Genomic DNA, 72089 nt, shown 5'->3' on the forward strand with positions numbered 1-72089 from the left:
AATAAATTTTAATTTCATTTATTGATTATTAATTTGATGAAAAGATACATTAAGGCTGAAAAGTTTTCATTCTTGTCTATTATTCAAGTGAAATCCCAACAAACTCCAAAATGAAATTCCCCAATTTTAATATAATAAATTCATTTTGACAAAATGAACACGATTTTGTTTCATGATTCCATAAATGTGAATAAGATACTGTATTTCAGTGCTTTTTCATTCTCTCCTGTCTTGTGATGACATTAAAGTAGAGATTACATTCACTTTTCAGAAAATGCTTCCTAGACTGACCCTCACGCTTCCCATTGGCCAACTCTGATCTCTTTCTCCTATCTCGGGAATCCTGACACAAAGGGTAAACACATCTTGATGTAAGTTTTGGATAAAATAATTGGTATTCCACTCTGTCTCCAGTGACTACTTCTGCAGTAGGAATATACTGTTGTTTCTTCCAGGGAAGAATTCATTTTACAAAGATGGATTATATTATAAAGGCAAAACTACCTTCATTGTAGTACTCACATACTTCAATTTTGTTTTTTGTTTTTTTGGTTTTTTTTTTAAAGATTTTTATTTATTTATTTGAGAGAGAGAGAATGAGAGAGAGAGAAAGCACATGAGACGGGAGGAGGGTCAGAGGGAGAAGCAGACTCCCCGCCGAGCAGGGAGCCCGATGCGGGACTCGATCCCGGGACCCCAGGATCATGACCTGAGCCGAAGGCAGTGGCTTAACCCACTGAGCCACCCAGGCGCCCCAACATACTTCAATTTTGAATGGACCACCGCCACACAGCTGATAAGAAACCACTTTCAGAATTTCAAAACATAGTTAAAAAATTAATAGTGTTGAAATGATAAAAACAGAAGCCAATTATTTTTTTCACAGTAGAATTATGTTTTGCATAAGCTTTTGTAGCCAGATGTTTTCTAGTTATACTATTCAATTATCATGTTTGCTCATCAAATTCATCATCATTAGTCTTATAATTATATAGGATATTCTGCCACAGAATGTATTCTTCTAGACTAGCCCACTAGCATAATAGCACTTAAAGGGAGTAATTATACAAATACAATCATGTAGTTGATAATTAATGGAATGATGTAAAATTTTTAATGAGTACATTTTTACACATTTTTATTTAATTCTTGTGTTTATTCTTAAAATATGGATGTATGGTAACAATAAGTATATAAAGCAAAACTCCATTAGTGTAATAAGGGAGCACAACTTATCAAAGAAATACAAGAGGTTCAACAACTATTTGGGAAATCTGAGCTACATCAATCTGTTCTTATTTTAAAAATTCTCCCACCTCCTTCAATAATGGATATTTCCACAAAAATTACCTAGAGAGTGAATAAGTACATAAAATTTAAAAATTCTAAGTTTTGCATATCTTAAAATGCTTTTTCACTTTTATAAATCTCCTAGAAGTAAGTACTGAAACATTAATTTGTTCTTGGGTCCCTTTATTGCTTTATTTAGAGAGGTGAAGTTTGATCATTTCTAACTTGTCCAAAACTTTTGGGTTAAATATGATTCAGAATTCAGCCTTTTCCTCCCTTCCTCCCTTCCTTCCTTCCCTTCTTGTTTTTCTTTTTCTCAGATTTTAGAAAGGTACTGCATGCATATACTATATCCCCTGACAGGTTTTTGAGGCAGTACCGATAACAATCACACTAAAGCACCTGCTAAAAAATATACAAATATTCACACCAAATGGAATAAATAGGTAGAATACATATTATTTCATTTTTGACTAAGTTATTTGTTATTATTATTATTATTATTATTACCACCACCGTGTACGTTTGGGAAAGCTTTTCGATTTTCAGAGTTTTTAGGGCTTTGGAATTTCAGATAAAAAAATTATGAACCTATATTACCTTCTGTGATCAAAGTTTTCTTATTGAAATAACTATGCTTTGAAAAAATAAGACCTAATGGTATCATTTTGCTTGTCTTCTTAGGCTTCTGTGTGAAGCAGATAAACACACACTCCCACCTAATGTAAGAACACTCCCTTAACCTCCTACCTGCCTCCCTACCCCTAGATACCCGCCCGTAGGAGATAATAATCGACTTCAGCCCACAGTTTTATTGAACAGCTACTACATACTCTATACTAGTAGAGGTGCAGTGTTGCATTTTACCTTGAGGACCCCCTTTCTGTCATTGTTGTCATAGCAACAGCAAAATGCACAAAAATGTATCAACATAAGGCAGAATTTTGTATTACTAAATTGTAATACTTTGGACCATGAAACAATGTAGCAATTCAGGGAAGAGAAGAGTTCATGTGAAGTGGAATTTTCCCGAGGGAAAAAGGCTTCTGTAGCTTTTTAGTGCCTATTCATAAAGATGTTTAGGAAGAACATCAAATAAGCTAATGAAAAGAAGCAAAGGAAGAGAAACAATATTTATTGAGCAGCTACTCTGTGTCAGACAACATACTTAATTATTAAATGTATTATCACTTTAGCAACAATTTATGTATAATATAAAGAGAAAGACCAAAAATGTGCTGGTGAAACAACATATAAGGACTGATAGATAATGAAGTGCATAGAATGTACTAACAGTCTGATTTGCTATAACAAAGACAAAACTAGTGATGTTTCCTCATATCTCATACATAAATAAAAACTGTACTAGCGGGCAGTTACTTCAGTTTTTCATATGAGCTATTTAGCAGTCGTCTGAAATAAAGTTCCTTGGTGGGTCAAACGGAGTGTAGACTGCATCTGGTAAAGTTAGACTAATAGGAACTCTCCTTAAACATGTATGTGCCCGGAGGCGCCTGGGTGGCTCAGTTGTTGAGCGTCTGCCTTCGGCTCAGGTCATGGTCGATCGAGCCCCACATCGGGCTCCCTGCTCAGCAGGGAGCCTCTTTCTCCCTCTCCCACTCCCCCTGCTGTGTTCCCTCTCTCGCTGTGTCTCGCTGTCAAATAAATAAATGAAATATTTAAAAAAAAATGTATGTGCCAGGGTGCCTGGGTGGCTCAGTCAGCTGAGCAACCAGTTCTTGGTTTCAAATCAGGTCATGATCTCAGGGTCCTGAGATTGAGTCCCGGGTCGGCCTCCGTGCTCAGGACAGTCTTCTGGAGATTATCTCCCTCTCCCTCTGCTCCTCCCCTGCTTGTGAGTTCTCTCTCTCTCTCTCTCTCTCACTTTCTCTCTCTCTCTAAAATAAAAAACAAATAAAACCTTTAAAAAAAAAAAAACCCACCCATGTATGTACTATACAGAATCCTTTCTCTCCCAAATATTTCCTACTTCCTGGCACCTGTGAATAGGTTGTTTTATATGGCAAATGTTATTAAGGTTACAGACCTGAGAGGTTATACTGGATTATCCCAGTGGGCACAATCAAATCATCACAGTCCTTTGGAATAAAGAACGTTCTCCCACTAAATTTAGAGAGAATGGTAGAAGAGCAGATAGGAGAGATTCAAAACAGGAAAGCAAGTAGATCTGCTGTCTCTGGCTTTGAAGAGTATGGGACCAGATTTTCAGGGAATGCAGGAAGCCTCTAGAAACTGAGAACAATCCTCAGCCTCAAGTCAGAAAGGACACAGGACCCTCAGTCCTAGAGTTCTGTGGAACTGAATTCTGCAACAACCAGAACGAGCAGATTCTCTCCCCAGGCTGACCAAAACCTTGATTTTAGCCTTTCAAGAACAGGAACATGGCAACAAGCCAAAGCCCAATGGAAAGTCAATAGCAAGCACAGAAACTTACAGAACTGTGAAATCATAACTTTGTGTTGTTTCAAACATCCCAGAGTCTGATAATTTGTTAAGGCTGTAATAGAAAATGGATACATTGTAGGATTAAATACACATTAACAAATAACTATATGAATGGGTTTACTATCATGACTTTTTATATTCTTAAGGTGTTTTATTTAACATTTTCAAATTGCTCACAAAGGCATTCTTGCCCACAGAAGACATAGTGCTTTTTAGTGTAAAGTGTTTTTTTTTTCTTTTTAAAGATTTATTTATTTATTTTTGAGAGAGTGCGAATGAGAGAGAGAGAAAGAGCACATGAGAGTGGAGAGGGTCAGAGGGAGAAGCAGGCCCCTCGCCGAGCAGGGAGCCCGATGCGGGACTCGATCCCGGGACTCCAGGATCATGACCTGAGCCGAAGGCAGTCGCTTAACCAACTGAGCCACCCAGGCACCCTAGTGTAAAGTGTTTTTTAAAGTCTTACCAAAAAATAAAAATTTTAGATTTTGTCACAAAGTGAATTTTTTGTTTCTTGAGTTAAAAATTAAGGGAGACTTACAGAAAGCTTCATTTATTTTCAAAATCATATTTCCCTTCTTTTCTCTGGGGCAAAACAGTTTTTACTTTAATTAGGTAAATCTTCCCCAGATTTTGACACTGGATAATAATTTCATATATCATAAGCTTACCTGCTATGCTTAGGGATCATTTTTCATTAACAATGTAATAGTGTTCACACCTTCATTAGCTCTGTTTAGCAGCACCAATTACAATGGATGCTAAAGTCTCTCCCACTTCATTTTTTTTCTCACTGTCATCTCATTAAATCATTAGGACTCATGACTAAAATATAATAAATACATGAGTACATATTTACTTGACACACATTCTTGTTACTAGCATCAGGGCCATCATTTCTAAATGGGTTAAAATTTTACTGATTATGGCAACAAGGGTAGAAACCAGACTAATTTATCAGTGTCCCTAGTCCCTGGCAGTAGGTCTTCGCCATTAAACTTCATGTTGTAGAGCCTAACCATTTGCCTAAAAATGTCTATTAAAATGTCTGTTATTTCTTCAGCCATTCATAAAAAGCAATATTAATTCAATGTTGTAGGTGTTGGTTTATCTTATTAATGGTAATGAATAAATTCTGTATAGACTCTAGCAGAGTAGTAAGGTATACAGAAACCTGTCTTTGTCACTACTCTCGAAAATGACTACGTAACAGCATGATAGCATTAAGGACATTATAGTAGAAATTAAGAGATCAGAAGCTTAAACCCGACTCAACTAACAAATGGTCATACAGCACTGGGAAAGTCATTTACTATTTCCAGGGGGCAATTTGTCCATCTCTGACAATGAGAATTTAGACTAGGTTTCTCTAAGACTCTATCCATATTTATGACTCTATCTGAATAAAGCATCTTGTTAAAGTAGCTTTGGAAACTCAGGTTTGCCTGTTAAATATCTGGCCTGGATAAATTGCTAACTAACCTTGAAAAATGGTACTCTGCAAAAGTAGAGTACCTTTATTCTATTATAAATATTCTATTATAAATATAAATATTATTATAAATAATAAATTCTATTATAAATCTTGTTTATTCTCCTCCTTCTCATTTTCATGATGACCAGGCTTGGAAAACCCTGCAGGTCAACACCCTGCAATAAAAATTCTAATAGGGCACCTGGGTGGCTCAGTCGTTGGGCGTCTGCCTTCGGCTCGGGTCATGGTCCCGGGGTCCTGGGATCGAGCCCCGCATCGGGCTCCCTGCTCAGTGGGGGGCCTGTTTCTCCCTCTCCCACTCCCCTGCTTGTGTTCCCTCTCTCGCTGTGTCTCTCTCTGTCAAATAAATAAATAAAATCTTTAAAAAAAAAAATTCTAATAAAGAAGAAACCATTTAATTTTGTCTTGTTTTGTTTTGCTTTGGGTTTAGTTTGAACAGTTAAACTTTTTTTGGTATATATAAATTTATTATGAATGGATTTTATTTTTTTTGGTATATATAAATTTATTATGAATGGATTTTATTTTTTTTTAAGATTTTATTTATTTGACAGAGAGAGAGCACAAGCAGGGAGCAGTAGAGGGAGAAGCAGGCTCCCCGCTGAGCAAGGAGACAGATGAGGGACTCCATCCCAGGACCCTGGGACCATGACCTGAACCGAAGGCCGATGCTTAACCGCCTGAGCCACCCGGGGCCCCCATGAATGGATTTTAGTTTTCTGTTAAGGTTCTCAATTTAATAAAAGGCAATTGGTAAATTATCCACTTCCCTTAGATCATCTGGAGAAAAAGAAGAGATCAATCCCTTTTTTATGACTCTGTGGTATATATTTTGACAGAACTCTATATTTCCAAATTTTGTTAGTCAACATTTCATAACTAGTTTTGATTTGTTTTGACCATTTATCATTGGGCAATTTCCCTGGTAACCAACATTGATGATTTTCTTTTTTTACTATAAATAGTATTTTTAATTGTAGTATTTCTTTAATTGTAGGGGGAAAATGGAGTCAATTTTTAAACTATTGAAAAGATGATGACTTGTGAAAATAAATATTTAAAATTTAAAAAATACTTCTCTTGAGGTAGAATTCACAAACTAAAATCTGCATGTGTTTAAATTGTATGATGTGATAAGAATTGGCATACGTGTGTACCATATGAAATCACACAAATCACAATGATAAACATATCCAGTACACTCCAAAACTTCCTCATGCCCCTTTGTAATTTCTTCCTCCAGACTCTCTCTGCACCCCACAAACCTCCCTCCCCATCGACAGGTAAACATTAATCTTCTTTATGTCGCTGTAGATTTAGTTTACATTTTCTAGAATTTTATCTATGAAATCACACAGTATAGATTTTTTTTCCTGGCTTTTTTCACCCAACATAATTTCTTTAAGATTAACGTAGAACTTTGTACATACCCACGGTTTAGCAAAGCATTTTATTCCTGAGTAGTATTCCATTACATAAATGCAGCAGAATTGTCCATTTACTTGCTGATGTATAATGTGTCATTTCCAGTTTTGAGGTATGTTATGGAGGAATTATGCCCTCCCATTCATATGTTGAATCCCTAATCCTCAGTACCTCAGAATATGACCTTATCTGGAAATAGATTAATTGCAGATGTAATTAGTTAAGTTAAAGTGAGGACATGTTGGACTGAGGTTGGCCCCTAATCCAATATGACTGATGTCCTTATAAAAAGATGTACATGCACAAAGGGAAGATGATGTGAGGACACAGGGAAAACACCAACTACCATCGACCGAAGCCAACAGTTCATGCTATCTATAAATAAAGACTGTTATATCTTCCTTTTTATCTGAATTCCATTTATTTGTTTATCTATCATCTATCTATATCTATCCATCTATCATCTATCAATCAATAGATATCCATATATCTATCACCCATCTAACTACTAGTTTATTTTTAATTTATTGCAGTAGATAGAATCACTATTTCAGTGTTCAATAAAAATGGTGAGAATGGATATCCTTGCAGTGTTCTTGATCTTAAGGGGAAAATACTTAATCTTTTACCATGAAGTATGGTAATTGCTATATATTCTTTTGTAGATCTTCATCAGGTTGGGAAATTTTCATAATAATCCTAGTTTGCTGAGGATGTTTTATCAGAAGTCAATGTTGAATATATTGTCAAAGGTTTATCTTTGGTTATAGAGATAAGCACATGTTTGTTTCCATTCTAATTTTTAAAAATTTGTTAATATGGTAAATTCCATTGATTGACTTAAGGATGTTAATACTAAGGATGTTTAAGAACTAATTTTGCATTCTTAGGATAAATGTCATTTGGTCATGATGCATTAGCTTCTTATATATTGTTGAATTCAATTTGCTAAAATTCTTAACAATATTTTTATCTATGTTCATGAAAGATATTGGCCTATAGTTTCTTTACTTGTGTGTCTTTGTCTCATTTCAGTATCAAAGCGATATGTCGTGTCTTCGTAGAATGAGTTGTGGTATATTTCCTCTTCTTCTAAAAGAGATTGTACAGAGTTGATTATATTTTTGGGTCCTTAGGTTTTTAATGAAGTTCTAGTAGTAAACAGATAGAGTTGGAGTTTTCTTTGTGGGAAAGAATTTAAGAACAAATTTTAGTTAATAGATATGACACTATCAGTCTGTGTTTCTTCCTGGATGGGTTTCGGTAGTTTGCATCTTTCAAGAAATGTGTTCTTTGCCTCTAAGAATTAAAATGTATTAGCCTAATGTGCATAGTGTTAAGTTCATTATCCTTTAAATATGTTTGATCTCTAGTGATGTCAACTCTATCATTCCTGAAACCGGTAGTTTGTGTCTTTGTTCTCTTTTCTTTTTGATCTGTTTATCTAGAGGTTTATAATTAAAAAAACAATCTTAAAGAAATAGCTTTTGGTTTCAAAGATCTCCTCTATTGTAACCATTGGCTCAAAATCCAGTATATCTGCACTTGTCAAGATAAATATAGACAGTTATTTAAAAATACTTATTAGGAGGGTTGAGGGAGTGGGGTGACCAGGTGATGGGTATTAAGGAGGGCACATGTAAGGATGAACAGTGGGTGTTATACACAACTAATAAATCATTGAACACTACAACAAAAACTTATGATGTACTATATGTTGGCTAACTGAACATAATGAAAAATAAAAAATAAAATAAAGTAAAAATATTTATTAATTAAATGACTTCTTTACGAAGCGAGTTTCTTTTTCATGCACATTTACTAAAGGTATGACTAACACAGAATGCCTGTAACAATATTGATGAGTATCACAAATACTGCTTTATAAGTCTACAGTTAATTTAAATAGTGTTAGTAATATCTTGATTGGGAAAGGTAAGTTAAAGCATCAGAAATACAAACAGGTCACAGTTCTAAATCTCTGTCCTCTAGGGCTTTTAAATATATTTCCATTAAATAAAATCATAAGAAAAGGTCAATAGATTTGTCAAAGAATTATTATGTATGTGTATGTATCTCTATATGTATATATATAAACACACACATATATATTTAATTACTTTATTTACTTATTTATAGGTATCTCCATATTCCATATATACCATATTCCATATATAAACATTTATGCTGTTTGTTTACTCAGTGTTCTGTATTTCTTTATGACTATGACAAGACTAGGATCAACTTATTTTAAATATTACAAATCAACATCTGTAAAATATGCAAACTTATTACTGAAGTTTGTTTTATTTATAAGTATACTTCCTGTGTCCTAAAAAACAGTTTACCATGAATAACACTAGTAAAATATTCACTCCTATCTGACACTGTTTATACTTTTAAAATATTATCAGATCAAAATGTAATCAAATGCACCTATTTGACATACCATCACAAGGTTAACACTCCACTGACTTGTAGCTTTTATACAATAAATTTCATTTGAGGTCCTTTGGCAAAGCCAGTATATGAATTATGACTCAGAAATCTTTCAGTTGTGTCTGAAATGAATTCGGCGCACAGAGTAACTATAAATATTATAATAGATATATTTAGTAATATACAAAGCTATGAGAAGAATTTAATTGTCTCAAGTCAATCTCAGTTATAAACCAAACACATATTCATATATATGTGGACTTGACCGTTAGGAAGATGCCATGCCCCACCTATATCCACTCACCCTTAATGTTTCAGCGTGTGTCTTCCATCCTTCCAGGCATTATCTCTTCCATGCCTTTGCCTGAGGGCTTAATTCAGTGCTCAAAGTTCCTGGCAAACCAGTTGAGTGAGGGAATGAAGGCCCCTCAGGGTCAGCTTTTAATCAATAGAAACAATCTAGCTTCTTTATGCCTTGGGTAACATAACTGAAGGGAGACCTACACATTTCCCAGAGCTCACAAGTTGGAAAAGCTTTAGTTTTTGTTTTCATTCATTATGTATCTTTAACATGGCATTTTGTAGTTTACCTATAATACAGTTCTTTTGTATCTGTATCTCTCTCTCTATATCTACATAGTTTTGTCATTGGGAACGAGGGAAAAGATAAATGCCAACAGAATTTCACACTGCTAAGTATTCGTAACTTCAATTCAGTTGTTTTAGAAGGTACTCCTATAAAATCTAGGCTTCCTGCACTTTTAAGAAGTCTTCTAGAACTTTTTAACACAAAATATTCATGAAAATAAAAGTGAAAGTATCTCAATTAAAACTATTTGAATGTTTTTCTTTGTCCCCAGAGAAGGGAGTTATTTAATGTGTTAGATTATTGCCCTGAAGCATTAGTCATTTATAATTATGGCTTGCTTATAGAATTAAGGAATGGAAAGTTGTTTTTTTAATAATCCAGTGATGCAGTAATCTTTTCTTTTTTAATTAAAAATTAATTTGCCTCCTAATGAAGACAAATAAAACAACAAATCTAATTAAGATTGTGTGAGAGGTTGTGTTAGCCTCAGTTAAGAGGCCTAACAGACAACAAACTTCATAAATACCAAACCTCATCTTGTTCCTTTTCCTAGAAGGTCCTAGGGGTAAAAGCAGCTGCAGAACATTATTCATCCTTTTGTTTTAATTGCCTTTAATAGATGAGCTAGAAAAAGCATTATAAATAATGCATCATAATGCTTTGCATAAAGGTAAACAGAACAAATGTGCCAGGTGACAAGTTTATGACAGTATATTTTAATAACCAGGCTGTTTCTTGAATTATATTTTACTTCTCTCTTTGTCACTCAGCTGGGAGAAAGGGAATGATAAAACAGACAAGGAAAAATGAGCCATAGAAGACTTTAAAAAGGCACTAATGATAATTAGGAAACAAGAACAAAGATAGCCGAGGTCTGCCCACGGGAAGGTGTTTTAAGGGTCTTAACGATTACATACATTTGGGATTTGTAAGAAAAAAGAACCATGATAATGGTGTAATTAGAAGACTTTATTTCCGTATATTTTCACTGAAACATCCACTGAAGTTTAGACACTAGATTAGGTTCTGGGGTTGCATAGATTACTAAGTAATAGACCCAGCTCTTAAGGATTCAGCTTAGTAAAAGAAGGTAGAGACATAAAGCAATGATCTGTAAAATCCCAAGAGAAAAATTTGTTCAATGTGATGCCGGAAACCAAAAGATGAATGACTAATTCTATCTTGGGGAATCAGAAATGTTTAACAAAACATATAAACAAGATCTGAAAGTATAATAATACCAAGCAAAACATTTTAGGTAGAGGACACATGCAAAAAGATTGTATGGTAATTGCAACTGTATTTGCAAAGAGAGAATGGTAGATGGTCAGTCTTGAAAGTCGTCTTTTATCTGATTGCAAAGGAATACAAAATAGAGGTTGCAACTATATGACAAAGGATAGCTCTTAAGTTTTTCAAAGCTGTGATATTAGATTAAATTAAACAATTTATGTACTACCATCAAAATGTTAAACTTTCTCCAAAAATGTTAGAGAAATATATGTGGTGGGGTTTTTATTCTATGAAAGTTTTCTAAAATTTTACCTTCTCTAATTTTGATGTATGTCCCCGTTCTTATTTCAAAAGACAACTGTTGGCATCGCTCACTATATGAATAGGCAACGTGCGTGGCCACAGCTGGAGTCTTGCACAGAAACAACATTCCAATAATCATAAAAGACTTTAGCAAATTTTATTTGAATCATATCTTAGAAGAAGTATGAATTTTTGAAATAGTTTGATACACCAGAAAAAAGCACTATTCTGAAATATTAAAAAGACAAAACATATTTGGGGTGCCTGGGTGGCTCAGTCATTAAGCGTCTGCCTTTGGCTCAGTCATTAAGCGTCTGCCCTTGGCTCAAGTCATGATCCCAGGGTCCTGGGATCGAGCCCCGCATCGGGCTCCCTGCTCTGCGGGAAGCCAGCTTCTCCCTCTCCTGCTCCCCCTGCTTGTGTTCCCTCTCTCGCTGTGTGTCTCTCTGTCAAATAAATAAATAAAATCTTTAAAAGAAATACAAAACATATTTAAATCATCTGTTTTTCTAAACAAGAGTTATTTACATCCATATGATAACTTCACCGGAGTAAAGAGGAACATTTTGGTGAGAAATTAGGATTGCCTTGGAAAAAGTTACAAAGAGGAATCTAAATTAAAATGGACTTGATTCTTGCACTTTGTTATCAGGCTTTTTGGGCGTGACATGAGATGAAACCATGTGACTGACTCTCTTCAAGTTTTAAAGATCTTCAGTATTATAAGCTATGAAGGAAGAAGATAGCATGGAGCTCCATTTTATCCATCTCTCCATGCTGACATTCAACAAGTGTATTGGTGGCCATATCCATTGTTAAAATATAGAAACACTTCTATATTGGTTGTTAAATGCCCACCCCTCTGAGTCCCACAATTTCCCATATCCATGCTATGGCATGCATTGGCCAATCTCTCAGACCTCTAGAACTTCCCCACATTTCAGCAGCCAAAAAGTTGCTGCCTTACATCAGAGGAGAGCTCCAGGACCCAACTTGTTGGTGAGTGGTGCATGCCTTGTACCGGAGGTTAGTTACATGTTCACATCTACTCTTATTCAAAAAACATATTTCAGTAAACGTTATAAGCCATACACTATACTAGGCACTTGTTAGACATTGAATTAGGAAAAAAACAAAGAAACTGAAATTGTTCCAGTTTTCATTAAACTCTAGTGGGAGATCAAATATAAAGAAAATCACCACAAACTGTGTGCATAATTTAAAATAATGGTAACTACTAAAGAATGAGAGAACAAAATACTATAAAATCTTAAAAGGTTGATCAAGTTTATATTTAGGAATAAGTCATTAGCAGCAAATTAACTAATCCTGAAAATGAAATGATATTAGCAAAGCCAAAAAAGCATGTGGTCAGGGCTAGCATGGTCCAATGCTTGGAATATTTTTACGGTTGCTGAGTCAAGAATGAGTAAGTAAAGAAAAGCCCAAAGGAAAAGGGTATTCAAGCAACTTAACTTTCATTTTCAGGAATGGTTGCCTCTTGGCTTTGATGACTGGATTTTGTTACTTCTTCTCATTGTATAAGCTTAGTCATTTTGTTATTCTTCGCACAGGGCCTGAAACTTAGAAGGTGGTTAATAAATGTCTTTTGGATGAATAAATCTGTGAAATGAGAATGAAAATAATTTAAAGAGTTGTGGCGAGGATTAAATTCTTTATGTGTGATAAGTATATCTGTATGTATTTATATATACATGTATATTTATGTATGAATAAATTTAGTTTTTCATGAAATCATATATATATATATATTTCACACCTACATATAACTGTAGGTGTAAACATTTAACCATTAAACTGATTCGGCATATATATGTCCATAAGAATATACACATAATTTAGTAGATTGACTGATTGAAAGTAGATACTAGTAGATACTAGTTCCTTACTCACCTATCTTAGATAAATACACTTTCAAAGAGAGTGCACTGATTAAATTATCAAAATGTAGAGTGAGAATAAGTTGTAGAGTTTCTCAACAAAATTTCCAAGAAATGACAAAATATATAAACATTGTTTAAAGCATAAAGGCATTGGATTTCAAGTAGGGGAGGCTGATAGTGAATAATTGTCACTATGTCACTTAACAAGAAGACAAAAGATGAAACACTAGTGACATCCTTCCTGGTCGTCATTAGCTTTACATATTATATGTAAATATGTACATACTTATATGTAAGTATGTGTATATTGGCACTGGCACTAAAAATTTTCTTTAAAAATCCTAAAATACATTTTATCTACTGACAGACAAGTTGTCAATGCATCTGACTGACCATTGAATTCCCATTACTTTGAGAACTTTTCTTAGGAAATTGGTATTAAATACAGTATTCCCCCCTATTGTACAAAATATACGGACTTTTCAGAGACCAATTTTTGAGCTCTTTATTGCTAAATTTGAAAACAAATCTTTAGTCTTTTTGAAAAAAAAAATATAATTTGAGACAAATTTTTCAGGGACAGGTTCACTAATGATTCATCAAACTAGATGGACATATGTAGCTTTATAAGTAAGGTAAATCTTTTGGTTCAAGGTCACATAAGCAGCATCAATTATGCTGCAAAAAAGTTATGAGCTTGTGTGGATAATGTGCCATTTCAGAGCAGGAAACTAGAGGAGACAACTTTGCAAAACTTTCCAGAGCTTTGGAGGGTTGAGAGGCACACACAAGGGTTAACTTGGGGGCAGACAGAAGTCTGGTACTGCAGAGTGCTTTCAAACCTTGCTTTATCTCAGGCAACTTTAACATTGAAACATGGATTCATAATGGTTTTCTTGCTGACAAAGCCGTCAATGGCAGAGACCTTGCAGAGTCAGACCTCACTCACTTCAGGACAAAGTAAATGTTAGCACATAAATTTGACTCAAGATGTATTGAGAATCCTGGTTTTCTTCGACACAGGCCTATCCCTACGTAGCAGAGTCAGCAATGGAAGCCCGAATTCCATTTTCCATCACATGCCTTTGTGAGTCAAGGATTCCACTATTTTGCCAACTAAGAGCCAAAATTGATTGGGTTTCAAAAACAACTCGATCATTGTCACAACAGAGATCTTGTTGCAATTTCAAAATTGTATTCATGCCAAACAATAGTCTTTCCATTAAAATTTCCTCTGTTAGAATTAAAATGCGCTTTCTTGTTTTTACTTGCCCTGTTAAATCTATTTCTTTTTTTCAGGAGGAACAATTGCATTTTACAGGAAAAACAATAAGAATCAGAAAAACATGTTTTAAGACATTTTTGTACAAGGTATTTTATATACAAAACTTACATTTTCACTTCAGTCAAGTACATTGTGTAGGTACAATGCTGTACCTAAGCCACCATATGTCGTTTCCTGTAAAAGCTCATAATCTCATCAGATTCTCATGAGGGTCCATGACTCCAACGTATTTAATATGTTTAAAAAATGGTCTTTTATCATGTACCAAAGCACTGGTATAAATACACTTATTGAGAAGAAATATATCTTTTTAAAATGTGTCCTCAAATTTTGAGTACAGTAGGCAGGCCAAGTACAAATAAGTAAAAACACCAAAACCAATGAAGTGTTAGAGACAAGAGCTGTTAAAGTCTGCATGTTCCCAATCTGCTACACATCCCTTGTACCTCCCACTGCCCTCTTCAGTCTATTAGAGAATTTGGTTCTTCACAGCCCTATTTGGTTTTTTTTGTGACAGAGAAGATGGATAATGGTCAAAAAGAGAAAGAATGGGAAGTGATGAAAAACACCCTGAAAGGCTAAGTCGGGCTGTTTAAAATTTACAGTTTGAGAGAGGCCTGGGAAAGACCAGGAGAGAGGGAAAAGAAAGAGACAGAGGGACAGAGCTAGTCCTTTCTTGGGTTTAGAAGCCAATCATTAAACACACGTGAGTTACTTAGAACAATCTATCCTACAGAATAAACATCTCATAAATGTTACTTCATCATATTCATTATCATTGTTTTCATTGTCCTTATCATCATCATCATCATTGTCACTGAGAGGTGGGGGCTGAAAAGTGAGAGGCTTTGGGACAGATGCAAGGTGTCAGAGAACGGGAGATGAGAGTAGATCGGGGCTCTTTTTATTTTTAATTAGCACATTCTTTTTTTTTAATTATGTTATGTTAATCACCATACATTACATCATTAGTTTCTGATGCAGTGTTCCATGATTCATTGTTTGCATATAACACCCAGTGCTCCATGCAGAACGTGCCCTCTTTAATACCCATCACCGGGCTGACCCATCCCCCCACCCGCCTCCCCTCTAGAACCTTCAGTTTGTTTCTCAGAGTCCATAGTCTCTCATGGTTCATCTCTCCCTCCGATTCCCGCCCTTCATTTTTCCCTTCCTTCTCCTAATGTCCTCCAGGCTATTCCTTATGTTCCACAGATAAGTGAAACCATATAATAACTGACTTTCTCTGCTTGACTTATTTCACTTAGCATAATACCGACAATTTGCATGGACATGGATGGAACTGGAGGGGATTATGCTAAGATCAGGGCTCTTAAAAACTATTTTCTATAACAAACATTCTGCATCACCTTCAACATTCTTTGAGATATTTAAAATAAATAGTAAATTTCTTTTAAACTTACTGTGGCCCGCAGGTCTAGCATCATTTGAGTACATCTCTGAGCTGGCATTGGGCCCTGGAAAAACTCCAGTTCTTAGGTAGTTTATATTTTGAAAGCTGTGGTAGTGGATTCGGGACCGCCACTTCACTATACAGCTGTGGTTCACATTAAAATTATCAACCTGTACTGAAGCCAAAATTGCATATTAAAGCACAGAAGGAAAGTCAAGCAGGTAAGAGTCATTATGATTCTCAGAAATCAAGAGCCCAGTTAAAGAAACATCCTGCAGACACACTTAAGTAGAGTATTAGATTTTCTCGAAACTTGCAAAAGTTTACCAAAATTCCCCCATGAACTTATAAACTGGGATTCAATTTTTCTTTTACCCCCCATGGAAATCCAGTTTCTCATAAAATTAGTATACTTTCTATATGCAAGAAGAAGGCAATATCGGTTCTATGCTTTGGAGACTATATCTCCTGGGGATAGAGCCGTTACCAGAGGATTTCAACTAAAAGGCTTTCTAACCTCTGGCTGACATTCCTTTTCAGAAACTAAACCAGCATGTCAGTGACAGTAGAAGAATATTTTGAATTACAGTGACTTAAATACTTCAGGGAGTGTGAGCTTCAGAACCTGAAAAATGTTAAACATTATAGGATAGCAAAACCACCAGTATCTGATTTCTGCCCAAGAGTATCTCTTTGTTCTAGAGCGTGAAGAGGCTTAGGAGATGATGTTTGGAATATTTATGTCAAATTTATAACTGTGTCAGCCAGTTTCATGACTTTGTTGACTCTGAAAAACCAGCTACATCAGGTTACTTGTTAAGATTGGAACAAAAGTACAATTACTGGATCATATGGTATTTCTATTTTTAGTTTTTTGAGGAAACTCCATACTGTTTTTCAGGGTGGTTGTATCAACACTGCATGAGGGTTCCTTTTTTCACATTCTCCCCAACAACATGGATGGACCTAGAATGTATTATGCTATGGAAAATAAGTCAGACTGAGAAAGACAAATGCCAGATGACTCCACTCATAAATGGGATCTTTAAAAAAAAAAAAATGAAACAAAGAAACAAAAAGCAGAATCAGACCAATAAATACAGAGAACAAACTGATGGTTGCCAGGGGGAGAGAGGTGCAAGTTTGGTCAAACGGGAGAAGGGGGAAGGGAGACATAGGCTTGCAGCTATGGAATGAGTGCGTCACAGGATAAATGCACAGAACATAAGGAATACAGTCAGTGATGTTGTTAAGAGCCATGTAATGGGACAGATGGTGGCTACGCTTGTGGTAAGCACAGCGTAATGTATAAACTTGTCAAATCCGTAAGTTGTACACCTGAAACTAATGTAACAATGTGTGTCAACTATACTCAAATAAAAATATATATTGGAACAGAAGTGATGGATGGATATATTTTTGTATGGAAGTGGCTTAGAATAAAGTTTTAGTCCATTTTAGAAGGATGATAGAACCCTCACAGAATCCTCACTGATGACATAGTTATTTACCATAAAAATATACTATGAAAATTATGGGCTGGGGCTGTTGGTGAATGAGGCAAATATACTTTTCCTTTGAGAAATCTGACCTTTCCAATGATGCCCTTGTGCGTGTGAACAATAGGTCACCTACCATTGACCTCTTCTCCCTGAGGAGACCCAGAACCGGGGTTGGAAACTACAGCAACTGATTTTTCTATGGTGGGTGGAGTCACAAGTGGGACAGCAAACACTGGGGTGCATTTGTTTCTAGATTTTCATAGACATCAGCCAGAATGGGACAAACCAAGTTGCCCCTGGTCAGCCCAAAACTTCGGTGTCTATAGATGTCATTTTAGCAAGAGGAACTACTCTCAGAAAGAAAAGAATCCAGGGTGTACCCATTGGTCCTTATTCAGCATTTTAAACTACCAATAAATAATATCCTGATTTCTTATTCCAGTTCTAAATCAATTTAGAAATAAGACAAAAGCATAAACCTCCAGGAGCTAAAATATCACTTTACCTTAGGATAAAGCAGGTATGAGAGAACTGAGCTTATGTTTACAGAAAGCTGGGCTTCCTAGTACCATACGCCCAGACATAGGCAGCCAGCACTGCTTGCACCCAGGCTGTCTACTCTGCCCTTCATTCCAGCTGCAAAGCCTACCCCAGGAGGACCTGAGCCTGAGGCACGCTCTCCTGACAGCTCACTCTCAGAAAGGAGGGAAAAGAAAAGAGCTGGCTCTGTGTGGTAGGGTCCTCCTTTCAAAGTCACCAGTTGGAATATACACATCTTCCTCTCCAAGAAAGTAGTGAGTGATGAAAAGAGGCCAACAGAGTGACACACTAGAAGAAAACATGCCGCACCTGCCCCTCTGATAGTCCTTACCTACCAGAGACACAGATCTTGGAGAGAGAGTGAACTAAAATCCAGAACAGGGTTTTCTTGCCCAGGAAATACCCATTTACAAGATTCAAAGCATTTTCCAGGAAGTCTCTGGATAGGCACGACTGAGTTGAGTTTAGCTGTGTTAAATTAATTAAGCGAGGTGGCCACGAGACTGAAGTGGCTCCCGTGGCCTAAGTAATCAAACCAAAACCCAAGCCTGTAAATGCCTCAAGGTCACAAAATGAAAAACTCAAGGACAACCAATCTCAAACAGCCAAGTAGACTTTGAGCTATAGCTAATCAATAATTTTCTTACTTTGCCTTTCTCTATAAAAGTCTCCCCGAGCTCCTGTCTGTGGAGTGCTCCTAACCACTTAAGGTTTGGCACTGCCCGATTCCAATCAACTTTTGCTCAAAACTCAATATTTTTAATAGGCCTCTTTTTATCTATTAACAGCTTCCAAGAACTCTTAGTTGTATCTCTTTGCAGAGGTATGCATAATTTATCCATGGGGGAAATGTGGTGGGATCACTGCTTTTTAACTTGGGAGTATGCCCTGCCCTCCAGTGAGGAATGAAGTGCAGTCAACCTATTTCTAGCCATCCACATCTCAGGATACAGCAAGGCAAACACTGATTTGAATATATGTGGCTCTCATTTGCTTGCAATTAATTTTTCCCATTAGAATGGTAGATTTATCTATTTGGTTTAATTGTTTTCTCAGCTCGCCAAATCGTTCTGAGATAGCCAGTATGATAGAACGAGCCATCCAGATCCATCATCATCAATTACTGATTTGAAAATTGATTTGGAAATGGGGAATGAGAAGAAATTAAATAGTTTGCAGTGACGTTTTGCCAAAGAGCAAGGAAAGGGAGTTCTTCATACCAAAACAAGTGCTCTGGGGCCCATATTAAATGAGAAATTGGAATAAGTCTGTCAAAACATGGGGTGTATTGCTAATACCTCTATTGGAGGATAAGATCGCTTGGGTGGTGCCAGCTCAGCACACCTTCTGTCAAATGCACATAACTACACCCGTTTCTTTTATTAAAAGATAATCATCTTACCTCCACTCTTTTAATATTCAACATTCACATAACAGCTAGGACAATTTTTCATGTTTATTTGGGAACACTTCGACAAAGTCCATCCCACTCCTTCCTCCTTTATTGCTGTTGAAAGTCTAATTTCCCTTGATGAAAATCAGTTTTTCCCAACTGATGGAAATCAGTTTTTCCAATGACAGAAAAAAATAATTAAATATGTTCAGTTCATAGCTAACTTATCTCATTGCCAATCATCTAAATAACTTTATAATTGTGTGAGGAGCATAGCAGTAACCTAGTGATATGAGTTACAGGAAATGAGGGACATATGATTCGTCCCTCTGGACACAGCCTGGTATTGGCTTGTATATGACCAGAATGGGTATAATGACTCATGTTTACTGCTCTGTGACTTGAGCCCCTCTCTGTCACACACTGATACAAGCATAGCTGAAATAATCTGAAGTGAAGTGTGGGACAGAGCTGTCTCCATCTGTTAGAACCACAAAACCAGGGACTGTGTTTGGCAAAATGTCTCTGAACATGGCTTTTGCATTTTGTTTTACGTATTAAGCTTTATTTTAAATGAAGGTTTGCATAGAAGGTTTCGCTTAAAACAAGACCACCGCTTACTTGGGCAATTTAATGAAAAGCTAAGAAAGACGGATGCCTGGGTAGCCCAGTTGGTTAGGTATCTGACTCTTGGTCTCAGCTCAGGTTTGATCTTGGGGGTCGTGAGTTCAAGCCCTGCATTGGGTTCCATGCTGGGTGTGGAGCCTACTCAAGAAAAAAAAAAAAAAAGCTAGAGAAGAAAATGAGAATTCTCATAGTTTGTCACTATTGAAAGAAAACTGACTAATTATATTAGGAGATCTTTTAATTATCTAGTTTCATACCTGGATAGAGAACACTCAAAATTTGTAAGAGGCAAACTGTTCTGAAATAGACACCCTTTGAAATTGACTCACACAGAGACTGTGGCAGTGCTGCTCACTAGCCACCCGAAGTGACCTTGAAGTCAGTCGTGCACTTATACACATTGGTTTCCTCCTTATATGGGTCATCATTTCTTGAAAGATCAGATTAAAACTGGATATTTTCTCTCCTCAAATAGTCTAAGACCTCCATAATCATACCATCTACAGAAAATCGCGTGCCTGCGGGGGTTGGGGGGAGACGAACCATGAGAGACTACGGACCCTGAGAATCAAACTAGGGTTCTAGAGGGGAGGGGGGTGGGGGGATGGGTTAGCCTGGTGATGGGTATTAAAGAGGGCACGTACTGCATGGAGCACTGGGTGTTATACGCAAACAATGAATCATGGAACACTACATCAAAATAAATAAATAAACAAACAAACAAACAAACAAATAAATAAATAATAAAATAAATAAGGAGAAAAAATTGTGTGCCATTTCCCATACTCTAAGTCCAAAATAAATATATGCACCTTAGCCACTAATAAATAAAGATAAATGTGAATTTTGAATCAGCATGATGACTTTTTAGGGCAATTACTCACAAATGTTTACTTGCTTCTTTTCTTAAATACCCTTGCGGGCAACCCCTACAGGCTACAGCATTCAGGGGTTTTCTTACCTAGATGCCTTTGCCGTGTAGATATGCCCTTCCTACTCTGGAAAGCACGCCAGGGTACAGGTAAGTGAGGGTGGTATTGTTTTAAGTATAACAATATGTGATTTATTTTTAAGCAAATGCTTTGACAATATTAGCATAGGAAATATTATCAAAAGTAATTCCTTGCAGCACTTCTCACATCTCATAAAATGTGATGTTTGCGTAAGGCTATTGAGGGTGCAATTTATCTTCTTGTATGAGAAGTGTTAGGTATATTCTCTTTCTCTTCTGTTAATTCTGATTCGATAAATGTAAAAACTGAAAGAATGTTTCTATTCAATTTAGACTGGATCCCCCCTATTCTACTGTTCGGAAAGAAATAACATTAATGAGAATCCAAAATTTCACACCACTTAATCCTCCCTATAAGTTTCCTTTCAATATTCCTGGCTGTCTTTTACATCAAGCCTAACCCCAACAGGTGCAGAAAAAGATCTTAATAATATACTCAATGTGGGTGAAATATAGACACTGAGCTATGAGCAGGGAGAAATTATTCCAAACCAGGTTATATACGAGAGTGAATGGAACACTATTATAATTACATGTGACAAGGGCAAAATCTCAGGCTGTCTTGGACCCACCCTGTGACCTAACTACTAATGTTATCAAAATTCCATGTCTTTGGAGTTAATCTTGTGTGGACGGCTTTATTGTGTTTCTCTCTCTCTCTTGCTTTTTCAGGGCTGCATTTTTTCTGGGGCCGCATCCATGGGCTCAGTATGCAGCAGGGTCCTCTTTCTAGCACTCATCTCTGCTTGTTGTTCCCTGGCTTTATTCCTCAGAGAGACATGATTGCTACCAACATGTAATCCTCCTACTTCAGGAAGAAAGACAACTTTTCTTTTCTCAAAGCCTATGTGACAATCCCAGGAAGGGCTGATTGGTCCCGATTTGGTCACATGCACCTCCCTGAACCAATCAGGGAGAAAATGGGTTTAGGTCTCATTACCAGTGCTGTGAGAGGGTGGGTTACATAATTGATTACCACATGAGGTCATGGATGAGGCAATTCGGGGCAAGAATGAAATCACAAATATTCACTCTTAGAGTCATACTAGTAAGTTATGTAGATGGGATCTAAATTCAGTTTCTGACAAAAAAAATCTTTGCTCTTTTTAACACACTGTCTGTTCTACACATAAAGATAATAAATGATGACAAGTTTGAGGCAACACATTTTTTAATATGTTTCTTTTTGTTCTGATTCTAGTGGCCTTATTGATACGGTTTTCCATATGCTCTTTGACAGTGATGTATTGGTTTATCAAGACACGGGTTTTTGTCCGTTTCTTTTTTCCTGTGTTAATAATTGGACTGTGGTCAAATCACGGATTATGATAGCTTTGGCTGGTCATAAGCTCTTTGAGTTTAGTCTTATCCAGGTATGGACTATGAATCAAGACTTTTTTAAATTTGTTTAATATTAAGGAAAAAGAAATCCCTAAAAACAAAACAAAGCAAAAACTCAGGTTGTCTTATTCACTATTATATCTGGTTCTTATAATACTAAGTAGAGGCAGATGGTAACATATTAACTATTTAGTGCCATCTAAGAGATTAAAAAAAGTGAGAAGTCTAATGTTTAGCAATAATAAAAATTATATTAATAGACTACTTGTTTTGAAGTTTTAATCTAATTTATTTTTTTAAAGATTTTATTTATTTGAGAGAGAGAGAATGAGAGATAGAGAGCACGAGAGGGAAGAGGGTTAGAGGGAGAAGCAGGCTCCCTGCTGAGCAGGGAGCCCGATGTGGGACTCGATCCCGGGACTCCAGGATCGTGACCTGACCTGAAGGCAGTCGCTTAACCAACTGAGCCACCCAGGTGCCCATTTTAATCTAATTTAGTCACGACTCTGATTCATGTGCAAAACTCCTTAAGTCCAGTATTATATCTAATTTTCACAACCCTATATTAGCCACATTTCATACACGAGGAAACAAGAGAAATTAAGAAACTTGCCCAAAGTTACACATCTGAAAGTGGCAGAGGCAAGACTAAAACCCACAACTTTCTGACCAAAGAGCCAAGGATTTTTATTCCTAGTCCATCAAAACCACAGGGCCCAATTGCTCCACAAAAGGTCCAGGCCACTGAGGTGGACAGGCCGACCTTGTTGTGGTTATATCTGAATGCCCATCTCTATGCACTCTCCTATGACTGTCTTATGGGGAAGGCTTGTGTCTTTATCTCTAGTCCAGGACCTGCCTACCTCAATAAATGATTGAGAGCATAAATAAAGAAATGTTCCACCAGCCTATATTCTTGCACACGAATTACTTTCAATGAATAGTTTTGTAACAGAGATTTAAAAAATACCCTAAGATTAACAGTTAAAGCCACAAATAGAAAAGACTGCTTAACTCATGCTCTGAAACTCACCATTCTTATTTCTTATTTATTTATTTATTTATTTATATTGAGAGAGACAGCGAGTGCACGTGAGTGGGGGAGAGGGGCAGAGGCAGAGGGAGAGAGAATCTCAAGCAGACTCCACCCTGAGCGTGGAGCCTGTCATGGGGCTCAATTTCACCACTATGAGATCATGACCTGAGCCGAAATCCGGAGTCGGATGCTTAACTGACTGAGACACTCAGGTGCCCCTGAAATAAACTCTTATTTCTTATCACACTTTCTGGAGGCACTGATGAAGATGTTTTGCAATGGCTAGAACATTCCAATCCCAAAGCCAGAAAGACCTGGATAGCAACAGGATGCCTGGAAGACCACAACCCCTTCTCTGCGCATGTTTGGGAGCTGAACACATGCCTCCCCCCATCCATGATCGTGTGCTCCTTGCCTTCTCTCTTGAACATTGCCCCCCCACCACCACCACCTCTCCTTAGAACACTCTAGGTATCCACCTTGCAGGTGAAGAGGTCAGTTGTTGAGGCTCGAACGTGCCACCTCCCCTGACTGCTGGCACCAGAAATAAATTTCTCCCTCGCTCTTTTCCAACAACAACAACAGCAGCAAAAATGAAATATCCTAAGGTTGATTTAGCAATAGTAGATATCAACCTGAATTTTTATTTTCAAAATTTGAGTTCAAGAATAAAATTTAGTTATGGTTTTCCTTAAATTTAAGATAGAAATATTCCAGTCTGCAGATTTTTTCATTATGTAATCATGTCTGCTAATAGTAGGAAACATCATGTAAATGCATCATAACATTGCAAAATGATAATCATTTAAGCGTTCAGCAAATCCTTGGGTCTACTTGAATAAGCTGGAAAACGGACTATAAAGACTGAGAAAGGACACCACTTACACTGGGAATAATAAATGAGGAACCAGTACAGTATGAGGGATAAGAATAGATATAGGCCTCCTTTTTATTTACTTAGATCTCCATTGTTTTCGAAGTAGAATAACCAGAGTATAGTTTTTTTCTACTGCAAGGGTCAACAAACTTTTTCTGTAAAGGAGCAAACGCCAAATTAGTTTAATCTTTGTCAGCCATTGCGTCTTTGTCACAACTCCCTACTTCTCCCATTTGTAGCTCTGTTTCCATAAAACTTTAATTACAAAGGGCGCCTGGGTGGCTCAGTTGGTTAAGCGACTGCCTTCAGCTCAGGTCATGATCCTGGAGTCCGGGGATCGAGTCCCGCATCGGGCTCCCTGCTCAGCGGGGAGTCTGCTTCTCCCTCTGACCCTCCCCCCTCTCATGTGCTCTCTACCATTCTCGCTCTCTCAAATAAATAAATAAAATCTTTATAAAAAAAACTTTAATTACAAAAACAGGTGGTTGGCTGGATTTGGTTTGCAGGGTGTGGCTAGCCAATACAGCAGAATAGAAGATTGATTTGGAGACTTCGGTGTTTCCCTTCCTAGTTTTAGTACAGGTGCTTCCTCAGGTCCCAGAATCATTGAGCTGCCATCTAGATGGCTCAGCAGCTCTCCCCTGTTCCCACCCTCACACCTCTAACAGGTTTTCTTTCCTTGTTTATTGGTTACCTTTTCCTCACAGACCCTTCATAGACTGTATACCCTCTTCTAAAGTTTGTCTTTAAAACAAGACTCCTGGAGACGGTTATTTGGCCCAACAAAATTCATCTCGGGTAAAAGGAATTTCTAAACTAATGGTCAAAGTATTCTAGAACATAGAGACCTTTTGGCAATGTCTTTTATGAAATACAATGCAGGCAATTTTTCTTCTGCTGACTTTGGAAAACAATTACTGCCATAGACATTTAATATGAAATTAAATACGTGTTTAGCCTCTACCATCTGTTTTACCCATTAGGCGGATCTGGTTGGAGGACTTATTTTGAAAGGCCGTTTTTTTCCATTTGTGCAGTACCTCATGGGGCTTGATGTTGATGAGCCCACTTCCTGTATGTACGCCTCTGATCCTCCAGAGAATCAGCACCCAGCACAGGGTATCCATTCTGTTTCCGTGTCTTAGATCTGATTAAAGAGTAGCACTAGCCATATATGTACCCAGATTGCCCAGTGAATAGTCACACAGCTAACAACACTTAACTGGGAGAACGTGCTAGAAAGTTTTTTATTTTTTGTCTTTTCCTAAGATAGTTCATTATCAGCAATATATCATAAGCTCTCCTAATATAAAGGTAGACATCAATTTCAAATATGTTAAAACTCAACACATAACATTTCAAGTTCTTGAGTGATTATTAATTTATCTATATGACATATAATACGCTGGACATGTCCAACCTGTTCTACATTTAATTGCTGTAATTACCCCATTTAAGTTACTCAAGCTCTGAACACTATAATAAAAACTTCAATTTCCACTGATTTTTTTTTTAAATGTAAACTTAAGGAAAAAAATCAACAATTGCTTTTTAAGGAGGTTTTTGGATGATGTCACCCACTCTTTTCTTTGAAATGTTTACAACATAATTAAAATATTTGCTAGCAAGAAGCCATGGACTTGAAAGAGGCTTTCAATAGTCAGTTTCTATTTTAGTAGTAGCCAGATTCTAGTTCTCCTGAAATCAGTGAGGACCCTTCTCTACTCCTCCCCAGTCTTCCCTCTAGACCGTTACTATGTAAGCTCTTTTTTTTTTCCTTTCCCCCCAGAAGCATCAACCATTGGCTATTCCTGGGAAAGCTTGGTTTGCTTTTTAGTTTTGCTCACTGCAAATTTGGAGCCGCAAAGTTTCATTGTCAGAATATCTCTTGCATCGAATCAAAAGTATTCCTAGGTTGTTAGCAACTCTAGTTTATGAGCAAAACAGATTTTCAATGATTTAGGTAGGTAAAAACATTTTATAAACTGTAAAGCACTTTATAAATATCATTAATTATTATAATTCTCAAGTGTCTTCTGGAACTGGAAAATAGTGACATCTAGATGTCATTTGTAATTTAAGTGAATACCAAGGTATATTTCATTTTCCTGTTCAAAGTGAGATATTGAGAGGTGCCTGGCTGGGTCAGTTGGAAGAGCATGTGACTCTTGATCTCAGGGTTGTGAGTTAGAGCCCCACATTGGGTGTAGAGATCACTGAAAGAAAGAAAGAAAGAAAGAAAGAAAGAAAGAAAGAAAGAAAGAAAGAAAGAACGAAAGAAAGAAACTTCAAGATGAGATATTGAATAACACTTATTTTCTCTAACTGCATCATATAAAGATGGGAAACAAGAAAGTAATTTAGAAAAAGTACCTAAAAGTTATAATTATTCCATTACATTATCATTATTTCAAATACATAAAATTATGGCATATCATAATTATTCCATATAATCAGTCCATTTTAGCAATGATTTGAAATATAACTGAAGTCATCAAAATAACACTGCAGTGGTTTTCTAGAATGAATTTTGCAGATTATGACTTTGAAGTATTCAAAAAACAAATATTTACTTGTCTAAATACCCAAATTGTGCCAGGCACAGTAGAAAAGGAAAACAGATTAGATGACGTGCCATGAAAGAACACACTTCTCAGGAAGACAGGACAAACCGAAAAGAGCTTGTCAATGACACACAGGAATATACACCAGATTGTGTTATCTTCTCATCAGTTAAGGCTGCATCAGAAAGGATTTAACAGACTGCTGAAGAATTTGCATGAGAAATGAATATTTCCAGATGAAGGATATTTTGATCAGGAAAGGAGGGTACATCAGGAGTTCCATCTCTCCTGCCATGAAGACTACTGGGATGATACTCATTTTAGAATAAACATTTCTTGAACCTACAGCACAAACTAAGCCAAAGGAATCCTTCACTGAAGAGGAGATTCTTATTGGATAATTACTTTCATTTACTAGTTCCCAAGATTTATTTTGCCCTGTAAACTAATTTTAGTGTAGTCATTGCGAAAATGGTTATAATTAACAATTTCTTGTATTTCTAGTGATTGAGCGTCTGTAATAGAAAATGGAAATTATGATCAGAAGGTATTCTGACTTTATACTGTCATTCTTCAACAAAATCCAAGTTATTTAGCATTTTATTTTAAAAATAGAGTTAAGAATTTTTAGAAATTAACTGGCAAATTCATAAAGAAACTTTTAATCTTAGATCATTTATATATGAGGTGGGGACAATTGATTCAATAATGAGTAAATAATGGAGATTTAAGGCAGCAAATTTACCCTCCCTGACAAAGCTAAAGAATATGTACATAGATCTGTAGAATATTGAGAGAGGGAGAGAGAGGGAGGGTGTGAGGGAGAGAGGGAACACGAAAAATAAAAATTTGACTTAAAGATTTAATTTTATTTTAACAATAAAAGAACTACTAGTTTTATCGTAATACTTTGAAATTTCAAAAATCTTAATTCTTCTACTAAGCAGCTGAGTACGAACATTTCAATAACACTTATTCCTGACAATGTATTTTTTTAATGATTAAATTATTTTAATGATGTAAAGAAAGTTCTAGTATTGCTACTTCTGTCATGCATTTCAATTTTCAAGTTTACTATTAATTTGATGGTAAATGAAGATAAATATAAACCACAAACTCTAAATTGGTCTATTCACTGTCATAGATTCTTCATATTTGTTTAACATAGTAAGAAACAATCTCACAAACACTGTTAACTCCCGCTGTCATATTTTCTAAAGAGATACATTTTAATCAACTGAAATTTAGTAACATTTCCTACTATCTCACAATCTCTGTAAAGAGAGAGAAGAATGGTGGATATGTTTGTTAGCTACTACGTTTCTTGAAGCTCCTAGAACATAGTAAATACTAGATCAATATTTTGTGGATTGATTATTTAGTTGATTGAATGATTAGCCAGAGTTGATGCAAACAATAGGACTGCCAATCTGTCTTCCAGATGTTTCAATACATGGGGCCTGGAAGAGTACTGTGTGGGAATATGCTCCAGTTCACGCCTCTTTCTAACTGAAAATTTGCCAGCATCTGCAATCGCACTTAATTTCTTTTCATCCAAGGACACAGACATGCTCCTTTTCCGTTTAAATGCAGTTCCTTCACCAGCATTCTTAATCCTATCTCCTGCTGTCTTCAGGACCGGACTGAACTCTGGTTCAGTCCCAGCTCTCGTTCTTGTTGTTTCTCTCCCTCTACTGAATGCATTCCCTACCCTACAAATATGTCCCTCCTCTGACCTGGTGTTCCTTTTTTATGTAAGCCCCCATTCCTCCCTTACCATTCAACCTTCCATAGAGGTGCCTACTTTGTGCTGGTTGGCTTCTGTACTGTCTCTTCCTTATTCAAATGAGGCAGTCAGGATTTTAGCTTCTCCACCCATTTGAAGGTGTTCTTCCAATATCGTTCCTTAAATTGCCAAGTTTCAAAATGAATGGATACTTTTTTGTCCCTATCTCATTGGTTACATGCTAAAGGTAAAATGCTCATTGCCCTCTTAAAACTCTCCCTTCCGGGCGCCTGGGTGGCTCAGTTGGTTAAGCGACTGCCTTCGGCTCAGGTCATGATCCTGGAGTCCCGGGATCGAGTCCCGCATCGGGCCCCCTGCTCAGCGGGGAGTCTGCTTCTCCCTCTGACCCTCTTCCCTCTCGTGCTTTCTGTCTCTCATTCTCTCTCTCACAAATAAATACATAAAATCTTTAAAAAAAAACAAAAAACTCTCCCTTCCCTGTGACTACCACATTCTCTTCCGGTTCTCTGGCCAGTTTGTCTCTACTTAGGGCTTTCACCATTCACTTGTAAATTATTTGAGCACACTTACTCCTCCTTCTTATTCCGCAGGCATCGGTGTGTCTTCTGTCCTTCATCCACCACACCCAGTACTGTTTGTTCTCGGCACTGCGAGTGGTCTCACCTACTCTCATCATTTGAACCCCTCCCTCTATACCAATGAAATCCAAATTTCTTCCCCAATATTTTACTCATAATCGTTGCAGAAAACACTAAGATAGCTATTTAATCTCCAAGCTACGTGTTCATAACACTCCAGTAATGACACAGATGGGAAAGGGCAGTATGTAATTTCTGTCAATATTTTCTGGCTAGAATTACATCACATGGCCACACCTTTTGTCAAAGGAGATCTGAACGTGTAGTTTTTGGCTGAGAAGCCATTACTCAGCAAGAACACTACCCAAAGGAAGGGGTAGCCACATTTTTGGTAATGGCAACTTCTGCGGCAATTATATTGTCCTCATTTTAAAGATCAATGCGTGGGATGTGCACGCATCCAAATTTATTATTCTACGAGAAATCCAGATATGTAAAATTTTAGTCTAGTAAGACTTACTCTTTTTAAAAAATCGGGTTAGTCTAGGGGCACCTGGGTGGCTCAGTCGGTTAAGCATCTGCCTTCGGCTCAGGTCGTGATCTCAGGGTCCTGGGATCGAGCCCCTCACTGGGCTCTCTGCTCAGGGGGACGTCTGCTTCTCCCTCTCTCTCTCTCTCTCAAATAAATAAATTAAAATCTTAAAAAAAAAAAAGACTCAGGTTAATCTACAGGCTGACCAAGGTTCAATAAAACATCTTTAGTAAAAAATCTCTTCTAATGAATTTAGCCCAAAAACTATATTTTAAGTATGATTCATCGTGCTTTCTTGCTAATCCTTCTTTCTTTTTGCTCTTGAAAATATAAAAACTAAAATAGTTCTATTTTTCCAAAAGTAGTGTGTCTATTCTATGGAATGGCTTTAGTCCTTATTTTATATTTGCTCCAGCTGTTCAACTTTAAGGCCATCTTAAGGAAATTTAAAAGTATCTCCTGTGCCTTTTTGGCTCAATGCTGAAAGTAGAGTTGGTTTGGTTCTCAGGGTCAGCCATTCTCATCACCTTTGACCTGATAAACTTGAAAGATGTTTTCCACAGAAGCTTGACAGAAGGGAAGAAATTCAGCATCATTTTAAGTGTGTTACTGCAGCCTTAAGGGTTCTGATGAGGTAGATATTTGAGAACAGTGACATTAGTGCTGAAATTAAGCTTGATATTGGATCTGAAATTACAATTCTGCTGTAACTCCCTTCTGAATACACAGGGCCACCATGCGGGTGATGCGAGAGACTTCTAAAATGCTAGAAAACCTGTCAATGCCCTCTGTGAACACTTTTTAATGAAGTAAGAGGACTGTCATTCTAAAATTCACTTTCAATCTTAAAAAAAAATATTTGTATACATTGTCAGCAATTATCTCTTAAAACAATCTTTAGTGTCTCCTTTGAGCCTGTAAGTGGGGAAAATGGTTTCTTACCAAACTAGAACAAGCCGTGTCCTTTCTCTTCATCTCAATCCCTACTCCCTTGGTGAATCTGTACACTCTACACAGCTTTCCTAAAAGTTTACTCCCAGATGTGATCTTTCGTCCCAAATTGAGCCACAAAAATTTTTTATTTTTTATTATTTTTTATTTTTTTAAATATTTTATTTATTTATTTGAGAGAGAGAATGAGAAAGAGAGAGCACGAGAGGAGGGAGGGTCAGAGGGAGAAGCAGACTCCCTGCTCAGCAGGGAGCCCGATGCAGGACTCGATCCCGGGACTCCAGGATCATGACCTGAGCCGAAGGCAGCCGCTTAACCAACTGAGCCGCCCAGGTGCCCCACAAAATAATTTTTTTAAAGATTTGTATTTATTTATTTGTCAGAGAGAGAGAAAGCATATGTGTACAAGCAGGGGGAGCAGCAGAGGGAGAGGGAGAAGCAGGCTCCCCACTGATGCCAGACTCAATCCCAGGACCCCAGGATCATGACCTGAGCTGAAGGCTGATGCTTAACCGACTGAGCCACCCAGACGTCCCAAGCCGCAAAATAATTTCTAAGAGCTGGATAACTCTTCTTGAGTATATGCTGCCATCCTAGGCGGTCACCTTTCTGCATCTGCATGTGCTGTATTCCCCCAAATGCAATGTTACTCACCTACTCTTCTCCCCATGGCCCTTCTTTCTTTCAGTATCCAACCTTAATCATCCAGAACACTTTGCCATGGGACAACTTTCCTTTCTCTGATGCAATTATTGAAGGTTAGGATCTTGTCAGATATTTGAAATGCAGTATTACAGGAAGAACTTTCTAAGAAATACCTAAATAATTTGTTCTCACGAAGAATGGAAGGTGTAGGTATAACAATTCTTATTCCAACTCATCCCATCACAGGAGTTATTAATATGCAATGCCACTCAACTGCATACTCTCAATTCTGCACTTGCCTATTCTTCTAATGTAAAACCCCAACTTATTGGGGGCGCCTGGGTGGCTCAGTCGGTTAAGCGTCTGCCTTCGGCTCAGGTCATGATCCAGGGGGGTCCTGGACTGAGCTCCACATCAGGCTCCCTGCTCAGCAGGGAGTCTGCTTGTCCGTCTCCCTCCGCTCCTCCCCTGCTCTTGCTCTTGCTCACTCTGTCTCTCTTAAATGAATAAATAAAAAATCTTAAAGAAAAAAAAAAGCCCAACTTGTTGAGTGTTATGGCTCTTTCAGTACATATGCCAGTGTCCAGTCAGAGACACAGTAAGCACGTTCCTAAACTCCCATCCTATCCTCCTTTGATTGCATGTCTCCTTCCTAAAAACAAATATTCTATAATTGGAATGTTTTGCTCTGAACCAAATTTCTAGTAATTGTAGTGACCTTAGCTCACAAAGGTACAGATCTCAGTGTGATCAGCCTAACTAGATGTTAGTTCTGATGCAGGTAGGGTAAAATATGACTTATTCCTAGATTAACATTCTATTACACTTTGGTGGGTTTTTTTTTTTAAAGATTCATTTATTTATTTGAGGGAGCGCACACACGCCAGTGGGGGTAGGGGGCAGTGGGAGAGAGACAGAATCCTTAAGCAGACTCCCTGATGAGTGCAGGGCCCGACACAGGGGTCCCCAGGATCCCGAGATCATGACCTGAGCCAAAATCAAGAGTAGAACATTTAACCAACTGAGCCACCCAAGCACCCCAACATTCTATTACACTTAGTATCAGCTACAGACCTTTTACTTTATTGTATGGCTATGTGGGATACGAACTTTGTCACAAAAGACCAAGTTTATTTGTATGCAATGTTTGCTTATCAAGCCAAATAGTAATACACCTACAAAATGCCTTTAAGAATTCTAAATACACAAGAAAAAATACAGTATCTATTGATAGATTTGATAGATTCTTGAACTATAGTTAAGATCTGATAAACATACAAATTATAGTTAGGATGTAGGTGGCTGATATTAAACAGAAAAGAGCAGATTTGACTCACAAAATCTTTAAGAACTGGTTGGTGACTGTTCACTTAAGTTTATTAAACATCAAACTGGGAAAAAAAAATCAAACTGGAATAGAGTCTGAAGTTTTTGTTGCCATGAAAACAACTTTTATTTTTCTCCAAAACTATGAACAAAACATTTACCCTCTCCAACTTTGTCTCACTAGTATTCAATATTCTTCTTTCACACATTCACTGTGATGTTTAATATTTGTCAATGCTTTTGAATTCCTTAAATGAAAATCTACGGGGACAAAAGAATTATAGCGTTTATACTCAGTGTAAAGTTATATATAGTGTGCAGTTTGTCAAAAATCATATTAATTCATTTTTAAAAGTTAAGAGTGATGTGGCTTTTTTAGGAGAATAATAACACTATGGCGAGCGATCTGATTCAAGTCAAGTTTTACCTCCAAAATTGTGGAGACAGAATAACACATTTAAGATAACACTGTTTACTTTAACACATCCCTAGGGGAAACAACTGTGCAATAACCTTAAACGATGTATTTTTATAAGAGTCAGAAAGAGTGAGAAACTAGACCTACATTTTTCTTCCCAATTTTCTTCAAAGTGCTAGAACCCATCAGTTTCTCCAGGGTGTTTGGCATAAATACAGGGAATTCTCTCTTTCTCTCTGAGAAATTAAATTCTTCACAAAAGTCCTGCAAAGGGTGCTATGCCACTTCATCATTATTTTGACCTTTTTCTTTGACAATTTATTTGTTTATTTTGATATTTCTGTTAACTTATATTTAAGTGTTTTATTAAGCATACCCTGTCAAGATCATTATCTTGCCATTATTATTTTTATAAACTTTCCTGTAATAGTAACTTACAGTTTTATTTATTTAATTTTTTTATGGTTTTTGTATCTGTCATTTGATTCAGTCTAGGGGGAAAAATGCTCTGCTTAACCAACTGAGCCACTCAGGCGCCCCTGGAAAAATGCTCTGCTAAGGAAGTAAAGCACACATCATAATCCTCATATTATCTGAGGGAAACGCTAAGTACTGAGTGCCTTGTATATATTCAGACAACTAATTAGAAGTCAAGTGTCCTAATTCTATACTTAACAGAACTTTTCACAACATCAGTTTATGTCTTTTCAAGACTGTGCTTTTTAAGCCGATTTCTAGAGCCGTCCTTTTTCATTTTTAATGAAAATCCTCTAAAAAATGCATTCTTCCAATTCCAGAGTAATTCTCAATTTTTAGTCATTTTTTTCTGCTGGATTTGATGAAAAATTAATACAGCTGGGAATTCTCTTCTTTACATTCTCATTTTCCTTTGTCTACGAAACACCTGCTGGATCACATATGACCCGGAATTTACTGGCCCCTCCCCATCTGCTTATCACCAAATGGTGTTTCCACACCTGTATGCTCCTTGGATTTCTCTTGCTCTTTCTTTCTACTTTCTCATTGTCAATCTCGCTCATCTCTATGCCTTACATGGGGGAGGTAATGAAGGGTTTGGATGGAGCCAGAGAGCATGATGATTTATTTTTTATTTTTAGTCAACCCCTATTTATTGAGAACCTACCATGTGCCAGGCACTATTCTAAAGCTGTGAGGGTGAAAATCTTGCCCAAATGTGGCTTGTATTCTAGCGGGAGAAGACAATACACACAAAAATAAACCAGTGAAAGAGGACAGAGTGTGCCAGTGCTGTGTAGAATATGTATTAAAGTTTTCCAGAGAAACAGAACCAGTAGGATGTATCTGCGTAGGAACAGAGATTGCCGGGACCAGCAAGTCAGAAATTTGCAAGGCAGGCTGGAAATTTCCAGAACTGATGTTGTAGTCTTGGGTCCCAAGGCAGTCTAGAGGCCAAATTTCTTCCTCTTCAGGGAAATCCAGTCTTTTCTCTTAAGGTCTTCAACTGATTGGATGAGGCTCACCCACCTTATGGAGGGTAATTTGCTTTCCTCAGGATCTAAAGAAGGATTCTAAAAAGAACCCTTCACAGCAACATCTAAATTGATGTTTCATCAAGCAGCTGGGCATGACAACCAGGCAGATTAACAATAAAATTAACCATCACAAACTGTAAATAAGAAAATGTGCAAAGACCCTATTGAGACAGAGAGAGATGGGCCAGGCTGTGGTTTTCTAGGGGAGGAGCAATCAAGCCCACTTCGGGTGGGAGCACAGTAGTGGAGATCAGTTCAGAGAGGGGCTGATCCTGCGAGTCTTTGCACAACTGTAAACGTTTGACTTTTCTCTTAGTGAGATGGGAACAGTTAGGCACATTATCTGACTTTATTTTAAGTCCTGGCTGCTATGGGTAATTACAGACCATAGGGAAATGGGGGCAGCCGTAAGACACAGAAATACTCCAGGCAGGAGGTCTTGGTGGCTTGAAACGGGTTGGTAGGTGTGTTCATGGGGAGAAGAGATGAGGACAAGTGGGAAATAAAGGTGTGAGGGCATCGTTGAGCGGCCAGACGAGACCTAGACTATCCACACTGGAATCCTTGTTGCCTGAGGGCTTTTATAGCTTGTAGTCAAATGCCTTCCCAGATGGCAGAGAGCTGAGTGACTCAGCCTGTCAACCAACGTACTATTACTGCAGATCTTCTCAAGTGATGTGCCACCGCACACTAGTGTTTTGTGATGGACCGATCCCTTCAGCCTCAGAGCATCCCGAAGAGACTGAGAGTGGTTGGAACCCTTAACCTGTTGTCTACATCTGTCAGTAACCTCATCAGGGGTTCTGAGTCTCTTCCAGGTTACTCCCGGGGGTCATTCAAGCCATATTGTGTGTGCGGTGTGTGTGCGTGTGCGTGTGCGTGTGTGCGTGCGTGAGCGCGTGCGCTGCAGGTACAGACACTCTGATGTGAAAATGGTGGGGAGACCCTGCACTATTTTGGAGTGAACCCCCCCACCGATTCTTGAGCCATATAACCTACTGTGCCTTTTGCATTTCTGTACTTACTAGTGGATGACATTTCTAGGCTGCTTGCAATATGCCATGAACTGCTCCAAGTGTCTTACATGTATTATCATGTGTAATTAAAAAGGCAATTATATTCAGTATGCTCAAAGCAAAGTGACCTCCCCAAGATGTTCATCAATAGAGTGCTGATGTGAAGATAATTCTTTACTTCTTAGAGGCTGGAACTGAACTTGAGTCTATCACTCTTGTGTGGCTCTATTTCATGGTATGTTCAATCTGTTCTCCATGTTGCCACCCTCTCTTTGGATCCAGCCTCCCTATTTATTCTCCCTGCTGCCCTTCTTGTCTAGTACAATGCATACAATTCTTCTCAGTTTTCCTGGAAAGCTTATCCCTGCTGGGCAGGATACACAGGCTCTTAGCCAGTCCAGTCGGGGCCCCTCCTGGGTTGTAATCTGGCCAATCACATTGCACCCGTGATCACATTTCAGTCTCTGCCCCTCTGGGTCATAATAATCCCTGCTGAGCAGTAAGGCTCCAGAAAGATAGACATCTTTTAGCCGGGATTTCTCTTTATTCTGTTGTCATAACACTTAGAGATTCTAAATTCACGTTCTCTTTCTCTAGAATTTTTTAAAATTAGAGGTGGGTTTATATTACACACCATCCATCACCTATCACCATCAGGAGTATGGGAACTATGCCAGGCATAGGCTGTGTTCACTAAGAAGTCCAGTCGCAGGAATTACGTGTATGTGTATGTTTGTTTTTATTTTTTAAAGTTTTAATTTTAATCCCAGTTAACATGCAATTGTATTAGTTTCAGGTGTACGATATAGTGACTCAGCACTTCCATATAACACCAGGTGCTCATCAAGACAAGTGCCCTCCTTAATCCCCATCACCTGTTTCACCCACCCCCCACCCCAAAACATCAGTTTCTTCTCTATAGTTAAGAGTCTGTTTCTTGGTTTGCCTCTCTTTCTCTCTCTCTTTGCTCATTTGTTTCGTTTCTTAACTTCCACATAGGACTGAAATCGTACTGCATTTTCATTAGATGAACAGGCCAACAACTGCCATGTGAGCTGTGTTTTGTTGTTCGTTCAACGTGAATTAGTTTTTCTCACTGAGAACTGTTTGCCCTAAGATATATAAAAACCACATAGGAAGGATTCTTACTTTATTTAGGCTTTAACATATGAGAAACAATCTAGGTATTACAGGTATGCTTTGCACTATAGCAGGGGGCGATCACAGCCTGTACTAGAAGTTTGTATATTTGTAGGAATAACCAGTGAAAGATCCCTTAAGAAGCTGGGTCTCAGGCTATAGATAAAAGTGGGGGTACACTTTGATTCTTCTGCAAAGTGCACATATCACCTATTCAAATAATTAATGTACCTTAGATGTGTGTGATGAACTGCCTAAATATATATGAGTAGTTAAATAATGAACAAAAGTACAGAAGTAAATAAGTTACAGGACTGAATAAAATTAAAAATGACTGGAAGGCAGCAACAAGGATAAAGATAAAAGTCATTTCATACTTTTGTCAAAACAGGCAAAAATACAGACATGAAATAGTGGACACATATATGTAGATTCAGAATAAAGTGACTGTACAGAAGAAAAATACTTGGTTAGAGCACTGCAGCTCTTGGATGAGCATGTTGAAGAATATGAGACTTTGGAGGAGCCACTTCCTTCCATGTAGGAACTCTCCTTCCCGACAGGGATCTGCTGGGAGGAGCCCATGCAGCCACCATGCACTGGGGATCTATCATGTTGTTCAGGTCAAGGGCATCTTCCTTGGCAGCTTCTAGCCAATGACTGAGCACAGTGGATTGGCTGAGGCTTGGCCATTTCTGCCCAGTCTTTGAGCTGAATCTCGCCCTCAGGCAGTCCAAGTCCTTTTCCAGGTTTCACCCCCAGTCCCGGGGCCCCTCCTTCTGCCCCCTTCTCCTTCCACTAGTGTCAGACCTGCATCAAGGGCTTCAAGTTCTTGACTACTCTGCTCCCTCCCTTTTGTCTTTTGCAGGCATTCTCCATAGTAAACCTGCCCTTCTAACTCCTTGGCATCTGATTCCTGGAGGACTTAAATCGACAGTTTTCAAAGAGCCCTTCTCCTCTCCGCCAAATAATCTCCTCTGACAAACTGAAACATTCGCCCACACCATAAAACTCCCTAATAACATGCAGGTGTGTTTTGAGATGAACTAGCCACCATTTTCCTCTCAGAAAAAGTCAGTTCAACAATTAGAGTGGTATATAATATAAGTCAGTTGAGTGGAACTTAGGAGAGGTTAATGCGGTTGGTGACCAGCGAGGCATGGTGTGATTAAGGTAAGACCTGGTGTGTGTGTGTGAGTCCTCACGATAAATTGAACCGGGCGGATTTACTGGTCAGGAGTTGACATAAGGTGACAGCTGGGGTGCATTTGACAGGGGTGACTCGCTCCCACAGAAGATACTGCAATAAAGAAGTTTTGAAGACTACTTTTCTAACGTCACAGTTTGCCTGAAGTACTCTAGGAAGTGATTTAGACAAAGAAATAAGTACCCATAGTAATGACAGTGTTGAGAATCTTTGAAAGCCATCGTGAAAACCCTGGTTCTGACCTCAACTATGATGGACAGTGACTGGTATGTTGAAAATGTTTTAGTAATATCTAAAGAATTCGATCTGTAGTGAAAAAAGCTACATTGAAAATTTTAAGTTTGGAATGCTAGCATGAATTTCAGTGACTATTTTTCTTGAAACGTTCAGTATTCTATTTTTATTTAATATTAATCTCTTTGCTCTACTTTAATATGCTAAAAGGAAATCCCCATTTGCCTATTAATATCTGTATATGCATGTCATTATAAATACATTCAATATTTAAGTCATTCATGTCAACTGATAATTCTGGAGGGCCCTTAAGAATTAGATGGCATCATATGCTCTTTCAATACATTCTAACTCCAAGAAAAATGTTCAATTTTATCAGTTGAAATGTTATTTAAAAATGTGTGTCTAATTAACATGAGCTAACATTGTATTCAGCCACTTTTAGGTTCTTATAAAACAATCTTTATTTCTCAAGGTAAAAAAATTTACATAAGTCTCAAATAACTATGACAAAGCTATGACACAGCACTATTTTTTGGTGACACTGAACAAATGGGCTCAGAAAATTACTGAGTTTACATAGAGTAATCATCTTAATGATTTATGCGTTTGTGGGTTTCTTACAGTCACAAATAGAATTAAACTGACAGCCTTTAAAACATCAAATTAAATAAAACGTTGACTTTCATATGTCACCGGAGACGTTTATGAGAACTTTCCCATGCTGTTAAAGAATGATGGACACTAAAATAATTATAAATGTCAAGATAGGATGGCTTTTGATGCAAGAATTATTATGTCTTTGTTTATGATGAAAATGGATATTTACTGTGCTCATATTAATAATAACCCCTGAGTTTCTTCCAGTGTAGAGGCCATTGAGTACTGTTGCAACTTTCTAGCAGATTCTGTGCTTCCAGGGAAATTCCTGCTCGCTTGCCTCTGGATAACTAGATGCACCACCTGTAAATGAACATGTGAATAGAGAAGCAGCAAGCAGAGGAAAAGAGAAGATAGATACAGTGAAAGAGAGGACACCAACTCCAACGTGGAGAAAGAACCGAAGTCAATTGAAATTTATCAAGAGATCCCAGGAAAATTTAACCCTTACAATAAATATGCATGCAAATACATATATATGTCCTATTAGAGTATGCATTCATGTCTATAGAGCTTATGAATTGTTATCTTTTGCTGTGGGATATATAAAAATGACCATTGGTTGGCATCGTTTTAGTAGTAGACGGCTGTTAGGGTATGATTAGATCCGTTGTGAAATGTGAAATATTAAAAAACCTAAATATGCTAAAGGATCTAATGAATTTCAATCCAGAAATTACCATCTTGAACAAAGTCATTTTAATCAATGCCCTTTTGACATTAGCACCCGTGGTACTACATACCGCATACTAGGCAACATAAATCTAGGTAATGCAAGGAAAAGAAAAATATTTAAAAAGTTAAGTGCACATATTAAAAATAACCTAAAAACTTAAAATCAGAAAAGGCATCCTTTTATTTGATATACTAGCTTTTAAATTACATTGGCTTTATAGAATCAGAGCAATGTGTGGGTAAGAAGCTCATTCAGGCCCCTGACAGAAAGAACATAGCAAATGCATGTATCACATTTAATTTGTTGTTTTTACAGCAAGTCCCAGGCAATCTGAGCATGAGAAAGATAAAATTGTGTATTTCCTTACTCATGCATTCATTCCATCATTGTCCTACTCTGAAGACCAGTTTCACTTGCTTCGTCCTCCTCTCAAGTGTATACAGTAAAAGTTAAAAGCTCACATTTGGCATGAGGGTGATTATGAGACTCTCATATCTGTTCCCACCTTTCTACCAAACACTCTCTCCTACCAGTTATCCCCGTTGCTGATTTACCCATTCACCACTCTGCTCGGTCTGTGCTAGTTCAAGAATAGCTTCAAACCTCTATAGCCACAAATAATCATCCTACCTCCATCTCGTTACTGATACAGCACTGGTTTTCTGTGCTAAACTAAATTTCTTGTTTTTTTAATAACAAAAATTCATACTTTTAAAAAAATCATACTTTCAATTCATATATGCTTCTGAGAGAAATTTTGGAATATTCAGAATATGTTGAAGTGTGGATGAACAAAAAGGAGACCACTAAATCAGAATTCTAATGCCCGGAAATAGTCACCCTAATTCTCTTAGATTCTATCCTATTTTTTTTCTATTACATGTAGCAGAATGTTCTCTAATTTAGTGAGTTTGTGGCAAATAAGTTGAAATACGCTGAACCAACAAAAGTCACTATGCTTTTGTAGTAGAAAGCTCCTCTGTGGCTCTGGTTTCAGAAATGAAACTTATCTAGTGTTTTCATTCTTAGGTCAAAACTTCCACTGTCTCTTGGTATCTTGTTTGGGGTTTAGTTTGGTTTAGATTTTTAGCATCTTACAAAACTAGAAATGCATATTTATTTTAGAACTAATACTTAAAAATATGGGAGTTTTGATTACTAATATAGCTTACTAGACTAGGAGTTGGGGGAAAAATACATATTCAAGATCCAGCAGGTAGTTCTGGGACTTAGAATAAAAAGAAATATGCAGAACTTGAGATCAAAGATGAAAGCAAATTATTTGTTATGTAATGCTATTTATCCCAGCGAAAGAAAAGCAAACTATAAATAAAACTTTTTGATGGCAGGGTTTTATATAGCCTATCAAAAGTTGGTAAAAGATGGCTCAGCTTCAAAATTTCATTGCAAAAGTTAAAGTCGACTCTGAGAGGAGCTGTTGTGGCTTTTCTTTTAGTGAGGAGGATGGACTCCTATGCCACTTTCTGGCATATACATGTTAGGTCCTTAGGAAAGAAACAATGTTGCCTAATTTCTTTGTGTGTTATACAATGTAAAATATTAGATGTAGAATTTCAAGTGAAAAAGAAAAAAAAAAAGTGCCCTTTCTAACTACCCCAGCCTCAGCCAGGACTACACATGGGACTTCCTTCTCAGCTGTTCACTGGTGGTTTCTGTGAAGATGGTGGCCAACACTTTGGGTATCTCAAAAAACAGGTTACACAGGTTAAGAGAATACCTTTCCAATTTTCTGTCAACTTTGGTTTTTGAGGCATGAGAGAGACTCAGAATCTTTGCATCTTTCATGTTATTTTTTCTAGCGGTTTCTCTTTCATGAAGACTATCTGGATGTCCTGAGGGAAAATGACATGAATTTCCTTCAATTGAACATTGTTTCCTAAGTAATTATATGAGCCATCTCTCCCAGCCCCTCCTCCGATTTCTCTGTCCTAGTTTTGTATTTTGTCAGTTTTCATCTTAGGTAGTTGGGAGAGACTGTGTCGAGTACTCTTGTGCATATGCTATTCAAAGCAGATATTAAAACAAGGATTTTAGCTGCAGAATGTTGAAGCCACACTATTCTAGCATTTCAGCTGACCACACATTAAATGGATGATCATCATCCAAATAAGAAGCTTTTACCACACATATTTTGTTGCTCTAGAATTCTAGCAGACAGAATGAGATTGCGATCTTCCCTGGATTTCTAAATTTTGTTTTAGAAACACAATAAAAGGGGTGAGGAGCAATTAAAAAGAAGCAGATAGACAGAAAATGGCTATGCTTTGCGACAGAACAGCTGAGGAAACTGATCCGCACACATTCAAGCTCCCTGTACAGAATCCTTTGGCAGAAGATGTGCCTTAAGCTGTTTGGTTTTTCTCTGCAGGTTTTTCCTACCAGGTAGTAGCAGTTTTTCGGATTGGTAGAAACTTTGTTGCTGTTCTACAGACTTTTGCAACAATTCTCTTTATCTTCCAGAAACTAAAGAAAATGCTACACAATGGGGAGGGGGCTGATATGGCACCATGACAAAATAAGTGAACACTTACTTTTAGTTCTGTTATTATTGTATGCTTTGTAATCTCTCAGACCCATCGGAGTAGGAAATAGAGTTTGAGGGCTACCGCAAAAAATTACGCCCAGTGACCAGTCTGCCCACCCTTTCCATGACCTTCAGAGGAGTAACTCCTTACATTCAAGGCCCCCAAATTCTTCCAAGTGCCCCTGAAAATCAAAATGAGGACTAGAAACAAAATTTTCTTTGTAGGTTTTTAGCAAAAAAATAATTTGAATTTAAATCCTCTGAGTCATGAGTATTTAATGTGAGTGTATAAATGCAGAAGAAGTAGGAGGTTGTAACTTCTGATATGCAGTTTGACAATCTTATATGTTAACAATTGAGAGATGTAGGCCGATCAATTACATATTCTTCAAGTAAGATACTTATTTGTACATTTAACAGAATGAAAAATGTTTGCATTTTTGCTGGCTTTATTCAATTTTTAATACAGAATCTTGTTTCAATATTTTCCAGTTAATGATCTGATATGATACATTACCTTTTAAATTAGTTATCTAACAAAAGTATTACAAACATTAATGAAATAGTTTTCAGAATTGGTACTAGATTATACACCATTCTATTGAGATACATACAAATGGCATAATAGCTAAGTGTAATCACAGAACTTAGGTGCAGAATTTCCAACAGCAGGAACGGCTATTCAAGAAAGTCCTCTAGTTAGAGGAGAGAAAATATACTCTTCTAAAATTAGAACAACCACTGTCCTTGGGATTTCAAAATAATGCTGGAAGGGATTTGCCTACTTAAATAAAAAGGAAAAGGTAAACATCAAGCACCAATGCCTTCTAATGTCACTGGTCTCTGAGCTCTCCTGGCACTCATAAACCATGATAGAAAATTCATTTCATGCTTGTCTACTCTGATAAAACTCATGACTGAATTGTTTAAAAATGCTGAAAACAGGGAATGATTATAGGAATGCCCCAAAGTTCGGGACACACTGGAACAAAAATAAGGCCTCTGAGCAACTATAATGTTGGTCGTCTTCATATGTCAACCTAGCAAAAATATTGTTAAACATGGATATAGCAGATAGTTTGACCATGCAAATTAGGGATACTACATGAAAATTATAGTGTTACTAAAAATAACATCCATATGCAAAAGTACATTTATAAAATCATCAAATGTTAGACTTCACAGATCCCAATTCTCTTCCATGTTCCCCAGTGACTGATGATAGAATTCTTCTCTAGGATTCATATCCTGTCTATGCATGAATTTAAAGCTGAAAGTTTATTCTCAGATTATTGTACTTCTACTTGTATTTCTTTTTAAGGACTGCTGTTTTTCATTCTGAGGATCTTAAAGGTAAATAAAATCTACGGTGTTGAGTGTAATGGGCTCTCAGAAGAAACTGACTTCCATATCATTCTTTCCTGATCTTTCTTCCATAATTCTCTGAATACTTTTTAGCATTCTCTGGCTTAAGCTTTTCTTCCACTAACCCCTTAAATGTGAATTTTCCTCATCGTTCTGTGCCCGAACTTTTATCCTTCTTATTCAGTACTTCTATCTTTTTCATTTGAGAGCTGCACCTTGACAATTCCATCTTTTCTGCCTAGGCTATATTTTTTCTTTTTAAGCTTCATTTTGTAAACTGACTGTTGGGCATTCCTACCCTTAACCTCAAAATATCAAATTTCAATTCGTTGTATTTTATTCCACCCTGACACCTACCTTTTTCTTTATTTTTTTAAATATTTATTAGAGCATGAGGGGGGGTGGGGAGTCAGGGCGTGGGGAGAGGGAGAAGCAAGCTCCCCGGTGAGCAGGGAGCTTCATGCAAGGTCCGATCCTAGGATATTGACCTAAGTTGAAGGCAGACATTTAACTGACTGAGCCACCCAGGGGTCCCTCTTTACTTTTAATTATAATAAGTAAAACCTACCATTGTCCTAGTCCTCCAAGCCAAAAGAATTAGAAGTTTAAAAAAAAAAAATTCCTCCCTAATACCTAGGATCAAATTAGACATGAAGATTGGTAATTATATCCTCCTCAAAATATACGGAATTATTCCACAATTGTTCCATCACCACCGTTATAGGTGGTGTCATAGGTGACAATGACATTCTTTGCCCTGGAATTTCCACAGCGGCATAACAGTGGGTTTCTCCAATGCTAAACATTACTCCCTTGACTCCATTCTTCCAGCTGCAGCCCAGATGGGCTTTCCAAAATAAAATTTGATTAAATCGTGCCTCTGTTTAAAGACTTTGTCCTCTAGTTGTTTTTGGAATGAAGTTGGAACATTAAAACCCTATCTAATAGCCTGTACAACCTGTTCTAAACTTTCTTCCAAGCATCACCACCCATTGATCCTCATTTTTCTCCCTCTTTCCTTCCTGACAATTTTATTACTTTATTCATACAGAAGAAAAATGAAAGTTTTTGCTTAGTGCTGTTGTATGGTTAGTATACAATATTGAGAGTATAAATTTTCATATCTGTACCACTGAAATCAAGAGTATCTTTTTTTTTTTTTTAGATTTTACTTTTATTTGAGAGAGCAAGAATAGGGAGAGGGAAGGGTGGGGGTGGGGGGAGAAGCAGGGAGCCCGATGCCGGGGCTCCATCCCAGGACCCTGGAATCAAGACCTGAGCCCCAAGAGCTAGGGATTCTGAGATAAGCATTCCCACTCTCAAAATACTCTTGATTTCAGGGGCGCCTGGGTGGTTCCATTGGTTAAGCGCCTGCCTTCGGCTCAGATCAGGATCCCAGTGTCCTGGGATCGAGCCCTGCATCGGGCTCCTTGCTCAGAGGGGAGCCTGCTTCTCCCTCTCCCTCTAGCTGTTACTTCGCCTGCTTATGCTCCCTCTCCATCTGTCAAATAAATAAAAATTCTTAAAAAAAAAAAAAATCCCTAGCTCTTACTGCAATGCCTGGAAAAGTATAGGCTCTCAAAAAATGTCTGTTAAATCAAGTACTTATTTAAGAAAATCTATACTATCCAGTAATTTAGGCACTTGAGGGAAAGTCCTTTAATTAGAGGGTTTGCTATCGATTCTGTTTTGGCGATTTCACCGAGTAATAATACTGACTTGGAGTTAAGTGCCCCCGTGTTACTTTTCCTCTTGACACTTTAGTATTTTATAGGCATGTCAATAAAAATGGACACCTCTAATCACTTGAAGAATAGATTTGTAATCTTAAAAATTATAGTAGTGAAAACAACCTGAAAGATTCTTAGAAAGAAAGATTTTAATTTCATGAGAGCAGTTAAATCAAAAGGTAGAAATAAATTAGCATCATTAAAATTTGCTCAGTTGTAAGCAAGTGCTATAGAAGAACTACATTTGAAGCATTTTGCGGCTTTCACTTAGTTTTCCCTAAACAAGTGAGATAAATGCCTTGGGTTTTTTTCCCAGTCTTGTGCCAGTACGTTTATTCATATTTTCCCCACATGTTCTACTCGCTGAGCCCTGATTCAATTGGGGTTAATGGTCTTCATTGTCTTTCAGTTTCTTGGTTGAGGCTCATGATAAAAAACAAAACAAAACAGAACAAAAAAAAACCTTAGCCTATAATTACAGTTATTGAAAAAAAATACTAACAGAAACTCAATTGACAGTTTTGGTTTTTGAGTAGCTTAGGTCAACGACTTTTCAAATTTTTGACTGCTACTCATAGTACAAAGTACTTTTATTTGTTCACAAGCCAGAACATACAGAAACATACACATACATAAAATTAGGAAGATTACACAAGTAAACTGAATCATTTTCTATGAGTATTTAAGAAAGTACTGGTGATTAATAATGAAATTGATTTGATGAGCCAATAATGGATTGTACTTTGCAGCACCTAAAAATAAACTTTGATAATCTGATAGTAGAGGCCAAATTTTTATTTTCTCACTATTTTCTATATGGAAAAATCAGTAAAATTATAAAGTTCTACTAAAATATATAGCATCCTATTGCCAGTTATATATAATGTTTTATTCCAATAAGTAAACTGCCTCGACACTTTTAGCTGGAGGCAAGTCTGTCTCTTGACAATAAGTCTGGACAAAGCCACTGGATATATGGACTTAAATCATCTGCCCATTGTGATAAACAGGCCTATGCACTGGTCTAAAGAAAATTGACATTTCCTTTTATGTATATATTCCTGACATCCCCTGTAGTAACTTTTGTACCAGTGATCATCCATTCTTTGGAGTTAGGTTAGAGGGCCATGGTGGCCTAAAAAGTTAGGAATAAGCTTAATTGTATCCCGTAATTGTTAAGAGAAAACACGTGCCTTTGTATGCCTTGTTATCAAGTGATCATTTTATAACCCTGGTGGCTCTTAATTTGCGTTGTAATAATGTTCTGCTTACATTTGCCAGAATCATTTGATCAGCATCTTAATTCTCTCCTGTATATAGTCCACATATATACATATATATATATATATTTTTTTTCCTATCCCTATGTTCCACCAAGTAGGCAAAAACACCACAGTCTTTTACAATGTTCTAGGTAAGGGTTATAAGGGAAAGCAAAGCTTCCAAACTTCTGGAGACATACTTTGTGTTACCCCTTAAAACCTCTCTGGCTTGAATAGAGGTGAAGGAGAAGAATTCTCTCCTCACATTCTTGGAGGATATGTTGAGAAAATGCCACAGCACTCCAATAGCATTCTTCATACACATTTTTTCTTAATTTCTGAACTCCATAGCTGAATTCGTAACCTTTACTTATATTGTCTGAGGATGGTTGATTAGTGACACAAATTGACTTTTGGAACTTCTTCTCTAGCATTTATAATGCTATAGACCCTCATTTTTGAAACTTGGGAGAGTTGACACCTATTGTCTTGGATCCTTCACTGCAAATGAGAAGAAAGAGAACCATTGTAAAATTCTATTGGACAGGCCTAAACCATATGCCCAAACTCCCCTTCATCACTTAGGGCAAAATTTAGCTGGCAAGAACAAATGACCATATGGGGCTGAAGCTGGAGCCCTGTGATCCCACGAAAGTGGAATAATTTGAGAGGAAGGATTGAAAAGTGAAGACAGTTGAATGATTTCGTATTTGGGCAATGAAATGTTCACGTATTCATATGCTAATAAGTTCGTATTTTCTATCGAATTAGAGTATCAGTCTTTCATTTAGTTTGGCTGATGTAAATTGATTATTATTGACACTTGAGATGCCTAATGCTTACAATACTACTTGTAGTACTGCTACGGGTTGGTGCCATACAAATACAAGGATTCTTGGAAAGTCCATTTTTACGGCACATTTTTAATTGTATGCGCTATTATTGTTTTAGTACGTGCTGTTGGGGACATAACCTCAGTTTTGATTAGGTGTCAGTGATAACCAAGTCCTGTACATTCAATTATCCCTTGTGATGGCTGGAGGAATTTTCCACAGGTTAGCGTTCAGCTCCATGTAGTCCAGTCCTTATTTCTCCTTCAACACCCAGTACTTTCACTAATTCACACCTTAGGGCACATTTACGTCACAAAGGAATGTATGATCCCGCCCCTTCTTGTCCCCATGTTAGGTGAGTTGACACAACGGGAGATGGTGGATCTCTTGGGAGCCATTTCTACACTGCAACAGCCCCAAGTAACTTAATGGTACATGGTGGTGACTGTGCAGCATGTCACTATATCCCTAACTTTCTCCTGTGTGTGTGTGTGTGTGTGTGTGTGTGTTAGAAAGTACCCATGGCCCCTCCAACAGCATCAGAAGGAAAGTGTGATGGACGGAATTACATGGAGCAGAGTACTGGCCTTTACAGATTAAATTATTCAATTTTTCAGATTTTTCAGGAACATCTGACCTTAGGAATACATTGGCGGTCATTGCCACCTTGGAAAGGGGGTCTGTGAATGTGGGGGCCCCTAAAACGGATGGTTAATTAGTTTCATGGAAATGTGTCATTAAAATGTAATGAAAATACCAAAACAAGATTTTGCATTTCTTCACTTAGAATATAGTTTACTGATGTCAGTTTATGAGCAGAAAAGTAAGAAAATGCATGATTCCTTGCATGCACAGATTCGTGCCTCTGCGGGCAAAGCTGGATCTGTTGTGAAGAGCACACAAATACAGGTTATAATTTTTCACCAAGATGATTTGTCCACACAAAGCTGTTTTAATTCACTCTTGTTTAGGGTTCTGAAATGTAAAAATTAAAATCCTTTTAGAATTTTCGCAAACTATGTATTTTTAGGGAGATAAAAAACATCTTGCTATTACCAATTCTCCTATTCAAAACGAACCTCTGTTTTGTAAAGGACCTAATATTCAAGGAGTACTTCTTCCATTTTATATTCTAGGCCCTGTGAGAACATAGAGGAGGAAAGAAACAATAATCTCTGGAATACTACCAAGCCACTCTAGGGCCAAGTAAAGGTATGGCTATGTCATCTACAAAACTCCCTTCTCTATCAAGCATAAAGGCTGAACAGCCACCAGGATATCTAAGGTCTTAGGTGAAATGAAGCACAGTATATTACAAAGTTTATGGGCAATGTCCAGAGTGATTTTGTTCTTTAGGAAACCTCCCGAGTCTTGGTGAACAACATTATTTTACATTTTGAAGTCAAAGCATAAACTGTACGGAAAGTCTCAGCAAACGGCTTTTCCTAAGTTCTCATGAAATCAATAAACTATATTGCATGATCCATAGAATAATAAGGGAAATGTCTTCTTTCAATTTTTATGCCTTAATTCTGTAGGATCTCTATAATCGTTACACATGTATTAAGATCACTCCAAGCAGGTCGCTGTGGCTGTGATCAGATATTTTCATAATTTTTAATAAAATGTGTCAGTTTTTGTAAATTTTGAGGTATTCATCAACTAAGGAATAATTATTTTAGTTTTATTTCCTCCAGTGGAATTAATATCAAGGCTGAAAATATCAACGGTGAAATCAGAGTCCTTGAAAAAAATACTGGCTTCACTATTGTCGATGAAATTTTAGCAAAACACTTCAGCTCATATTAAAAAGGTCGAGAGTCATACACACATGAAGGCCACAGACATTAACATTAAGGAAGTACAGAAATAATGTTATGCCCTCAAAGGGATTTATGTTTTCATAGGAATAACTTGAAACATTTTTAAAGCATTTGAATTTGCTCCAAGAGAAGGAAAATGTATTCTTGATACTTCTTATGGAATCTATAGTTATTCTGACACACAGTCTTTTGGTGAAAAGTTTAATTTTCAACATTGAAACTTACAAATGTTGTAAGACATTCAAATAATTTGGAAGAGGTATACATTTCTTATTCATGGGGGAAACCATCTTATTTGGTCAATTTTATAAAAATTTTTAGCATAGATAAGTAATACACATACAGGCACAGATATGTTTATCAAAAAAGAGGATAATATCATACCTACTGTTTTATACCTTGAGTATCCCATCAAAATATGTGTTCTAAATATATTCATATCAGTATGCATAAGTCTACTTTATTTTTGAAAATGGTTATGATTTTTAAAATTAATTTACTTTCCTTGTTGATAAATATGCTGTTATCACTAATAATTACTGTTAGACAAAAGAGTTCATTGAATATCTTGTGCATTTGAAATGTCCTGAAACATGCTAGTAACTTATATGGGCCTTTGTGAATATGTTCTTTTTTTATAGATTACTTTTCTCATCTGTGTCTAGGTTTTTATTATGTTAGCCTGTAAAATCAATTCAGTATCATCTATTTCTATGCTCTAAAAGTTTTTAAATATAAATAATGGAATTTTTTTTGATATTTTCTGAAACTTGCACCCAAACCATTTTGCCCTGGTTACTTATGGAGGGAAGGGGGTTCATGTGCACAGGACTGGATAGCTATTTCTATTTCCTATTATTTTCATTATATTTTAATTCATATTAGATTTAATATAATAAATAGTAATATTTAACATACTGTTCTATACTGCCAAGAATTGTTTATATCCTTTGTAGCCTAGTGAAAGGAAAATTTCAATTTTTTTGTAAACTTAACAATGACTATCTTCAAATTTCTAATTAAAATAAGTAATATGTCTGTATAGAGAGGTAGTTTCTCTTGCAATAATCTCTCTCCAGCATAGAATGCTAATATGCTTTAGCTTGTCTCAAAAGCCTCATTCCTCAATTTTTGTATATTAATCTGTAATTCTTATATCAGATTATTTTATAAGTTTACACTTTACAGTAGTCTTGTCCACATGCCTCCCCCCTTATCTGTGGTTTCAGTTACCCATGGTCAGTTGCAGTGGGGAAGCAGATGATCTTCTAACATGTGGTCAGAAGGTCAATAGTAGCCTAACACTAGTCAATGTGCCTAGTCACTCACCTCACTTCATTTCATCACACAGGCATTATTATCTCACTTCATCGCAAGAAGAGTGAATACAGTACAAGATATTTCGAGGACCAGGAGATCAAGAGCCAGGATGGGTATCTTGAATATGGTGTACTCTAGGATATAAACAATAAGCAACACTTAATAAACATTGTATGTTCTTGTTTTTAATCATTTTCTAAGTGCTTGCAGAAAAGACAAAAGTATTTGGTTTGTAAACTTCTGCCTTTTTAGATATCTAAACATATTTAGCCATCACACTTGAATATAGATGGGCTTATTTAAAACTAGATATTAAAGCATTTTTTCCTCAGGATTTTTCTTACTCCCCCCACCATCATATTAGTTTGGGTCCTCCAGAGAAACAGAACCAATAGGATATAGATGATATAGATACAGCCCATCACACTTGTAGGATATCTGTGTGTGTGTGTGTGTGTGTGTGTGTGTGTGTGTGTGTGTGTGTAGTCACCAAGCTGGGAACCTAGAAGAGTCAATGGTATGATTTTTGCCTGAGCCTAAAAGGCTGAGAATTAAGAGAGCTGATGGTGTAGATTTCAGTCTGAGTCTAAAGGCAGAAGACCAATGTCCCAACTCAAAGACAGGCAGAGAGGACATTCTCTCTTACCCTTTTGGTTCTATTCCGGTACTCAATGGATTGGATGAGGCCAATGTACATTTGGGAGAGCAATCTGTTTTGCTTAGTCTAATGATTCAGTTGTTAATCTCACTGAGAAATTCCCCCACAGACATACCCAGAACAGCCCTGTTAGGAACAAAAGATTTCCATTCCTCTTTTTTTTTTTTTTTTTTTGAGATTTTTTTTTAATTGAAGTAAAATTAACATACAGTGTTATATTAGTTTCCGTTGTACAATTTAATGATTCAACAATTCTATACATTAGTCAGTGATCATCATAAGTGTACTCTTAATTCCCTTTGTCTACCTACCCAACCCCTTACCTACCTCGTCTCTGGCAATCACCAGTTTGTTCTCTGTATTTAAGAGTCTGCTTTAGGGAACATACCTCAACATAATAAAGACCATCTGTGAAAAACCCACAGCTAACATCATCCTTAATGGGGAAAAACTGAAAGCTTTTCTCCGAAGGTCAGCAATGAGACAAGGATGTCCACTCACAACTTTTATTCTGCATAGTACTGGAAGTCCTACCACGACAATCAGACAACAAAAAGAAATAAAAGGAGTCCAAATCAGGAAGAAGTCAAACTGTCACTTGCAGATGACATGATACTATATGTAGAGATTCCTAAAGGTTCCACCAAAAAAATGCTAAAACTGATAGACTGAAGTCACAGGATACAAAATCTACAGAAATCTGTTGCATTTCTTTATACCAATAATGAAGCCACAGGAAGAGAAATTAAGAAAACAATCCCATTCGTAATTGCACCCAAAATAATATACCTAGGAATAAACCTAACCAAAGAGGTGAAAGACCTGTACTCGGATAACTAGAAAATACTGATGAAGGAAATTCAAGAAAACGCAAAAAAATGGAAAGACATTCCATGCTTATGGATTAGAAGAACAAATATCATTAAAATGTCTATATTACCCACTTACTGTAATCCCTACTAAAATACCAACAGCATTTTTCACAGAGCTAGAGCAAACAATCCTAACACTTGTATGGAACTACAAAAGACCCCAAATAGCCAAAGCAATCTTGAAAAAGCAAAGCAAAGCTGGAGACATCACAATTCCTGACTTCACATTATATTGCAAAACTGTAGTGATTAAAACACTATTGTACTGGCACAAAAATAGACACCTAGATCAGTAGAACAGAATAGAAAATCCAGAAATAAACCCACAATTAATCATCAATCTTCAACAAAGCAGGAAAGAATATCCAATGGGAAAAAGACAGTTTCTTCAACAAATGGTGTTGGGAAAAACTGGACAGCAGCATGCAAAAGAACGATTTGGACCACTTCCTTACACCATACACAAAAATAAATTCAAGATGGATTAAAGACTTAAATGTGAGACCTGAAACCATAAAAATCCAAGAAGAGAGCACAGACAGTAACTTCTTTGACATCAGTTGTAGCAACTTCTTTCTAGATAAGTCTCCTGAGGCAGAGAAACAAAAGAGCAAAAACAAACTGTTGGAACTACATCAAAATAAACTTCTGCACAGCAAAGGAAACAAGAAAACTAAAAACAACCTATGGAATGGAGAAGATAATTGCAATTAACATCTCATAAAGGGCTAGTACCCAAAATATATAAAGAACTTGTAAAACTCAACACCCATAAGTCATATAATCCAATTGAAGATGAGCAGAAGACATCCAGATAGCCAACAGACACGTGAAAAGATGTTCACCATCACTGATCATCAGGGAAATGAAAATCAAAATCACAATGAGATATTACTTTCCAGGTGTCAGAATGGCTAAAATCAATACCACAAAAAAACAATAGGTATTGGCAAGGATGTGAAGGAAAAGGAACACTCAAGCACTCTTGGTGGGAATGCAAACTGGTACAGCCACCATGGAAAACAGTATGTAGGTTGCTCAAAAAGTTAAAAATAGAAGTAGCTTATAATCGAGAAATTGCACAACTGGGTATTTGCCCAAAGAATACCAGAACACTAATTCAAAGGGATACATGCACCCCTATGTTTATAGCATCATTATTTACAGTAGTCAAGATATGAAGTACCGCAAGTGTCCATTGATAAATGGACAAAGAAGTTATACATATAATATACCATTATATATATATATATAATATATATAATGGTATATTATTCAGACATAAAAAGAATAAAATCTTGCCATTTGCAATGACATGGATGGAGCTAAAGAGTATAATGCCAAGTCAAATAAGTCAGAGAAAGACAACTACCATATGATTTCATTCATGTGGAATTTAAGAAACAAAACAAATAAGCAAAGGGAAAACATAATAGACAAAGCAAGAAACAGACTCTTAATTATAGAGAACAACCTGATGGTTACCAAAAGGCGGGGGGTAGAGAGGTGGGTTTAAAAGGTGGTGGGGATTAAGGAGTGCACTTGTTATGATGACCACTGCATGATGTATGGAAGTGTTGAATCACTATATTGTACTCCTGAAATTAACACTGTATGTTAACTAACTGGAATTAAAATAAAAACTTTAAAAGAGTCTGTTTTTGTCTTTTTTCTTTGTTTCTTAAATTCCACATATAAATGAAATCATGTGGTAGTTTTTCTATCTCTGATTTATTTATTTATTTTTTTTTTTTATTTTTTTAAAGGTTTTATGCAACTAATTTTTTTTAAAGATTTTATTTATTTATTCATGAGAGACACAGAGAGAGAGAGAGCGAGAGAGAGGCAGAGGGAGAAGCAGGCTCCCAAGGAGCAGGGAGCCCGATGCGGGACTCGATCCCAGGACTCTGGGATCATGACCTGAGCCGAAGGCAGACGCTTAACCATCTGAGCCACCCAGGCGCCCTCTCTGATTTATTTTTATTATACAAGTCCACCCATGCTGTTGCAAATGGCAAGACCTCACATTTTTTTTTTTTTGGTATGGCTGAATAATACTACATTGTGTGTGTATGTGTGTGTGTGTGTGTGTGTGTGTGTGTGTGTGTGTGTGTGTGTGTTTGTATACACCACATAGTCTTTCTTCGTTCATATGGATGGATAGTTGGGTTGCTTCCATATCTTGGCTATTATAAATAATGCTACAATAAACATAGGGGTGTATATATCTTTTTAAATTAGTGTTTCTCTTTTCTTTGGGTAAATACCCAGTAGTGGAATTACTGAATCCTAGGGTAGTTCTATTTTTAATTTTTTGAGGAAACTCCATACTGTTTTCCACAGCAGCTGCACCAGCTTGCATTCACACCAAAAGTGCACCAGAGTTACTTTGTGTCTGCATCCTGGCCAACACTTGTTGTTTCTTGTGGTATTGATTTTAGCCATTCTGACAGGTGTGAGGTGTACCTCATTGTGGTTTTAATTTGCACTTCCCTGATGACCAGCGATGTTGAACATCTTTTCATGGGTCTGGTGGACATTTGTATGCCTTCTTTGGAAAAATGTCTATTCAGACCCTCTGCTCCTATTTTTGATTTGCATTCTCATGAGCTATCGTTTTTTTTTTTTTAATCATTTTTCTTATATTATCAGGCCATGGTCAAGTACAGGCTTGTTTAAGTTTTCCTATAAGGCAACCAGTGGAATATTTTTTGGCTATTGATGCATGTCCCACTTCAACTCTGGAAAATGTTCATCCTGTATGTTTTTCTCTCCTCTTCCCCTCAGTCTCTTATTTTGGAGCTCCAATTAGGCAGTTGGGATTATCCAGAATCTATGTCCACAACCTTTAACTTTGTGCTCATTAACATTATCTTCTTTTATTCTAAATCCTGAGAATTCCTTCCAGCCCACTATTTAGTTTATTTCCATACTCCTGATAGTCAATCTTTTCATTACATTCTGCTTTTTTTATTTTCACTCCATGTTAAGTCATTAGCTTCTTTTTCTCAAGCAATTATGTTTTTTTTGTTTCTGTTTTTTAGTTTATGGTATCTTTTTATTCCTCTGAGGATACTATTTTTATTAAAGTACACTGCTGTTTCAGTTCTTGGGCTTTTTCTGTCTAGTGATTTTCTTTCATGCTACTGGATTTATTCAAATATTCAGTGATTTTTGTACCTGCTTAATTTTCATGAAACAAGAGCTTAAGTTGCAAAATATTTACAGCAGAAGTTTCTCCTAGTCACTGTCTGTTTTCTGACAATAAATAGAAAATTTCCATACAAGGTAGAGGCTGAGCTGGCTGAACAGACATGGGAAGCCAGTGGTTAGGGGTCAGCATTTTGATATGGGAACAGGTTAGCTTGTCTTTAGATAAATGGGAAATGTATTTTCTAGGAATGCATATGTCTTGTCCTTTGAAGTAGCCAGATGGAAACTAGGTCTTGTTTTGCTTCTTTGCCTGACACTAATGCCTATTCTGTGAATCCCTATGGCAAATCTGTAGTGGATTTTATGTTATCATTGTGCCTTTGTCTGGAGGACGAGGGTTAGATCTAACAGCTATGATACCTAGATAATGACACAATTTTCTCAAAGTCTAACATTGATTGATTTGAAGACCGATTCGACCCTGCTGTTTCTGGATGTGTGACTTGTCCAAGGTTTTGGTAGGAAAGGAATACTATGCTTTGCCCTTCTTGTGTTACTATTCTATAACCATAGTACTTTTCTCCATCAGTCTGATTTCATATAATTTCTATCTCCATCAATTTGATCCTAGGTGCTTTGGATCCTACCAAGCATCCTATAGTGCCCATGACCTGATGAATTAGTTATACCCTTTCAAGTTTTTTGACTTCAATGAATGATTCTTGTTTTTATATTACTCTATCCCGTCAATTAGATTTCAGGAAGAAAAAAAAACTAAATATTTTTGCCAAATCAAACCTCTCAATCCATAGGATTTTTTAATAAAGTTTTATATTTACCTGAGATGTAGAGATTTGAGGTGATCATATTCCTCAACTTATGACACATTATTCCAATAGTCATTGAAAGCTTGCTTCTTATTTATCCCTCATTTCTGAGCATAATACATATCCCTCCCAAACACATTTGCTGCGGTGGTCTGCTGTGCAATGCTGGGTTTTCAGATCTCCTAATGGCTGTAGGGTATTTTATATATGCATGCAACACATTATTATATTATATTATATTATATTATATTATATTATAATTTATATTATTTATATTAAAGTTTACTTTCTCATTAACCATAAGAGATGCTGACATGAACATCTTCCTATTGACACTGAGCCCTAGGAACAGTTACAGTTTCTCTGGAAATGTACCCAAGAGTGAGGATATGATGAATGCATTCTGAATTTTACCAAAAGAAGTGTTCTCTAAAACATCTGCAACACATTTTACTTAGACCAATAGTGTATAAAAATAGTTTCCCCATTCAGCCATTGGTAATACATTTCTTAGTTTTGCCGAGATAGTAGATATAAAGTGGTATCTCACCACTGTTTATATTTAATATTTTCTAATGACTAGTGAGATTGAGCATCTTTTCCTATATCTGCAAGACATTTGGTTGTCACCTTGAATAAACTGCCTATTAATATCTTTTATTCACTATTTTTAAACTGGATTTTTTTCAAGTTCCTTCTAATGCTAATTTGGATTAATGCACTGCACAATTGTTCTTAAAATAGTTTTCATAAAAGCATATATGGAAAATAGTCCCCTGAGATAACATCTGTATTTTATACTTAATTCTCTTATATATTAGGTGCTATTTCTGATGTTTCTAATTGAATATATCAGTCTGTTTGACCATGTGTCTTTTCATGCTACCTTGTTTTCATTAATGAGGTTTTGTGGACTAATGAATATTTAATAGAGCTAGTATATCCCAGTATATCCTTGCTCTTATTTTTCAGAATTTTCCAGGTTATTTTGCTTCTTCAAATTTATAACGGTGCCTCTTAAGGATCGATTTGTCTAGGATTAAGATGAAAAATTAGTGGATATATTTATATTGGAATCATATGTATTTTATAGTTTACTGAAGGATAACATTAACATTGTTTTGTTTTTTTTTATTGGATCTTCCCTTCCAAGAATATGATAGACTATTTGTCCAGTTGCATTTTCAGGATTATTTAAAAATGTTCTTCATATAGGTTTTGCGTATTTTTTATTAAATTTGGTTGGAGAGTCTTTCTAAATTACTACTGTAAATGGAATGTTTACCACCATTATTCTTCTAATGTGCTATGGTTTTACACGTAAACAATACTTATTTTTGTATATTAATTTTGTCTACCCCTAACTTATTTTCTAGTTCATTTCTTAGATTTTCTAAGCATACACACTAATTTACAAATAGTAAAAACTTCATATGATCTTTTTCAACTTCTACACTGCTAATTTCTTTTGCTAAGTGCAAAGGCTAGTATGTATTATTTAGAACTGTGTTGCTTAATTTCTAAGTATTTGAGTGTTTTCCAGTTATATTTCCATTATTGATTTCTTACTTAATTTCATTATGGTCAGACAACACCCTTTATTTGACTTCATTTTTTAAAATTTGTATGAATTGTTATATGGCCCAGAATATGGTCTGTCTTGGTGAATTTTCCAAGTATTTGTTAGAGTAATTCTACATGTTTTCTAAATAATAAAAATGTGTTGAGTTCTAGAACTTTTTTCCTTCCTGTATCTATTGAAATAATCATGTTTTTTTATTCTATTAACTTGGCAAGTTATATTGTTTCCTTACATTGTTAAATTCACCCAAATGTGTAGGATGAATCTTAATTACCTAGTTAGTTAATTATCTATTTGTCACAATTAAGCTAACGTTAAAAGATTTTTCCTTTGCTCTTAATTGAAAATAAGCAAAATACCTACATCACAAATTCTAATTGAAAACTGTATTTAATAGCATAAATGTTAGAGAAATTAATTTTTCATTTATACTTAATAAGAGCATACATTAATTATAAATTTAAACCCTTGGCAATTGATGAATAGATATATGTGCAAATAATTTTTAGTACACTTCAGGTCGTGTTGCCCTGTTGTCTTTTTTAAATCATTCCCTACTGCAGAACCCCGAGACCAAATCCCACACCCATGTTTCTCAAAAGTGCTTCCTTACCTTAGTAACTGTACTTTGTCACTTCTTAGCCCTTTGATACAGTACTAGATTTTTTTTTTTTTTGTAGTGGTTCAGAATGTTTTCATCGAAAACATTTGCACGTCAACAGGGAACTCTAATTTTTTTAACTGTAAACTGTGACCAATGAGACACATCGATGATGTTACCATTGAAAGAAAGAGATAGTATGGATGTTATGCAGGCAGAATATCGTTTCATTCCCTCTGAAGTCAGATTCTGTGAGTATCGGATGGTGCTCTAATCCTGAGTGAATTTTCTTTATAGAAATGAAATAAATATCAACATAGTACCTGATTATTTCAGATCAAATTATTTACCTTTACTCATTAAAGTCTTAACTTGATTCACTGTATCTGTATTGTCCTTAAAGGGTCATAATTATGTGACTTTTTGTTACAGTCAGAGTTCTACAGTTAAAAGGTGGCTTATATTCATTTGCAGTTTCAGGCTCAAATGTGACTCATACTTTAAAAACTCTTTTCCTTGACCCTATTTACATGTGTATTTGGGTGTGTTAGAAGCAGGATTCCCATATTCAACACAGTTATGGACCATTTTAACTTCAGAGAATCTTTCAAAATTTCTGATATATTTTAAAAATCTCAAGTATCTAATAATTAAGGTATTTCCACCTCTACATTAAAGATAGTATCACTTTTTATTCTAAACCCTTGAGATGGTCTGATGCTGTAGAATTATTTGAGGTAATTAATATCAAGTTGTTAAATATTTACACAAGCGTCTTTTGATTTTTCTGGCCTAATACATTTAAAATGCAGTCTGTTTCTCTTTCCCTTCAATCTTCTCTGCATTCTATTTTTATTTATTGCTCTAGCATTTAACCTACGTGTTCTCACTTAAATATTAGCATCATTATGATTCAGTCTTGCTGTTTGACATGACAACTTCTATGGACTTTGTAACACAACTGTCCATAATAGCTAATTACTTTTGAACTTCACTATTCTTGTTACTATTATAATACCTCTTATTTGGCAGTTTTGGAAGCATGTGTTTCTATGAGCAGCATGTTTTGTAATGATCATCCATCATCTTAAATATGTATAAACGCAGAAAATAGATTGTGAATTGTGTACTGATAGTTTATAATCATTTTGATCAGAATGGATTGTGTACTAAAATAAAAGCAACAGAAATTTAGTTGATCTCTCAATAGTTTATTATCAGAAAAGCATGCACTCTAAGGATACATGATCAAATGATTCTAGAAATATAAGCAATGTCCTAAATAATTCAGGAGACAGAAGCATGTTTACTCAGGATCTTAGATACCCTTACCACAGTTTCTATGCTTTAGTGGATCTTGCGTGTTTCTTGTTGTATATTTGAAATGATGAAGTGAACCATGAAAATAAGCAATGTGTGTAATTTTGCATCTCTACTGGCTTACTTTTATTTTCTCCCAGCAGAGGTAAGCTTCATTTTACAACAAACTCTTGCAATCCAGGTATCTTAATCTTCATCTTTTGCACAAATAAAATTGACTCATAAAATGACAGAACAGTTTATTTCACAGTGAGCAGATTTGGGCATACATTATATGGCACCCCATCTGTGACCGTCATATATCTCCATGTCCCATAAAAAAAAATTATTGGTTCTCCTAAAGAATTATTCATCATTTCAACATTCTGCACCAGGAATCCAGGTCTGTGCTATTGGCGATCACGCTCTTTTTTAACAGAGGGCCTAGGGCTCCCTTTGAAGGCACTGTGGTGTAGCCTGGGAAAGAGAAGTGTGTGCTTCTTTCTGGATGTTCTGGGTTCACTGGGGTACCATGGGCCTCTCACAAATATGCTGAAATATACTTATATATAATTAAAGTAAAATCTGTCAAATGGAAATTTGAAAAGAACGTCTAAAATAAAATATAATGTGGGGTAAAAATACAAGTAAGATTAAAAGGTTAAAAAAGAGGCGAATATAATGTCATATCAAGACCAAAGGGGGAAAAATATATGTGTTTACTAGAACGTGCAAAACATCATCTTGTGAGCGTGCTAGTCACCTGCTCTGGAAAATAATCTGTGGTATTCAAAACAAATAGTGCTGAACAATAATCAAATGAGCAGTATGAAAACTATTAAAACCTCTTAAAAGTCTGATACTTGTTTCATTTAAATGAGTCTCCCTAGTTACTAAAAAGACCCTAGTATTTAACAATGTGACTTTTGCTATTGAGCGGACACCTCAAAGACAACCTCACACGATCCCAACCCCCAGGTATTCCCTGCTTATATAGTTCCTTTCTGTTGGGTAACTTGTTTCTAATCAGTAGAACACAGTGTTGAAAAAAAGGATGAAAGTACTGAGTTAGAAGTGAACTTGTCTGAGGCACCTGGGTGGCTCAGTCAGTTAATTGGCTGCCTTCAGCCCCGGGGAGTCCCTCATCGGGCTCCTTGCTCAGCAGGAGCCTGCTTCTCCTCCTCCCTCTGCTTGCCATTCCCCCTGCTTGTTCTCTCTCTCTCTCTCTCTCCCTCCCTCTGTCAAATAAATAAATAAAATCTTAAAAAAATTAAAAAAGTGAACTTGTCTCTGGTAGATTAGCTATACAATTATCTGACCTCTTTAGTAGGGATAAATTCCCACTTATGCATATAAAAAGTATATTATCTACTGCTGCATTACAAATTGCCTCAAAATTTAGTGTCTTTTTTTTTTTAAGATTTTTATTTATTTATTTAACAGCTAGAGAGAGAGAGCACAAGTAGGCAGAGCAGCAGACAGAGGGAGAGGGAGAGGCATGCTCTCTGCCGAGTGGGGAGCCCGATGCGGGGCTCGATCCCAGGACCCCGGGATCATGACCTGAGCCGAAGGCAGCCGCTTAACCGACTGAGCCACCCAGGCGCCCCTCAAAATTTAGTGCCTTAAAACATTACACATTTGTTATTTCACAGTTTCTGTGGATCAAAACTCCATGAAAAACTTAGGTTGGATCTCTCTGTGTATAGTGACTATTCTCCCATGAGGCTATGGTGGAAGCAAAAGGCTCACCTGAGGCAAGCTCACTTACAAGATTAGCAACATAATTTAATTCCTCCGGATTTATTTGACTGTGGACCTCAATTATGCACCGTTTGTGTTTGGGACTGCCCTCAGTTTCTTGACACCTGGTCTTCTCCCACATGCAGGCTTAAATCACCAAAGCCAAAAAGAGAGAAAGAGTCTATTATCAAGAAAGAGAGCATAATCTTCTGTGACCTAATCATAGAAGTACATCTCCTCAATATTGTCATATTCTACTGACTAGAATTATATAAGGCAGGGAATCCTAGGAGGTGGGATCATGTGAGGTCATCCTAGAGGGCTCCCTGCAACAATACCGAAAGTCATGTTTATAGGTAGCCAGAGGCGGATTGTTCAATATTTTTTATTTCCATGGTCTCTGCCCCACATTTTTTTCCTGCTGACTTCATTTTGTCCAAGCCCCTGTTCATTGCTAGTTTACCATAATTTGGGGGATACTTGAAGATAAAATTCAAATTAGTCAATGGTTAGCCCTGCTAGAATGCTTGGAAGAAAGTTGAGTTTTACTTACATAAGAGAAAACTTGTTAAGGGCAAGGGTTATGACTTCCATATATCTGTCTATCCTATTCAGCAATTTATAGTAACGTCTATAGTTAGTACTATGCAGCTAATTGAATGGCCCAAGGTTTGGATATTACCAGCAGATTTTATTTTTCTTAATCTTTTTAATTTTTAAAGTCAATTTTTTACATGCATGAGACATGTAAAGACTGTGGGGAGGAAAAAATGGAAAAAAATGAATTAGATGAATTAGAAGTGCTTAGAATCAAATGTAATATTATGGTAATACTTTTTAAAAAATATTTACTTGAGAGAGAGAGAACACAAGCAGGGTGGGGGAAGCAGAAGAGCAGAAGCAGAGGGGGAGTGTGGGAGAGAGAATCTGAAGCAGACTCTGCACTGAGTGTGGAGCCTGACATGCGGCTTGCTTGCAAGATCATGACCTGAGTCAAAAAACCAAGAGTGAGATGCTTAACTGACTGAGCCACCCAGGCACCCCGATGGGAATGTGTTTCTATTTTCATTCTTAGAGTGGTAAGAGTAGCAATGAAGTTGTTTTGTAGCAGGAAATTTAATTATAATTCAGTCTCATTTTATCCTTAAATTTAGAGAATATCAGTAATGAACCAGCAAGGACTCACTGATGCCTGATCTACCTTTCTCTGAAAGACAACTGCATTATTGAATTTTTTGACAATATCATTTTCCCCTAAAGTTATAGAATTATACAATTGTAACTTTTTAAATCAATGATCTAAATTCTTATTATGTTAAAACACCTTATTATGCTGTAGAGCGGAATTAGGGTTCTTCTGACTTGTATCACAGCTGACATAAGACAAGTAAATATCTCCAGAGTAAAATAAATATAAATTATTTCTTTATCTAATATCAGTGCATGAGCTCCCAAGAAAGTTGTTGGAACATGAGGTGGTTTCAGGTCTACTAAATGTCTCATTTTGTCTCCATTTGTGTCCTTTCTCTTTTCAAGTTCTTTTATGCCTTATTTTTTTTTAGATCTTAAAATACTGAGGTTCTGTGAAAGAGTTAATTTAAATTTACACTAATATTATGTATTTGTAAGAACAGATATGCATACATATATATAAACATATATAGATATATGAAAGAGAAGATTACCCTTGTGAATCCTAAGTGATTGAAAGGGATGGGATGAGGGGAGGAAGGGAGAAAGGCAGAAAAATTCTTCCCAAATCCAAGTGGATCTTGTGTGCCTCTTATTGGCTCAGTCTCCTCATCTTTACCAAAGAGTTTCCTAAATTTTTGACACTACAATGATGAGCGATATAAACCCAGTTCCTATTATCTCAGACGTCACATACTAGTTAATAGAGCATTGGTTATAAATAACATAATTTCTACAAATGTTAATTGCCATAAAAAAATAAAACAGGGTGTTGTGATATAAGAGTCTGGGGCATGAGACATGTAAAGACCGTGGGGAGGCGACTTGTGTGAGGGAAGAGCAAAACAAAATCTCTGAGACAAGAATAAATCTTGGTGTGTCCACATGGCAGTATTATCCAAAATATCAGGTACTAATGTAAGAAGATGTAGTCTTGAAATGTAGGCAGCTGACACATTAAATCGGGCTATTGTAAGGGTTGTGGATTTTATTTTGCATTGAAAAAACATGGAAGATTTTTAACCAAAAGTTGCATAATTGAATTTATAACTTGAAAGGACAAAGATCTGGAATCTGGGAACAGGGAAGAGAATGACTTAGGCAGTTGCAGGAAGAAGCAGTGCAATTAGTCATGATAGGAAGTCCTAGAGGAAAAGATGGTAATGGCAAAACTTAGGTTCTTGTAGGGGAACTGTTGAATATGGGGAATATTTTGAAAGTAAAATGACCTAACTTGCTGATTGATTAGATATATATGTGAAAGAAGAAGAAATCTCAGATGACCCTGATGTTTTTAGCCTGAGTGGGGGCAACTTTATAGATTGAGGCACAGTTTTACTACTAAGAAAAATGAGGGAGGACCAGTTTTGGTTAAGTGGGAACTGAATCTATAATTCTGTTTACACAGTGAAGTTTGAGAATCTTGTGTGGCATCAACTGCAAACTACTACAGCAAGATTACAGCCTACTGAGGAATTAGAACTGAAATCAGTCATCAAGGTGAAGATCATAGACAATTATTTTTGAAATTCTCATAGTAATACAAATATTGAGCATGTAAATTATTTTTTTCAAGTTCAACACAGTTTTTTTCTTTTCAAAATATTGTAAGAATTTATCTTGGTGGGCTCCAAAAAATATTTGGCCTTCATTTTTATACTTTTCACATAACAAATGAGTAAGTTTTAACCCTGGAATCATAATAGAGTAAGATGCTCACATTTGGAAAGGCACAGGAACTGAAAACAACTGGGGACAGTTCTTTTATGTCCTCTATGTCATACTCATTCTAGGGCATATGTTCATTAAGTAAAAGGATTCACACAGGTATAGCTTGTGCCATTAAAAACCTCTCTGTCATTCTCTCTCTCTCTCTCTTTCTCTCTCTGTCTTTCCAGGTCTCCCTCCTCTCTCTTACTCTTCTTTTTCAAACACATAATTGGATTCATGAGAGTTGAATTTATTTATAATACAGTTTTATTCACTGCTTTTAAAAAAATATACCAGCAGCCCCTTTCTCATTGGATCCTCCTATGTGCCAGCCACTCAGCTTTATCTTTATTTTACTGATGGATAAAATGAAACTTAAGACTAAAATCATATCAAACATCTTTTTGAAGAGTAATGTTACAAAAGTAGCTATCAATTACAAACAAAACAAAACAAAAACAAACTAGAAAATCCACAAATGTATTCCTGCACAACAAATGGGTTGAAGAAGAAATAAAAGAAAAATCTTGAGACAAATGAAAATGGAAATCCAACATACCAAAACTTATGGGACACAGAAAAAGCAGTTCTAAGAGAGAAGTTTATAGTGCTAAATGCTTACATTAAGAGAAAGATCTCAACCTAAATTTACATCTGAGAGAGCTTTAAAAAAAAGCCCTAAGGTAGCAGAAAAAAAAAAAAAGATCAGAACAGAAATAAATGGAGACTAAACATCAATCAAATATATGAATAAATCTAAGAGATAGTTTTGAAAATATAAACAAAATGGATAAACATTTAACTAGATGATTTATAAAATAAGACAGAGTAGCCCCAAGTAATAAAACCAGAAATGAAAGGAGAGACATTATAAATCATAATAAGAAACATTAAAATTAGAAGAAACTACTCTCAATAGTTATATACTGATAAAGTAGATAATCTAGAAGAAATGGATAAATTCCTAGAAACACAGTCTACTAAGACTTATTCATGGAGAAATAGAAAACCTGAACAATTATTTACTAACTACAAAGGAAACTGAATCACTATTCAAAAAACTTCCAACAGAAAAAACCCAGGACCAGATGGCTTCACTGGTAAATTCTAACATTTCAAAAAGAATTAATTCAATCTTTCTCACACTCTTCCAAAAAACAGAAGAGGAAGAAATATTCCTTCAGTCATTTGACAAGGCCAGCATTATTTTAATACCAAAACCAAAGACACTACAAGAAAATTATCAATACCCCTGTTGAACATAGATGCAAAAATCCTCAACAAAAGCTAGCAAATGAAATTGAACACTACATTAAAAGAATTATGTACCATGATCAAGTAAGGTTCAACATATGCAAATCAATCAGTGGGATATACCTCATTAACAAAATGAATAAATATCATCTTAATGTAGAAAAAACATTTGACAAAATTCAACATTCTTTCCTGATAAAAATTCTCAACAGATTGAGTATAGAAGGAAGGTAACCCAACATAATAAAGGCCATATGTGACAAGCCCACAGATAACATCATAGTCAACAGTGAAAAACTGAGATATTTTCTTCTAAGATCATATTCAACATAGTTCTAAGGTCCTAGTCAGAGCTATTAGGCAGGAAAAAAACAAAATATAAACACGTCTAATCAGAAAGGAAAAAATAAAGTGGTTTCTATTTGCAGATAAATTAATATTATATATAAAAAACCCTAAAGACTCCACTGGAAAACTATTTTCCACTGAAGAACTAAGAAACAAGTTCAGTAAAGTTGCAGATTATAAAATCAATATACAACAGTCAGTCATGTTTCTATACATTAATAACAAACTATCAGAAAGTGAAATTAAGAAAGCAATCCTTTTTACAATAGCACCCAAAAATTACTTAGATTAAATTAAATCAAGGAAGTGAAAGATTTGTACACTGAAAACTAAAGATCCTTAAAGAAGACACACTAAATGAAAAGATATTCCATATTCATGGATTAGAAGAATTAATATTATTAAAATGTCTATTCTGCCCAATATGATCTACAGATCGAATGCAATCCCTGTTAAAATTTCAATGACATTCTTAAACAGAAATAGAGAAAGAAATTTTAAAATTTGCACGGAATCACAAAATACCCCAAACAGCCAAAGCACTCTCTAGAGGAAAGAATGAAGCTGGAGACATTATACTTCCTAATTTCAAACTATATTACAAAGCTATGGTGATCAAAATAGTATGATAATCGCATTAAAAAAAAAAGATACATCAATGGAACACAACAGAGAGCCCAGGAATAGATATATGAATAAATGGTCAACTAATTCTTGATAAAGAAGCCATGAATATACAGTGTGGAAAGGGTAGTCTTGTCTACAAGTAGTGTTAGGAATACTGAACCTTCCCATGTAAAAGAAATAAACTAGACCCTGATCTTACACATACACAAAATTCAATTCAACATGGATTAAAGTCTTAATTGTGAAAATTGAAACTATAGAACTTCTAGAGGAAAATGGAGTGTAATTTACTTGACATTGTTCTCGGCAATGATTTTTTGTGTGTGTGTTTTTTTTGACAGCAAAAGCAAAGACAACTACAGCAAGAATAAGCAAGGGAAACTACATGAAACTAAAAAGCTTCTGTCCAGGAAAGAAAACCATCAACAAAATGGAAAGACCACCTACAGAATGGGGGAAAATATTTGCAACCACACATCCGTTAAGAGGTTAATATCCAAATTATACAAAGAACTCCTATAACTCATAGCAAAAAAATAACTGGGCCGAAGATCTGAATAGACATTTTTCCAAAGAAGACATACAGATAGCCAACACGTCCGTGAAAAAGTGCTCAACATTACTCATCATCAGGGAAAAAAGATATCACCTTATACATGTTAGGATGGCTATTACCAAAATGACAAGAGATAACAAGTGCTGGTGAGAATATGGAGAAAAGGGAACCCTTGTCTGCTGTTAGTGAGAATCAAAACTAGTACAGCTACTATAGAAAACAGTATAGAGATTTCTCCAGAAATTACAAAATAGAACCACCATGTGATTCAGCCACCCCACTTCATGGTATATATCCATGGGAAATAAAGCGATTATCTTAAGAAATATCTGTAATGTTCATTATAGAATTATTCACAACAGCCAAGGTATGGAAACAAACTGTTGAGGGATGAATGGATAAAGAAAATGTGGCATATATATATACAATGGAATATTAGCCTTAAAAAAAAAAAAAAAGGAAACCTTACCACCTATAACAATATGGATGAATTTGAAGGGCATTATGCTAAGTGAAATAAGCTAGACAGGGAAAGATAAATAAACTGCATGGTTATCACTTATATGTGGAATAAAAAAGAAAAGAAAAGTGGTGGGCTGGGGAATGGGGAAAATAAGGTTAAAGGGTACAATGTCAGTTATAAGAGCTGAGGATCTTATTACAACATGGTGACTATAGTTGATAATAACTGTGTTGATCTGGCCGTTCCTTTCATGGTGTATCTGCATATCAAATCATGACATTAAACGCTTTATCTTATAATTCGTCAATCATACCTCAATGAGGCTGAAAATTTACAAAAAAATTTAAAAAATAAAATTTGTTGAATTAAGTAATCTATAAGGGCTGATAAAATAAAAGCCATTAATTAATTTCAAAGAGTAAATGCTATAAAAAATAACGAGTTATTATAACTCTTATTATTTATTATAAAAGTATGTTATTATAAAAGTATGTTGGAGTTACTCTTACGAAGGATGACTTGGGTAAAAAATATCTCCATGAGGCAAAAGTTTTTCAACTAAATAAAATCTAGAGCAGAGAATAAATTGGCAATCTGCTAGGATTTTATTCAGCTGGAGTCAGGATGCATGAAGCAGCATATTGTAGGGAACATTCTGACTTGCTTAAGAATTATGAGACCAGACAGTCCTAGGAGGTTGTAGAATTGGCAGAGGGAAGGAGGCAGCAAGACCCTAGGGAAAACATAGGCCTTGCAGAATCTTTGAAGCAATTAAAGATATTATGAAAGGCGCCCCTGAAGTTGACATGTTTATTAATGGAATAGTTACAGGTATAACAAAAAGTAAGGCTAGGCAGCATGCTTGAATGAACTAGAAAAGTCATGAAGAAGGCTATTTTTCACTGTATTTTTGCTGCTGTAAATGCATATCACTACTGGAGAAGTAAAGAAAGCATTTTTAAAAGGATTTTAAAAGTATAAAATTGGAAAAGATTTTCCTTTTGGCCTCCCCTTTACACAGTGACAAAAGTTTTCTAGTCTTATAAAATTCTACCTGAAAATTATGTATGAACTCGGAAACTCAGAATGTCTTGAAAATGCAAAAGTCTTGAGTAGCAAAAACAGAGAAAGGATGGAGTTTGGTGACCTGTATATGGCTGGCTGCTTTGGGGGATGCAGACGGCGGGACTGTCATTGCTGCAGAATATGTGTTAGGAGAGATTAGCGGGACATAACCAGAGAAGAATGGCTGAGCTATGGCATCAGAAATGCTCTAAGCTTTCCAGGCTTTCTGATCTTTAATTCCAACTCTCCAATTCCATTTGTGAATACTTCCCTCTGTATCTCTAGATCCCATCTTCATTTTCTTGAAAAAGACAATTTTTAAAACCTAGAACTATCAATCTTTGTAAACCCATAGTTCACGTTATCCAAGAAAAATGTTTTCTTCATAAACTTCAGGGTCTTCATCTAAATGCAGGTAACATAAAATCAGAGATTAGTGCTAGAACCCACCCATGATATCTGGTGATATGTTCCTCGAGCTGTAATTTCTGTGAACCTTGGGGATGTACAGTGATGTTCTGGGTGGTCTTGACAGCCCCAGAATAAAGATGGTGCCTATCAACTCTCAATTCACATAAGTATTTTTGAGAAAATATGTTAATATTGAAACTAACCGGGATTTAGTATTGAATAGACTCTAAGTTCTACAAGTTAAAAAAACAAAAACAAAACCAAAACATTAAAAGGCATTCCTCACTTTAAGTATCTTGGGATCATCTGTTCAATGTCCTTCATTGTTAGGGATAATTAGTCTGAAATTAGAAATATTAATATAACACATTTTAGGAGAGATTTATTACCTATAACCTGTATCAAAATATACAAAAATGAAACAATAAAGGGATTAAAATCTTAGAAGACACAGAATGCTGGATTAATTAGTTTAAATTGATTTAGTCAAAGCGAGCAGAAGGCTTGGAGAGAGAGAAAGAATCTGTGGCATGGAGCAGATGAACAATTTTAAATTAGAAATTGAGCTCTTGAGTTCAGGATTTTTTGATTCTTTAATCAAATTTGACCTAATCAGATGCTGTCTAATATATCCTTACTTTCCTGAGACTGCTTCTAGTTGGTAACCACAAATGCAAATGATTTTAAAAACTCACTTTGTCTCTGAAAACCGCCTACTCATTTTAAAGCATTATTAATATTGGTGTAAGAAAACCACAGTTGCTTAGCACATTTCCACACCTACAGTGAGACTGCTTTAACTAGAAAGTTGGCATCATTCCTAGGATCAGTTTTGGAGGGAAAAACATGATACTTTTCCAAAATTTGTTTAAGTTTCATTTTTGTTGGCAATAAAATATAATTACTTGCACGGTTACACAAGTCTATGGTTGCACACATGAAGAATAAACTATGAAAATAATATCAAATATAAGTGTATTTTTCAGCTTTAGACCTGTAGCATTTATGTGGACAGGTTTCCATGTAGTTACAGCAAACTCATTGCCATTCTTCTTACAACAAATTCAATAAAATTAGAAATAAATATATATCTTAAAAATGTCATTTTAAAGAGCTTGTAATCTTGAGTTTACTTAGGAGTTAAGGACTTACAGTAGTAATTGTTTTCAACATTTATTTTTCCAAATCAATGTGTTGAAACTCCAAGTAATTTTTATTTTGGGGGGTTAACTGTACTTTCTTTTAATGATGAGTGGTTTTCTCCTATTTTGCAGTGCAGTTAATTTCTCAAATTGGTATACCATGAGCTAAATAGCACTATGTTAAAAAAAAAAAAGATAATAGATTTTCAATAGATGGCTATTGAACAAACAAAAACAGAAAAACTTTTAATACTCTAAGGTTTTGAAAGCGCTAATATAGTTTCTCAGCATGTTTCATTTGTTTTGAGGAAGAGGTAATACAGGTAGTATAAAAATTCTGCTCAGTATATCAGTATCATTAATATAAGCATAGTCTGTTTAAAAAAATTTGTGACTTAAAGATAAAATTTTATTTCATCCTAGAAATATTTAAGAAAACTACTTTATTGGGCACCTGGGTGGCTTAATTGGTTAAATGTCCAACTCTTGGTTTTAGCTCAGGTCATGATCACAGGGTTATGGGATTGAGCCCTGCATTGGGCTACATACTGAGTGGGGAGCCTGCTTAAGATTCTCTCTCTCTCCGTCTCTCCCACCCCCACCCCCACAAGAAAGAAATCTACTGGGGCGCCTGGGTGGCTTAGTCGATAAGCGTCTGCCTTCGGCTCAGGTCATGACCCCAGAGTCCTGGGATCGAGCCCCGCATCGGGCTCCCTGCTCAGCTGGGAGCCTGCTTCTCCCTCTCCCTCTCCCCCTGCTCGTGTTCCCTCTCTCGCTGTGTCTCTCTCTGTCAAATAAATAAATAAAATCTTAAAAAAAAAAAAGAAATCTACTCTATCAGTCATAGAAACAGTCAAGACTTCCTTTACCTGTAGAAATTTTTATGGTACTTATGTTTTCCACAAGATGGGATATTTTTGACATAGTTTCTCAATTAATTGAGCATAAATGATTATATATAGAGATAAATACATTCCTAAGTGATAAAGTAACATATAAGATTGAATAAACCTAAGTTTGGAAAACACTTTATCAGATACTTTATTTTTTTTGTGGTTAACTCCTGGGGGGCATGGTGACTGGAAAATAATACTATAGGGTGGCTATTGTTGTATAAAGGGAGAAGGAGAGAGGATCTTTATTCTTCTTCCTGTTTTGGGAAGGCACTCCCAGACCAATGACAGCTGAGTGAACATGGATTCATCGAACTGTGATTCATCTACATATTACACAAGCTCCCAAGATGTAATTTTGTGGTGATAATGACTCTTGGGCTGAAAGCTTCCTGGGGTTCTTGGGCATACAGGCTATCATATGTGGAATTTAAGAAACAAAACAAATGAGCAAGGGGAAAAAAAAAAAAGACAAACCAAGAAACAGACTCTGAAATATAGAGAACAAACTGATGGTTACCAGAGGGGAGGTACATGGGGAGAATGGGTGAAATAGGTGATGGGATTAAAGAACCGCACTTGTGATGAGCACCAGGTGTTGTATAGAATTGTTGAATCACTCTATTGTACACCAGAAACTGTTATTACAGTGTATGTTAACTAACTACAATTTAAATAAAAACTGACCGAAAAAGAATGATAGAAAATAAACCTCTACATACAAGGCATATGATGCTTATACTAAGTAGTAAGTATACTAAGGAGATCTTTCTGTATCTGTTCTATGGTTGTTAGTAACACATATGTACTTATGAACTCATTGATGAATTGCTTCTGCTATTACTTTGCAGAGATGCTTTAAACCCTAAGATATTAATCAAAATATAATGAATCACTTTATGCCAGTAAATGTGAACATTGAGAAAAAGTGGGAATCTTCATAGAAAAATATTACTTATGAGAACTACTTAGAAAAGAACAAAAAAAAAACCCTTAAGAGGTTCAAAAATCACTAAAGAAATTGAACCAGTAATCAAAAATATTCACCATTAAAATTTCAAAGATGATTGCTTTACTGATGAATCTATAAACATTTAGGGAACAGATAAATACAGGATTATGAAAACTCTTCCAGAGGAAAGAAAAAAATAATAAAACACTCATCAACTCATTTTATGACTTTAACATCTTTTTTTTATTGTTTTTATTTTAATCATAGTTTAGTTGACATACAGTGTTATATTAGTTTTGGGTGTATGATACAGTGATTCAACAATTCCATACATCACTCGGTGCTCATCATCAGAAGTGCCCTCCTGAATTCCCATCACCTATTTGACCCATCCCCCCATACACCTCCCCTCTGGTAACCATCAGCTTGTTCTCTATAGTTAAGAGTCTGTTTCTTGGTTTGTCTCTCTCTCTCTCTCTTTTTCTCCCTTT

The sequence above is a fragment of the Callorhinus ursinus genome, unplaced genomic scaffold (assembly GCF_003265705.2).
Source record: "Callorhinus ursinus isolate GAN/ISIS: 27379988/994484 unplaced genomic scaffold, GSC_fseal_2.0 scaffold17, whole genome shotgun sequence".
NCBI classification, from domain to species: Eukaryota; Metazoa; Chordata; class Mammalia; order Carnivora; family Otariidae; genus Callorhinus; species Callorhinus ursinus.